The sequence below is a fragment of the Oncorhynchus kisutch genome, unplaced genomic scaffold (genome assembly GCF_002021735.2).
Source record: "Oncorhynchus kisutch isolate 150728-3 unplaced genomic scaffold, Okis_V2 scaffold1207, whole genome shotgun sequence".
Classification (NCBI taxonomy): Eukaryota; Metazoa; Chordata; class Actinopteri; order Salmoniformes; family Salmonidae; genus Oncorhynchus; species Oncorhynchus kisutch.
In genome coordinates this window covers 1-62,500 of record NW_022263152.1, presented here as the reverse complement: position 1 = coordinate 62,500, position 62,500 = coordinate 1, and the positions used below count along the sequence as shown (strand labels likewise).

Sequence of the window (62,500 nt, the reverse complement as noted above, 5' to 3'; positions counted from 1 at the left end):
TCCGGGTGCTATCAGGGTTATATCTTAATCAGGGCTCTATCAGGGTACTATCAGGGTTGTATCAGGTTCTATCAGGGCTCTATCAGGGCTGTATCAGGGTTCTATCAGGGCTCTATTAGGGTTCTATCAGGGCTCTATCCGGGTGCTATCAGGGTTATATCTTAATCAGGTTTCTATCAGGGCTGTATCAGGGTTCTATCTGGGCTGTATCAGAGTTCTATCAGGGCCCTAAGCAGGACTCTATCAGGGCTCTATCAGGGCTTCCAGCCAGGAATAGAGTATAGGAATATACAGAATGTACCAACAGTTTTACTGTCTATTCCTATTGGTTAGTATGCTGTGTCTTAATGCCATTACGGTGGTTTGAGCTGATAGAAAGATAGGTCCGTGCTTCAGCATTATGATGGTTTGGGAAATAAAATGCTGACTGTTGAGTTCACTGTTATCTGCTTTGATAAACACCATAAATCTATGGGCTTGGCTACAGAAGTGGAGCAGTAGAGCAGTGGAGTCTAGCTGAAGCATGTTCTAGCTGGTCAAAGCCTCTTGTGAAAACATTCATATATATTAACCCCTTGACGGATGACTGGGGCCGGAGAGAGAGGGAGGGAGAGAAGAGAGGGTGGGGGGACGAAGGAACAAGAGAACAAGAGAAGGAAGGAGAGAATGAGAGAGAGCAGGAGAGGCAGATTTCCCTGTTGGTGTGTGTTAATTAGTACAGGGCAGATAAAGGCTGAGCCTGCTGCAGCTTGTCAGTGTGTGACCTGTTGAGACGAGATGGGATGGGATTACATCTCCAGCTGCTCTCTCTCTAAACTCCACACACACACACTTCCTGTCCCACCACACCCCATCCCTCGTTACAGCCTTTATAAAGGCATGGCGTTAGACGTCATTAAAGGATAGGCTAATAAAACTTAAGGATAGGCTAGGATCCCAGCTCAGTGTGTCAGTCCTATTACTAATAATGACGTGGAACTAGGACTGTCTGTGGAAACGTATAGGAATAAAATGAGGAATACTTCCGGAACAGATCCTTCAGGAAACAACATGATCTATGAGCAATTCTTTTGCAATAAGGGAATGATCTGTAAGGGCTTGAGACAAGTGAAAGTTAAGAACACATCATAGAAATGGTAGAAAACAGTACCATGCCTCCAGTATGAGGGATGGGGTGAGAGAGGACAGAGTGGTAAACCAACACTCATCCTACGTGTTGTCTAATTAAACGTTTTGAGTTACACTTCAACTGTATGTGTGTAATACTTTGGCATACTGGCCCCTCTTGTGAAGCCCAGCACTTGCTATTGTCATGCAGGGAAACCGGGTCCGACCCTTTTAACACACACACACGCACACACACACACACCTCCAGCTGGGTTGACACCTGGTCAGTCGTAGACATTCCTAAAGACAGGAACCTTAATCCTCAGATTAGCCCAGTGTCCAGTCTGTCTGCCAGTCAGCCTGAGAATACTGGGGGAGGCTGTACCAATACCATATCCAGGCAACACTGGGACTACTACTCACTACTACTCACTATGGAGCAGTCACAGGCCTCTTTAGACTCACCTAGCAACACGCTCTATAACTACAGTACTATGGAACAGTCACAGGCCTCTTTAGACTCACCTAGCAACACGCTATATACCTACAGTACTATGGAACAGTCACAGGCCTCTTTAGACTCACCTAGCAACACGCTATATACCTACAGTACTATGGAACAGTCACAGGCCTCTTTAGACTCACCTAGCAACACGCTATATACCTACAGTACTATGGAACAGTCACAGGCCTCTTTAGACTCACCTAGCAACACGCTATATACCTAAAGTACATTTCTTCTAATTTCCTCATCCTTGCACGAAGGACCCAGAAGCCTAGAAGGGAACATAGAATCCTATAGCATATGAAGCTAACGCATCCTCTGTGATGGGCAGAAATGAGTAAGACATTTAAACGTGTTAACCCTCGCAAGGCTGCAGGCCCAGACGGCATCCCCAGCCGCGCCCTCAGAGCATGCGCAGACCAGCTGGCCGGTGTGTTTACGGACATATTCAACCAATCCCTATACCAGTCTGCTGTTCCCACATGCTTCAAGAGGGCCACCATTGTTCCTGTTCCCAAGAAAGCTAAGGTAACTGAGCTAAACGACTACCGCCCCGTAGCACTCACATCCGTCATCATGAAGTGCTTTGAGAGACTAGTCAAGGACCATATCACCTCCACCCTACCTGACACCCTTGACCCACTCCAATTTGCTTACCGCCCAAATAGGTCCACAGACGATGCAATCTCAACCACACTGCACACTGCCCTAACCCATCTGGACAAGAGGAATACCTATGTGAGAATGCTGTTCATCGACTACAGCTCGGCATTCAACACCATAGTACCCTCCAAGCTCGTCATCAAGCTCGAGACCCTGGGTCTCGACCCCGCCCTGTGCAACTGGGTACTGGACTTCCTGACGGGCCGCCCCCAGGTGGTGAGGGTAGGCAACAACATCTCCTCCCCGCTGATCCTCAACACTGGGGCCCCACAAGGGTGCGTTCTGAGCCCTCTCCTGTACTCCCTGTTCACCCACGACTGCGTGGCCACGCACGCCTCCAACTCAATCATCAAGTTTGCGGACGACACAACAGTGGTAGGCTTGATTGCCAACAACGACGAGACGGCCTACAGGGAGGAGGTGAGGGCCCTCGGAGTGTGGTGTCAGGAAAATAACCTCACACTCAACGTCAACAAAACTAAGGAGATGATTGTGGACTTCAGGAAACAGCAGAGGGAACACCCCCCCCATCCACATCGATGGAACAGTAGTGGAGAGGGTAGCAAGTTTTAAGTTCCTCGGCATACACATCACAGACAAACTGAATTGATCCACTCACACAGACAGCATCGTGAGGAAGGCGCAGCAGCGCCTCTTCAACCTCAGGAGGCTGAAGAAATTCGGCTTGTCACCAAAAGCACTCACAAACTTCTACAGATGCACAATCGAGAGCATCCTGGCGGGCTGTATCACCGCCTGGTATGGCAACTGCACCGCCCTCAACCGTAAGGCTCTCCAGAGGGTAGTGAGGTCTGCACAACGCATCACCGGGGGCAAACTACCTGCCCTCCAGGACACCTACACCACCCGATGCTACAGGAAGGCCATAAAGATCATCAAGGACATCAACCACCCGAGCCACTGCCTGTTCACCCCGCTGTCATCAAGAAGGCGAGGTCAGTACAGGTGCATCAAAGCTGGGACCGAGAGACTGAAAAACAGCTTCTATCTCAAGGCCATCAGACTGTTAAACAGCCACCACTAACATTGAGTGGCTACTACCAACACACTGTCAATGCCACTGACTCTACTCCAGCCACTTTAATCATGGGAATTGATGGGAAATGATGTAAATATATCACTAGCCACTTTAAACAATGCTACCTTATATAATGTTACTTACCCTACATTATTCATCTCATATGCATACGTAGATACTGTACTCTATATCATCGACTGCATCCTTATGTAATACATGTATCACTAGCCACTTTAACTATGCCACTTTGTTTACATACTCATCTCATTTGTATATACTGTACTCGATACCATCTACTGTATCTTGCCTATGCTCCTCTGTACCATCACTCATTCATATATCCTTATGTACATATTCTTTATCCCCTTACACTGTGTATAAGACAGTAGTTTTGGAATTGTTAGTTAGATTACTTGTTGGTTATTACTGCATTGTCGGAACTAGAAGCACAAGCATTTCGCTACACTCGCATTAACATCTGCTAACCATGTGTATGTGACAAATAAAATTTGATTTGATTTGATTTGAAATGTATGTACGAGACACTGGGGGAGTGGAATTGCAGAACAGGGGTATAAACAGTAGATCTACCGTTGTTAAAGGATACCAGTTAAATGTGGATTCTTTGGGAGAACATTCCCATGCTTTCAGGGTCCCCATATAAAATAATAGATAACAAATACCGTCCTCAGTTCTACAAATCCTCACAGCTTCAGACAGAGAGAGATAGATAATATTTACAGCTCTGGTATGGTTCTGCTGAGAGCTGGTGTTTTCCTGTTGGTCTGTAGTAGAGGCTGTGCCAGTGAAAGTCCTGGGATAAACAGCTTTTCTCTTAAACCCTTGATAACCCTACAATTCACAGGGCTGGCAGGTTATACAGAAAGGTTAGGCTAAGGTGTGGGACTGGAGCTGGGGCTGACGTATGGGGCTAGGCTGGGGCTGAGGCATGGGGCTAGGCTGGGGCTGAGGTATGGGGCTAGGCTGGGGCTGAGGCATGGGGCTAGGCTGGGGCTGAGGCATGGGGCTAGGCTGGGGCTGAGGCATGGGGCTAGGCTGGGCCTGAGGCATGGGGCTAGGCTGGGGCTGAGGTATGGGGCTAGGCTGGGGCTGAGGCATGGGGCTAGGCTGGGGCTGAGGCATGGGGCTAGGCTGGGGCTGAGGTATGGGGCTAGGCTGGGGCTGAGGTATGGGGCTAGGCTGGGGCTGAGGTATGGGGCTAGGCTGGGGCTGAGGCATGGGGCTGGGGCTGAGGTATGGGGCTAGGCTGGGGCTGACGTATGGGGCTAGGCTGGGGCTGAGGTATGGGGCTAGGCTGGGGCTGAGGTATGGGGCTAGGCTGGGGCTGAGGCATGGGGCTAGGCTGGGGCTGAGGTATGGGGCTAGGCTGGGGCTGAGGTATGGGGCTAGGCTGGGGCTGACGTATGGGGCTAGGCTGGGGCTGAGGTATGGGGCTAGGCTGGGGCTGAGGTATGGGGCTAGGCTGGGGCTGAGGTATGGGGCTAGGCTGGGGCTGAGGTATGGGGCTAGGCTGGGGCTGAGGCATGGGGCTAGGCTGGGGCTGAGGCATGGGGCTAGGCTGGGGCTGAGGTGTGGGACTGGAGCTGGGGCTGCGGTATGGGGCTAAGCTGGGGCTGAGGCATGGGGCTAGGCTGGGGCTAGGCTGGGGCTGAGGTATGGGGCTAGGCTGGGGCTGAGGCATGGGGCTAGGCTGGGGCTGAGGCATGGGGCTAGGCTGGGGCTGAGGTATGGGGCTAGTCTGGGGCTGAGGTATGGGGCTAGGCTGGGGCTGAGGTATGGGGCTAGGCTGGGGCTGACGTATGGGGCTAGGCTGGGGCTGAGGTATGGGGCTAGGCTGGGGCTGAGGTATGGGGCTAGGCTGGGGCTGAGGTATGGGGCTAGGCTGGGGCTGAGGTATGGGGCTAGGCTGGGGCTGAGGTATGGGGCTAGGCTGGGGCTGAGGCATGGGGCTAGGCTGGGGCTGAGGTATGGGGCTAGGCTGGGGCTGAGGCATGGGGCTAGGCTGGGGCTGAGGCATGGGGCTAGGCTGGGGCTGAGGTATGGGGCTAGGCTGGGGCTGAGGTATGGGGCTAGGCTGGGGCTGAGGTATGGGGCTAGGCTGGGGCTGAGGTATGGGGCTAGGCTGGGGCTGAGGCATGGGGCTGGGGCTGAGGTATGGGGCTAGGCTGGGGCTGACGTATGGGGCTAGGCTGGGGCTGAGGTATGGGGCTAGGCTGGGGCTGAGGTATGGGGCTAGACTGGGGCTGAGGCATGGGGCTAGGCTGGGGCTGAGGTATGGGGCTAGGCTGGGGCTGAGGTATGGGGCTAGGCTGGGGCTGACATATGGGGCTAGGCTGGGGCTGAGGTATGGGGCTAGGCTGGGGCTGAGGTATGAGGCTAGGGCAGAGATATGTGGTTAGGCTGAGGTATGAGGCTGGGGTAGATATATGGGGCTAGGCTGGGGCTGAGGTATGGGGCTAGGCTGGGGCTGGGGCTGAGGTATGAGGCTGTGGTATATGGCTAGACTGGGGCTGAGGTGTGTGGCTAGACTGGGGCTGAGGTATGAGGCTGGGACTGAGGTATGGGGCTGGGGCTGAGGTATGAGGCTAGGGCTGAGGTATAAGGCTGGGGCTGGGGCTGAGGTATGAGGCTATGCTGGGGCTGAGGTACGAGGCTATGCTGGGGCTGAGGTTTGGGGCTAGGCTGGGGCTTAGGTTTGGCTGACGTATCCGACAGGGGATAAAGCTGGAGGTGGACTTAGAGAGGCCCAGGGACTAAGAGCTTTCTCCATTTCAGGGCTTGTGAATGCCACCCCACAACTGTCTGGGCATGCATATCTGTGGGTGTGGGGAGTGGTGGGGGGGGGGTCTGTGTCCGGTTGGTCAGTCTGAGAATGTAGAACCATTACCACCCGAATTGCCACTGACGCTCCTCCACACAACTGCTGTCCAGTCAGCACATCTCCACAACACCTGTCTGAATACCCCCCGTGTGCATGTGTGTGTCTCTCTCTCTTTCCCCATGGCCCCACACACACAGACACAGGAATAGATAACCCCCAAAGAGTGTGTGAGCAGAATGAACACATGCACACACACTCACACACATACGTACATCTTGCAGAAGCTCAGAAAATAGATTTACTCTGAGAAACAACCAACCAAATATCTCCCCAATAATAAAGCCATTGAACCTCAAGAGCAGTAAATTGAACACTTCTCAATGCATCTATAACCTCTATAACACTTCTCCATGCATCTATAACCTCTATAACACTTCCCCATGCATCTATAACCTCTAGAACACTTCTCAATGCATCTATAACCTCTATAACATTTCTCCATGCATATATAACCTCTATAACACTTCTCCACGCATCTAGAATCTCTAGAACACTTTTTCATGCATCTATAACCTCTAGAACACTTATCCATGCATCTGTAAACTCTAGAACACGTCTCCATGCGTGTAGAAGCTATAGAACACTTCTCCATGCATCTATAACCTCTATAACACTTCTTCATGCATCTAGAATCTCTAGAACCCTTCTCCATGCATCTATAACCTTTATAACATTTCTCTATGCATCTAGAATCTCTAAAACACTTCTCCATGCATCTAGAATCTCTAGAACCCTTCTCCATGCATCTATAACCTTTATAACACTTCTCCATGCATCTATAACCTTTATAACACTTCTCCATGCATCTATAACCTTTAGAACACGTCTCCATGCATCTATAACCTCTAGAACACTTCTCCATGCATCTATAACCTCTAGAACACTTATCCATGCATCTATAACCTCTAGAACACATCTCCATGCATCTATAACCTCTAGAACACTTATCCATGCATCTATAACCTCTAGAACACTTATCCATGCATCTATAACCTCTAAAACACTTCTCCATGCATCTAGAATCTCTAGAACCCATTCACCACATCATTAAGGCTATGTTTACGCACACACACACACACTGCCCTTCACTTCGTTAGTCCATCGATCCCGTTAAAGGTTCTTGTTAAGTCTATCATCATAACTCTTGTTATGATGGTTCTAAACCAAACAACCCACCACTCAGGTCAGAAGAGGCCTTGATCACACCTTTCTATCAAACTTAGGCAGCCCAATTCTGATATTTTGCCCAATTATTGGCAAAAGATCTGATCTGATTGGTCAAAATACCAATTAGTGGCAAAATATTAGAATTTGTCTACCTGTGTTGAGGGCCCTGCTCTGACCTGAGGGGTGGGTTGTTTGGTTAAGAACCGCCATTACAGGAGTTATGGTGATAGACTTAACAAGAACCTTTAACAAGATCGATGGCCTAACGAAGCAAAGGGCAGTGTGTGTGTGTCGGTGTTAATGTGTGTGTGTGTGTGGGAGGAAACACTCATTATCATTTGCTATAGTAATGAACCTCTCCTCCTTCATAATGATAATAATGAACCAACAGCCACACAGCCAGAAGGCCTTGCAGGTTAGAATAGAGACCTGGAAAGGAGTAAACAACATTATCTAACAGTGTCAAGGTCACAAAACAGGGGATATTATGAGATGTGTTTGGAGTTGTTTATCCTAGTCTAAGACAGAGGCCTCATTTGAAAACATTTCAACATTTAAAGCATCAACCTCCATGACCACTAAACAGTAGAAACGCCCCCTGTGAGGGCTAATGTTGGGCAGCAGACGACAACATTATGATAGGAGCTGGAGGAATCAATACATTATGAGCTCAGAATGTCATCTACTTTCTTTCCTCAATCAACAGCTGTGTGTGTGTGTGTGTGTGTGTGTGTGTGTGTGTGTGTGTGTGTGTGTGTGTGTGTGTGTGTGTGTGTGTGTGTGTGTGTGTGTGTGTGTGTGTGTGTGTGTGTGTGTGTGTGTGTGTGTGTGTGTGTGTACTGTCACGAGTCAGCCAGTCGCTGGTCTATGAATATGATTATGCATCCCATTCTGGGCAGAACAACTATAATAACCACAATCATCAGCTGTCACAGATTACATTCTACCTTTACAGGCCGTTCCACTGTTGTCACATTGTGACAGTCATCTGGTTCATCACATTACAGCAGACTGGGTCATTTCCTGGTAATTAATGGAATATCCATTATAAACCCAAATATAACTAAACAGGTTAGTTATGGAATATACTATATAAACCCAAATATAACTAAACAGGTTAGTTATGGAATATACTATATAAACCCAAATATAACTAAACAGGTTAGTTATGGAATATACTATATAAACCCAAATATAACTAAACAGGTTAGTTATGGAATATACTATATAAACCCAAATATAACTAAACAGGTTAGTTATGGAATATACTATTTAAACCCAGCCAATTTTGACTTTGCAGCTTGCCTATCTAAGGGGAAATGGCTCAGTTCTGCCTCCAGAACAAGACTCATGACAATAAAGGTCAACCTTTATGCCCCTTTCAAATCCGAGTGTGGAATGTCCTTCTTCAGTCGGCTACAACATATGCACTAAAACATTTGAACTTACTCTACTGATTTCCTGCTTATTCATCTGGATATACGAGACAACACACCCACTGTAAAGTGTTGTTAACGTAACTTGAAAACGCATGTCTCTGTGTGTGGCTGTCAACCAGTGTGCCCAGTGGGAAGGCACTCGCACAAGACAGAAGTACATGCGTGTGATGCAAACTAACGGAATTCAGCATTTCGTTGCACCTTTAATTAATACCTGCTGTAAACGAATCCCTTTGTTATATGTATTTAAAGTCAGGCAGGTGTTTGGTGCGTGTGCCCGGTGAGCTCAACGGCAGTACCACTGGTTTGAGAAGTGGGTTTTATTGTCATGTTTTTCTCACATTTCCACCTGAATAAGGACCAACTGCACAGACAACCGGTCAAGTAAGTTCAAATGTCATTTTATTCAACATTCTGGCTTGTAAGGAAACCTTCCTGGTTTCTGCAGTGCTTTAATTCAGACTCTGTTAGCAGAAAGCTGGTATCACAGTCTGATTCATTACGCAAGCAGGACTCTACCTGACAAAGTACTGCTTTTATTAACAAAATCATGGTTGTGATGATGATAGCAATACTTAGGCAGAATAGGTTGAAATGTCAAATGCTTAACCGAAATAAATAGGTTCTGATGTCAAACTCAAACCTTTCAAATCAATCCAAACTGGATCTGGCCCAGGATCAGGGTACAGGCACTGTAACATCACAGACAACCTACCCACACAGACACTCACAATGCTGACAGAAAAAAAGCAAAGCCAAGTTGAAATACCTTTAAAGCCTGTTGAAATACCTTTAAAGCCTGTTGAAATACCTTTAAAGCCTGTTGAAATACCTTTAAAGCCTGTTGAAATACTTTTAAAGCCTGTTGAAATACCTTTAAAGCCTGTTGAAATGCCTTTAAAGCCTGTTGAAATACCTTTAAAGCCTGTTGAAATACTTTTAAAGCCTGTTGAAATACCTTTAAAGCCTGTTGAAATGCCTTTAAAGCCTGTTGAAATGCCTTTAAAGCCTGTTGAAATGCCTTTAAAGCCTGTTGAAATACTTTTAAAGCCTGTTGAAATGCCTTTAAAGCCTGTTGAAATACTTTTAAAGCCTGTTGAAATACCTTTAAAGCCTGTTGAAATGCCTTTAAAGCCTGTTGAAATGCCTTTAAAGCCTGTTGAAATACTTTTAAAGCCTGTTGAAATACCTTTAAAGCCTGTTGAAATGCCTTTAAAGCCTGTTGAAATGCCTTTAAAGCCTGTTGAAATACTTTTAAAGCCTGTTGAAATACCTTTAAAGCCTGTTGAAATGCCTTTAAAGCCTGTTGAAATGCCTTTAAAGCCTGTTGAAATGCCTTTAAAGCCTGTTGAAATGCCTTTAAAGCCTGTTGAAATACTTTTAAAGCCTGTTGAAATGCCTTTAAAGCCTGTTGAAATACTTTTAAAGCCTGTTGAAATACCTTTAAAGCCTGTTGAAATGCCTTTAAAGCCTGTTGAAATGCCTTTAAAGCCTGTTGAAATACTTTTAAAGCCTGTTGAAATGCCTTTAAAGCCTGTTGAAATACTTTTAAAGCCTGTTGAAATACCTTTAAAGCCTGTTGAAATGCCTTTAAAGCCTGTTGAAATACCTTTAAAGCCTGTTGAAATACCTTTAAAGCCTGTTGAAATGTCCCTTTGCTCTCTAAACTCTAACCCACGTAGTGACATTATCACATCCTGCCTGTTTCCAACCACCACGACCAGCAGGGAAAATCCACAACATACTGTAGGTAGCATTTCATTTAACCTCAGCTCACAGGGTGTGTAGTAGTTGTGTAGACAAATAAGGTGAAGGAAATTATGACTTTGGTACAAAATGACTGGTTGAGCATGAGGGTGGAGGGATAGGGGGTCTCAGGAGCACTAAACACTAGGGTGTGTCCCAAATGTGCATGGGCCCTGGTCAAAATCCCCGAGCTGACAAGGTACAAAATCTGTCGTTCTGCCCCTGAACAGGCAGTTAACCCACTGTTCCTAGGCCGTCATTGAAAATAAGAATTTCTTCTTAACTGACTTGCCTAGTTAAATAAAGGAAGAATTTTTTTTTTTTAAAGAGCATGGGCCCTGGTCAAATGCAGTGCACTATAAAGGGTGCCATTTGGGACACACACTGAGTGACAAATGGTGACCAGGCAGGCAGAGTGCCAGATATGGCCTCTAAATCAGCCAGAGATCAGGAGAGTGACATCCAGCCTCCCATAGAGAACCATCTGATAGACCACTCATGGTGATATAAAATACACAATAAGGTAAAAAATACTATTTATTTGGGGGGTAAAGATGTGGTTCTGTAGCTCAGTTAGTTGGTGCTGTTATCGTTTTGGATAAAAGCATCTGCTTGGTAAATGTCCATATTTCCCATGTCATATCTCAACTGCCAAACCTATACCTTCCATCTGCTATTCTGTCAACTTAGTTCCTCTCACATTTTTGGGATATCATTTGAGTGTTCTGGAACATTTAATGTGCTTCTACCTGTGTTGTCGGGTAAGATACAGCTGGTTCAGACAGTGACTCAGGAGTCAGACAGAGACCACAGCTCAGACAGGTACACAGCCTCTACCTGTGTTGCCGGGTAAGATACAGCTGGTTCAGACAGTGACTCAGGTGTCAGACAGAGACCACAGCTCAGACAGGTCCACAGCCTCACCCTGCTGGCTGGGAATTAACCTTGCTGTAACCTTGTCTTTAACGTAACCTGGTCAACACGTAATCTTTTGAATGGATTAATTCAGCTAATATAATTTCTGTATCCCCAGACTTGTACAACCAGCTACTAACTCATTCTCAGCCTCTACCTCAGGCCTCAGTATCAAGGCCTAGCCCCAGCCATATACCCCAGCAGCCCTATACCCCAACCACAGCATCAAGACACAGCTCAGCCCCAGCCCTGCCTCCAGCCCCTACCTCAGAGCCCCATCTTCCTACCCCAGCTTCTACTTCCAGCCCCACAGGAATGAGCCCTAGGCCATCTGGAGGCATTTCTGTCTATACATCTTGTTGCAATGGTGGCCCTCTGGCCCCTGGCCCAACCCAGCCCTGTCAGGGGTGTGCAGGGGCTGGGCCTGGGACTTAGTGGGTGTGGCCCTCTGACCCCCTAAGGTCATCCCACACACCCCTGAGGACACAGGTCCCATACCCCCTAAGGCTCAGGCCCCTGCACCCCGATGGTCACCCCACCACCCTCTCCCTCCTCTCGGACACACAAGGGCTTGGAAGCACCACTTTCTCCTTCTGTCATCTGTCCATCCTCCCCCACCCTCAATCCATCCATTCCCACACAACCTACTCCTGTCCATCTAGCACCGTCAATACATCAATCTCTCCATTCCGCCAACATTGGATACATTGATCCATCCCTACATCCATCCTCACAATGAGAACAGATGCCTCTCCTTCCTCCATGCTGACACAGCCATCTGACCAGCATTCTGCGGAGCAGACAGTTTACTAGACAGGAGACTGACTGGTAGAGACAGACAGGAGACTGACTGGTTGAGGAGAGACAGGAGACTGACTGGTAGAGACAGACAGGAGACTGACTGGTAGAGACAGACAGGAGACTGACTGGTAGAGACAGACAGGAGACTGACTGGTAGAGACAGGCAGGAGACTGACTGGTGGAGACAGACAGGAAACTGACTGGTAGAGACAGACAGGAGACTGACTGGTGGAGACAGACAGGAGACTGACTGGTAGAGATACAGACAGGGGACTGGTATAGATACAGACAAGGTACTGGTAGAGATACAGACAGGGGACTGGTATAGATACAGACAGTGTACTGGTAGAGATACAGACAGGGGACTGGTAGAGATACAGACAGGGTACTGGTAGAGATACAGACAGGGTACTGGTAGAGACAGACAGGGGACTGGTATAGATACAGACAGGGTACTGGTAGAGATACAGACAGGGGACTGGTAGAGATACAGACAGGGTACTGGTAGAGATACAGACAGGGGACAGGTAGAGATACAGACAGGGTACTGGTAGAGATACAGACAGGGGACTGGTAGAGATACAGACAGGGTACTGGTAGAGATACAGACAGGGTACTGGTAGAGATACAGACAGGGTACTGGTAGAGATACAGACAGGGGACTGGTAGAGATACAGACAGGGGACTGGTAGATTCAGACAGGGTACTGGTAGAGATACAGACAGGGGACAGGTAGAGATACAGACAGGGTACTGGTAGAGATACAGACAGGGGACTGGTAGATACAGACAGGGGACTGGTAGAGATACAGACAGGGGACTGGTAGAGATACAGACAGGGGACTGGTAGAGATACAGACAGGGGACTGGTAGAGATACAGACAGGGGACTGGTAGAGATACAGACAGGGGACTGGTAGAGATACAGACAGGGGACAGGTAGAGATACAGACAGGGGACTGGTAGAGATACAGACAGTGTACTGGTAGAGATACAGACAGGGGACTGGTAGAGATACAGACAGGGGACTGGTAGAGATACAGACAGGGGATTGGTAGAGATACAGACAGTGTACTGGTAGAAATACAGACAGTGTACTGGTAGAGATACAGACAGTGTACTGGTAGAGATACAGACAGGGTACTGGTAGAGATACAGACAGTGTACTGGTAGAAATACAGACAGTGTACTGGTAGAGATACAGACAGTGTACTGGTAGAGATACAGACAGGGTACTGGTAGAGATACAGACAGTGTACTGGTAGAGATACAGACAGTGTACTGGTAGAGATACAGACAGTGTACTGGTAGAGATACAGACAGGGTACTGGTAGAGATACAGACAATGGTGGAAAAAGTACCCAATTGTCATACTTGAGTAAAAGTAAAGATACCTTAATAGAAAATGACTCAAGTAAAAGTGAAAGTCCCCCAGTAAAATACTACTTGAGTAAAAGTCTAAAAGCATTTGGTTTTAAATACACTTAAGTATCGAACGTAAATACAGTTGGTCAAATATACTTAGTATTAAAAGTAAAAGTATGAATAATTAAAATGGCCTTTTATTAAGCAAACCAGATGACACATTTTTCTAGTTTTTTAAAATTTACACATCGACAGGGGCACACTCCAACACTCTGACATCAATTACAAACACAGCATTTGTGTTTAATGAGTCCCCCAGATCAGAGGCTGTAGGGATGACCAGGGATGTTCTCTTGATAAGTGTGTGAATTTAACCTTTTTCTGTCCTGCTAAGCATACAGAATGTAACGAGTACTTTTGGGTGCCAGGGAAAATGTATGGAGTAAAAAGTATATACTTTTCTTTAGGAATGTAGTGAAGTAAAAGTAAAAGTTGTCAAATATATAAAGAGTAAAATACAGATACAAAAAAAAACTACTTAGTACTTTAAAGTATTTTTACTTAAGTACTTTACACCACTGGAGACAGACAGGGGAGAGTGAGTGAGTGAAACAGTGGAGAGAGTGAATCAGTATAGAGAGTGAATCAGTGGAGAGAGTGAATCAGTAGAGAGAGTGAATCAGTGGAGAGAGTGAATCAGTGGAGAGAGTTAAACAGTGGAGAGAGTGAATCAGTAGAGAGAGTGAATCAGTGGAGAGAGTGAATCAGTAGAGAGTGAATCAGTAGAGAGAGTGAATCAGTAGAGAGAGTGAATCAGTAGAGAGAGTGAAACAGTGGAGAGAGTGAATCAGTAGAGAGAGTGAATCAGTGGAGAGAGTGAATCAGTGGAGAGAGTTAAACAGTGGAGAGAGTGAATCAGTAGAGAGAGTGAATCAGTGGAGAGAGTGAATCAGTAGAGAGTGAATCAGTAGAGAGAGTGAATCAGTAGAGAGAGTGAATCAGTGGAGAGAGTGAATCAGTGGAGAGAGTTAAACAGTGGAGAGAGTGAATCAGTGGAGAGAGTGAATCAGTGGAGAGAGTGAATCAGTGGAGAGAGTGAATCAGTAGAGAGAGTGAATCAGTAGAGAGAGTGAATCAGTGGAGAGAGTGAAACAGTGGAGAGAGTGAATCAGTAGAGAGAGTGAATCAGTAGAGAGAGTGAAACAGTGGAGAGAGTGAATCAGTGGAGAGAGTGAATCACTGGAGAGAGTGAATCAGCGGACAGAGTGACAGAGAAGAGAGTGAATCAGTAGAGAGAGTGAAACAGTAGAGAGAGTGAATCAGTGGAGAGAGTGAAACAGTGGAGAGAGTGAATCAGTAGAGAGAGTGAATCAGTAGAGAGAGTGAATCAGTAGAGAGAGTGAATCAGTAGAGAGAGTGAATCAGCGGACACAGGTGAAACAGTGGAGAGAGTGAATCAGTAGAGAGAGTGAATCAGCGGACACAGGTGAAACAGTGGAGAGAGTGAATCAGTAGAGAAAGTTTTTTTTAATTTTATTTTTATTTTTTTTTCCTTTATTTAACCAGGCAAGTCAGTTAAGAACAAATTCTTATTTTCAATGACGGCCTAGGAACAGTGGGCTAACTGCCTGTTCAGGGGCAGAACGACAGATTTGTACCTTGTCAGCTCGGGGGTTTGAACTTGCAACCTTCCGGTTACTAGTCCAACGCGTGTATGTGTTGGGGGGGGGCAGAGTATGTGTGAGGGGGGTTTACTAGTCCAACGCTCTAACCACTAGGCTACCCTGCCGCCCCAAAGTGAATCAGTGAAGAGAGTGAATCAGTAGAGAGAATGAAACAGTAGAGAGAGTGAATCAGTGAAGAGAGTGAATCAGTAGAGAAAGTGAATCAGTGAAGAGAGTGAATCAGTGGCCAGAGAGCCAGAATGGGATCAGACACATCAACAGTGTAAACTGGCTCTTCCTGTCGAACCATTCACATGGAAATACCACCTTCACAATTACTAATGGGGGGGGGGGGGGGGCAGAGTGTGTGAGTGGTGGGGAGTTTGTTCGGCAGAGTGTGTGTGTGGAAAGGTAGGGGAGCAGAGTGTGTGTGAGGGGGGAGGTGGGGGGGCAGAGTGTGTGAGTGGTGGGGAGTTTGTTCGGCAGAGTGTGTGTGTCGAAAGGTAGGGGAGCAGAGTGTGTGTGAGGGGGAGGTGGGGGGCAGAGTGTGTGTGTGTGGGGGGAGGTGGAGGAGCAGAGTGTGTGTGTGAGGGGGGAGGTGGGGTGTCAGAGTGTGTGTGTGAGGGGGGAGGTGGGGGGGCAGAGTGTGTGTGTGTGAGGGGAGATGGAGGGGCAGAGTGTGTGTGTGAGGGGGGAGGTGGGGGGGCAGAGTGTGTGTGAGGGGGGAAGTGGGGGGGCAGAGTGTGTGTGAGGGGGAGGTGGGGGGCAGAGTGTGTGTGTGAGGGGGGAGGTGGGGGGGAATAATGTGTGTGGGGGGGAACAGAGTGTGTGTGGGGGGGGGGCAGAGTGCGTGTGAGGGGGAGGTGTGTGTGTGTGTTGGGGGGGGGGCAGAGTGTGTGTGAGGGGGGAAGTGGGGGGGACAGAGTGTGTGTACACACAGAGAGAGAGAGACCCACACACTTAAACAGACACACATTCTGATTCTCCAAATGTGCATCGAGAATCATCTGCTGCTTGAACACAGTCTTGCAGATTTGATGAGTGACTAAAGCATGTTATAGGAGTGACTGAAGCATGTTATAGGAGTGACTGAAGCATGTTATAGGAGTGACTGAAGCATGTTATAGGAGTGACTAAAGCATGTTTTAGGAGTGACTGAAGCATGTTATAGGAGTGACTTAAGCATGTTATAGGAGTGACTGAAGCATGTTATAGGAGTGACTTAAGCATGTTATAGGAGTGACTGAAGCATGTTATAGGAGTGACTTAAGCATGTTATCGGAGTGACTGAAGCATGTTATAGGAGTGACTGGAGCACGTTATAGGAGTGACTGAAGCATGTTATAGGAGAGACTGAAGCACGTTATAGGAGTGACTGAAGCATGTTATAGGAGTGACTGAAGCATGTTATAGGAGTGATTGAAGCATGTTATAGGTGTGACTGAAGCATGTTATAGTAGTGTGTGAGCCATGTCATAAACATTGAGTCAGTGAGTCCTGGGGTCTGAGTAATGTAAGGGCTTGTGGGGGATTTCCTTTCCTGATAGATTGTAACTGTATTTGTGTCTACTTCCAGTGCATCTCTCTGTCTGTATCTCTCCCCTCCTCTCCCCATCCACAACCCTCCTCTCCACTCCTCGCCCCTCGTCTCCGCCTAGCTAGCCCTTCGTTATCCCTCTGATGTGATTCTCACTGACAAACTGGGTTAATGGAACAAATTGTAAGAATTTATTACCATAGGCCTTACCAATTGTTCAGTTCAGTGCATCGCTGGGCTCTGCATTTGTGTGTGTGTGTGTGTGTGCATTGTTGTTAGATCAGGGCATTACTTACTGGTGTGTTAAAGACAAATGTTTAAATCCATCAGCATCGTTGCGTGATGCACACATTTACTGTGGGATCCATTTGTGGAATGGCAGAAAGGGTACACATGGGTAAAGTACATGAATAACGATGTCTACGTTTCATACATAACCATGCATTTGGTCTATTGCATTCAACAACTGCAAGTTGGTGTAGAATGGTCATAGCATTAGGCTAGCTGTAGTCCAGTATAGCAGACTGGAGTTAAATGGTTTAAAGATAGTTCCTTTCTCAGCAAGTCCCCCTTTCCCCTCCAAAAACAATTCTGCTGAAAATATTTACCAAGGGCTTCACTTACTGGCTGTGGGGGATGGGAGAAAGGAGAGGGGGGCAAGGCAGGGTCATGTGGGAAGGTGGGGGCCTCTCTCTTCTCTTTCTTTTCTCTCTCGTAGGAAAGAAAGCTGTCGGGGAGGGAGAGTCTCCAAAACCCACAGCCCTGGAGAGAGAGACGCGGAGAGGGAGAGAGATGTGGGAGGGACTGAAGCGAGAGCTCGGCCTATTGGAAGACAGGCAGAGCGCTGTGTGATGGATTGACTCAGTATGGATCGAGTTACACCATTTGCCGTGCATTAGATTGTTTTTCTGGCTGCCCACTGCAAGCTAACAGCGACCAGTTGGACTATTCGTGATTTTGTGATTGTATAGAAACTAAAAAGGATTTTTTTTAAATATACCCGATGAGGTGAGTTTATTCTTTAAATCAGCAACGAGCAGCGAAAGTGCCCTTGCAAACTGAAGGGGAAAGGTTGTATTTGTTGCAAACTGAGTCGGCTTGTAGGGCTGCCCTGCACAAGTGGTGAATACTACAGAAATAGTTGTCGACTGGGCTATTTATACATGGGCTTTCTTCGTATGGGTTGCAGCCTATATAATCATAGTTTATAAAACATTATCGTTCTGCTTGTATCTCTTTTGCCTGATTTGTTCTATGTGCGCGCTCAGGGCTGAACGGAAAGCGCACGTCTCTTATTTACGTTTTCCCTCTGGTTTAAAAGTTAATAGTAAAGGGGGTGGGGAATGAACGTACGAGGGGACTGTAGCGCTATTTGATCACGGTTGAGCTTTGAAGATCAGTAAGCATTGAGCCGGGCCCAAGGACGCAGATAGAGAAGGAGAAGTCCGCGACTCTGAATTAATGTCCGCGGTCCGCGACTGGAAAAGAGAAGTGTGGAGACCATATGGCACTGGGAATAAGGAATTATATACGTTTATAACTCCACCAAATGGAATTATTATAATGGATGAACGTTATAGGGAATATAGCCTTCATTGGGACTGGAAGGAGATCTGCAATACGCTTTCATGAATCATTTTGGAACCACAAGGTAGGTTATTAGTGTTCATAATAAACCGTTTGAAAAGTGGGTAAAATAGGTTTGTTAAAATATATTTTCTTCTTCTAATTGGGCATTGGACTTTCTGTTAATTATCTAGACTACATTTGTTTGACTGTAGTTTTCGTCCTATAGAGATTGGTACAGAATTCACAATAGATTTCAGAAAACAGCACTTTATTGTTGGAGTGAATAAAGTAATCGCGTAATTAGTTTGTTGTCCTCTCATGGATAGATGAGCAAATACACATCATTATATTTAGAGAGAATAAAATAGTTCACTATTGTTCTAATACTGTGGCGCAGATAAGATGGATGAGCCCTGATTGTTGATTTAAAGCGCAGGTGAGAGAAGCGTTTCTCACATTGTGTTGGGGTCGTGACGGTGTATAGGCATGTAAGCAATGGCAATAAGATGTGAACTTTCACATTCTCACACCGTGGACTTCTGGTACTCATCAACAGAACATGACCAGCGAAATTGCACCTTCATTGTGATTGTGAAACGAGATATTTTATTCGTTATTGGCGTTAGGTTGGATAGGTAGGCGACTACGTGTTATCCAATGGTTCATTTCATTTTGTCGTTAGATTGTATTTTAGTAAGATACAGGTCTAAACATGTTGGTAAATAGGGATTGTTGATTAGTCTAAATAAATCAGTGTTTCCTGTGAAGTAATCAGCCTTCGTTCCGTCCGCCGTGGTAGGGACCTTTTAGTGAATGCGCCCGCCTCGGAGCCCATCCCTGCATCCATGCATTAGTGGAACAATCAATTCTCTCCTCTCCCCATTACTGGTGTGTCACTCCTCTGCTCTCCCTCACGTCTTTGTTGTCTTTCGCATTTCATGTGGAGTATAAAGGTTAGCACAGATCAATGTTGAATGCGTTCCCTCCCAGCCGGGACAATAGGTGTTGTGGAGCCGGGATGTGGCTTGGGTCCACCGGCACTAGAAAGCTCCCCCCACACACTCTCCCTGGCCTGCCCTGTCCGCTAGGGTAAATAGCCAGATTGTTCCGCAGCTCTGGATCCCTGAACATCTGTGTTGTAATCCAGTGAGAGGATGAATGGGTTAAGGTTAGGGGGAGTTGGGGTGCGGTAGTGTAGGGGTTAACGTCGGAGAATGAATCGGCGCTATAGAGTCAGCTAATTGAATGACAGCCGTGGAAGGACTGTCGGGAAGATAAGTTATTCAAGTCAATATTCACACGCTGTATGTTGTGTTTAGGAGGGCCACGCCTCGTTTAGTTAGACACATTATTTAGGTCAAATTAGCAAATAGTTGATGCCATTCTGATTTTTATGTGACATACACAATATCACAAGAACTAGATTGTTTTTGTGACTGAAATGATATGGAAAGTTGAATATAATTGTAAACCCTTGTTTTAAGGGCAAATGTAATCCAGTAAAATGATTCCCCATTCACCCTGGTCAATAGTAGCAGGTCTACAGGGTGTCCAGGCTCAAACCCATCAATATAGCAATATATTCAGGAATATGTTGGTGCTGAATTTGCATATAGCAGCAACTTGAACAGTTGACTTACATTAAGTGATTTACAGTAAACACATATATTCAGTATATGGCCCATGCTGGAATCTAACCCACTCTGGTGTTGCCAGTACCAAGCCCACTCTGGTGATGCCAGTACCAAACCCACTCTGGTGATGCCAGTACCAAACCCACTCTGGTGTTGCCAGTACCAAACCCACTCTGGTGTTGCCAGTACCAAACCCACTCTGGTGATGCCAGTACCAAACCCACTCTGGTGTTGCCAGTACCAAACCCACTCTGGTGTTGCCAGTACCAAACCCACTCTGGTGATGCCAGTACCAAACCCACTCTGGTGTTGCCAGTACCAAACCCACTCTGGTGTTGCCAGTACCAAACCCACTCTGGTGTTGCCAGTACCAAACCCACTCTGGTGTTGCCAGTACCAAACCCACTCTGGTGTTGCCAGTACCAAACCCACTCTGGTGTTGCGCCAGTACCAAACCCACTCTGGTGTTGCCAGTACCAAACCCACTCTGGTGTTGCCAGTACCAAACCCACTCTGGTGTTGCGCCAGTACCAAACCCACTCTGGTGTTGCGCCAGTACCAAACCCACTCTGGTGTTGCGCCAGTACCAAACCCACTCTGGTGTTGCCAGTACCAAACCCACTCTGGTGTTGCCAGTACCAAACCCACTCTGGTGTTGCCAGTACCAAACCCACTCTGGTGTTGCCAGTACCAAACCCACTCTGGTGATGCCAGTACCAAACCCACTCTGGTGATGCCAGTACCAAACCCACTCTGGTGTTGCCAGTACCAAACCCACCCTGGTGATGCCAGTACCAAACCCACTCTGGTGTTACCAGTACCAAACCCACTCTGGTGTTGCCGGGTACCAAACCCACTCTGGTGTTGCCAGTACCAAGCACACTCTGGTGTTGCCAGTACCAAACCCACCCTGGTGATGCCAGTACCAAACCCACTTTGGTGTTGCCAGTACCAAACCCACTCTGGTGTTGCCAGTACCAAACCCACTCTGGTGTTGCCAGTACCAAACCCACTCTGGTGTTGCCAGTACCAAACCCACTCTGGTGTTGCGCCAGTACCAAACCCACTCTGGTGTTGCCAGTACCAAACCCACTCTGGTGTTGCCAGTACCAAACCCACTATGGTGTTGCCAGTACCAAACCCACTCTGGTGTTGCCAGTACCAAACCCACTCTGGTGTTGCCAGTACCAAACCCACCCTGGTGTTGCCAGTACCAAACCCACTCTGGTGTTTCCCTACATAGTAATATTGTGCTGAATATGAAATTAACCAACGTTAACTCCTTTAATCAACTCCACGACTACTAACCCCCAGAGAGTTGGACAGTGAAGGGCCACTACTACTAACCCCCAGAGAGTTGGACAGTGAAGGGCCACTACTACTAACCCTAACCCCCAGAGAGTTGGACAGTGAAGGGCCACTACTACTAACCCTAACCCCCAGAGAGTTGGACAGTGAAAGGCCGCTACTACTAACCCCCAGAGAGTTGGACAGTGAAGGGCCACTACTACTAACCCACAGAGAGTTGGACAGTGAAGGGCCACTACTACTAACCCTAACCCCCAGAGAGTTGGACAGTGAAGGGCCACTACTACTAACCCTAACCCCCAGAGAGTTGGACAGTGAAGGGCCACTACTACTAACCCCCAGAGAGTTGGACAGTGAAGGGCCACTACTACTAACCCCCAGAGAGTTGGACAGTGAAGGGCCACTACTACTAAGCCTAACCCCCAGAGAGTTGGACAGTGAAAGGCCGCTACTACTAACCCTAACCCCCAGAGAGTTGGACAGTGAAGGGCCACTACTACTAACCCCCAGAGAGTTGGACAGTGAAGGGCCACTGCTACTAACCCCCAGAGAGTTGGACAGTGAAGGGCCACTACTACTAACCCCCAGAGAGTTGGACAGTGAAGGGCCACTACTACTAACCCCAGAGGGTTGGACAGTGAAGGGCCACTACTACTAAGCCTAACCCCCAGAGAGTTGGACAGTGAAGGGCCACTACTACTAACCCTAACCCCCAGAGAGTTGGACAGTGAAGGGCCACTACTACTAACCCTAACCCCCAGAGAGTTGGACAGTGAAAGGCCGCTACTACTAACCCCCAGAGAGTTGGACAGTGAAGGGCCACTACTACTAACCCACAGAGAGTTGGACAGTGAAGGGCCACTACTACTAACCCTAACCCCCAGAGAGTTGGACAGTGAAGGGCCACTACTACTAACCCTAACCCCAGAGAGTTGGACAGTGAAGGGCCACTACTACTAACCCCCAGAGAGTTGGACAGTGAAGGGCCACTACTACTAACCCCCAGAGAGTTGGACAGTGAAGGGCCACTACTACTAAGCCTAACCCCCAGAGAGTTGGACAGTGAAGGGCCACTACTACTAACCCTAACCCCCAGAGAGTTGGACAGTGAAGGGCCACTACTACTAACCCTAACCCCCAGAGAGTTGGACAGTGAAAGGCCGCTACTACTAACCCTAACCCCCAGAGAGTTGGACAGTGAAGGGCCACTACTACTAACCCCCAGAGAGTTGGACAGTGAAGGGCCACTGCTACTAACACCCAGAGAGTTGGACAGTGAAGGGCCACTACTACTAACCCCCAGAGAGTTGGACAGTGAAGGGCCACTACTACTAACCCCCAGAGAGTTGGACAGTGAAGGGCCACTACTACTAAGCCTAACCCCCAGAGAGTTGGACAGTGAAGGGCCACTACTACTAACCCTAACCCCCAGAGAGTTGGACAGTGAAGGGCCACTACTACTAACCCTAACCCCCAGAGAGTTGGACAGTGAAAGGCCGCTACTACTAACCCCCAGAGAGTTGGACAGTGAAGGGCCACTACTACTAACCCACAGAGAGTTGGACAGTGAAGGGCCACTACTACTAACCCTAACCCCCAGAGAGTTGGACAGTGAAGGGCCACTACTACTAACCCTAACCCCCAGAGAGTTGGACAGTGAAGGGCCACTACTACTAACCCCCAGAGAGTTGGACAGTGAAGGGCCACTACTACTAACCCCCAGAGAGTTGGACAGTGAAGGGCCACTACTACTAAGCCTAACCCCCAGAGAGTTGGACAGTGAAGGGCCACTACTACTAACCCTAACCCCCAGAGAGTTGGACAGTGAAGGGCCACTACTACTAACCCTAACCCCCAGAGAGTTGGACAGTGAAAGGCCGCTACTACTAACCCTAACCCCCAGAGAGTTGGACAGTGAAGGGCCACTACTACTAACCCCCAGAGAGTTGGACAGTGAAGGGCCACTACTACTAACCCTAACCCCCAGAGAGTTGGACAGTGAAGGGCCACTACTACTAACCCTAACCCCCCAGAGAGTTGGACAGTGAAAGGCCACTATTACTAACCCCCAGAGAGTTGGACAGTGTTAGGGGCGGTAGCTCCATTGTACAGCCCAGCCCAAAGCCTCTATTGTTCCTGTCACACCTGCAGCTCTGGCCTTTGTGCTTCACTACAGCTGAACTACCATGGAGCCTTTCTCTTCTTACAATCCCCCTCTCACCAAGGTATATGGAAAGAGCGAGTAAAGGAGACAAGGAGAGAGACAACTGTCTTTCTCCTCTTATACCCATCTACACACGAAAGGAAAGAAAGAGGGAGGAAAGGAGACAAGGAGAGAGACAACTGTCTTTCTCCTCTTATACCCCTCTACACACGAAAGGAAAGAAAGAGGGAGGAAAGGAGACAAGGAGAGAGACAACTGTCTTTCTCCTCTTATACCCCTCTACACACGAAAGGAAAGAAAGAGGGAGGAAAGGAGACAAGGAGAGAGACAACTGTCTTTCTCCTCTTATACCCATCTACACACGAAAGGAAAGAAAGAGGGAGGAAAGGAGACAAGGAGAGAGACAACTGTCTTTCTCCTCTTATACCCCTTATACCTCTACACACAAAAGGAAAGAAAGAGGGAGGAAAGGAGGGAAGTAGAGAGGAGGGAGGGATGGTGTGAGGTGGCACAGCCTTCTTTCTTTGCCAACTCTCTCTGTAGCAACAAGTCAGGCTCTTCAGATGTAATCCTCAGTAAATACTGTGATGACTGGCTCATGTTGTTATTGAAGAGAAGGAGAGGGAGCAGTAAGGGTTTCTCTAGTCTGCTCTGATGGAGGTCTGCTAATCGCCTGGCTGCTCGGTCACAAACTGATTACTTTCCCAAAGCCCTGATGAGGACAACAAAGTTATTTAGTACATCCAATTTGGCATGGCTGCACACACACATGCACGCACGTAGGCAAGCACACACACACACGCGTGTAGTCAGGCAGACACTTGCACACACACAGGGAATGCTACTAGTAAAATGTAATTGTATTCAGTGAAGTCCAGTAGAAGTAATACTACAGTTTGTACTGAGGTTATCTGATTTCCTCTACGTTGTGTGTATGGCTGTGTGTTTTTGGTTTTACTATACTTGTGGAGACCAGAAGCCCTCACAAGGATACTAAAACAATTCAAATTTGGACAAGTGGGGACAATTCGATGGTCTCCACAAGGAAAAAATATATTTTAGGCTTAGGGGTTAGGTTTAGGGGTACAATTAGGTTTAGGATTAGAAATGGGGTTTGGGATTAGGGTTAAGGGTTTAAAGGTTAGGTTAAAGGTTAGGGAAAATATGATTTTTAATGTAAATAAATTCTTTGATCCCCACAAGTATAGTAAAACGTGTGTGTGTGTGTGTAACATAGGGCTGGGCTCGGTTGCCCTGGAGCAGCATCTATTGTTCAGTGGTGTTCTATTCACCCTGGTCATACTGATGGAGGGGTATTTACAACAACACACAGGGTGGGGTCATGGGGGTTACATTACTGCAGTCTTATTGTGTACCACACTTGATTGGGCCAATTCCTCCACAGCCCCAGTTGTACTGACCTGCAGGAGAAGAGACTGCTCTGGTGTTGTTTCTACAGGCAGAATGGGAACAGCGGGAGGGGAGGGAGTGAGAGAATAGAATGAGAGAAGGAGGGTAGGGAGAGAGAGCGAGAATAGAAAGATGGATGGACATGGACAGAGAAAATGAGAGAGAGAGAAATAACTATACATACAGTATGTCCAACAATCACAGAAGCTGGACTAAATATACAGTACCAGTCAACAGTACCAGTCAACAGAACCAGTCAACAGTACCAGTCAACAGTACCAGTCAACAGAACCAGTCAACAGAACCAGTCAACAGTACCAGTCAACAGTTTGGACACACCTACTCTTTCAACGGTTTTTCTTTATTTTTACTATTTTCTACATTGTAGAATAATAGTGAAGACATCAAAACTATGAAATAACACATATGGAATCATGTAGTAACCAAAAAAATGTTAAACCAATTAAAATATATATTTAACAAAGTAGCCACCCTTTGCCTTGAGGAAAGCTTTGCACACTCTTGATATTCCCTCAACCAGCTTCACCTGGAATGCTTTTCCAACAGTCTTGAAGGAGTTCACATATATGATGAGCACTTGTTTCCTTCACTCTGCTGTCCAACTCATCCCAAACTATCTCAATTGGGTTGAGGTTGGGTGATTGTGGAGGGCAGGTCATCTGATGCAGCACTCCATCACTCTCCTTCTTGGTCAAATAGCCCAAATAGCCTGGAAGTGTGTTGGGTCATTGTCCTGTTGAAAAACAAATGATAGTCCCACTAAGAGAAAACCAGATGGGATGGCATATCACTGCATAATTCTGTGGTAGCCATGCTGGTTGTGTGTCTTGAATTCTAAATAAATCACAGACAGTGTCACCACCAAAGCACCCCCACATCATCACACCTCCTCCTCCATGCTTCACGGTGGGAACCACACATGCGGAGATCATCCACGGTGGTTGGAACCACAATCTCAAATTTGGACTCATCAGACCAAAGGACAGATTTCCACTGGTCTAATGTCCATTGCTCGTGTTTCTTGGCCCAAGCAAGTCTCTTCTTCTTATTGGTGTCCTTTTGTAGCGGTTTCTGTGCAGCAATTTGACCCTGAAGGCCTGATTCACACAGTCTCCTCTGAACAGTTGATGTTGAGATGTGTCTGTTACTTGAACTCTGTGAAGCATTTATTTGGGCTGCAATTTCTAAGGTTGGTAACTCTAATGAACTTATCATCTGCAGCAGAGTAACTCTGGCTCTTCCTTTCCTGTGGCGGTCCTCATGAGAGCCAGTTTCATAGCGCTTGATGGTTTTTGCAACTGCACCTGAAGAAACGTTCAAAGTTCTTTACATTTTCCGGATTGACTGACCTTCATGTCTTAAAGTTATGTCATTTCTCTTTGCTTATTTAAGTTGTTCTTGCCATAATATGGACTTGGTCTTTACCAAATAGGGCTATCTTCTGTATACCAACCCTACCTTGTCCCAACACAACTGATCGGCTCAAACACATTAACAAGAAAATAAATTCCACAAATACTTTGAACAAGGCACACCTGTTAATTGAAATGCATGCCATACCTCTTGAATCTGGTTGGCAGAATGCCAAGAGTGTGCAAAGTTGTCATCAAGGCAAAGAGTGGCTACTTTGAAGAATCTCAAATATAAAATATATTTATTTTTGTTTAACACTTATTTGGTTACTACATGATGCCACATGTGATATTTCATAGTTCTGATGTCTTCACTATTATTATACAATGTAGAAAATAGTAAAAGTAAAGAAAAACTCTTGAATGAGTGGGTGTTGTTTAAACCTTTGACAGGTATTGATATATATATGCAGAGAGAGGAAGTCCTGTCCACACTGATTGCTGCTCCCAGTCTGTAAGTTCTCTGTTAATAACCTTGTGCTACTTACAACTTTACCACAATGTAGGTGTTGGTCAGGTTCTGTGATTGAAACACTGCAACTAGAACAAGCTTCATAGGGCAACTTGGTGCAGATCCTGCCAATAACAAACAACCAGCCAACAACCCCCGCCACACACACACACACACACATACACACACTATACTTACGCACACACCCTCCTCTTGGTGTTTAAACAGCGCGAGTCTGAGCCAACAACATCAGCAGTGGGAGAGTGATTGTAGGATACTGAAAAGCCCGTAATAACAGACAGAGAGAGGAGAGAGAGAGAAGGAGGGGGAAGGCTGAACAGGACAGAGTTGCGTGACTAGCTCTATTCCTGCGTCTCAGGGACTGTCGAGCCCCCCCCCCCCCCCCCACACACACACACACACACACAAACACTCGGCAGGGTAGGAATAGGATAGTGAATAGGGAACATGCTAGGTTGGCCTCAGATTGAGGGTAATTTTAGCAGGCTGACCCCTCCATGTCTCCCCTTCCTCTCCCTCTCTGTTCTGTTTTACATTAGAGCTGCTCAGGAACAACTGCTGCTCCACCGCTAGGCATCATGGGAAGTTACAGCCCAAGTGTTCCACAATAACAGAGAGAGAGAGTCTTGAAAGAAAAGAAAAAGAGAGAGGATAGGGAATGAAGGAAGGGAGAAAAAGAGAGGATAGGGAAGGAAGGGAGAAAAAGAGAGAGGATAGGGAATGAAGGAAGGGAGAAAAAGAGAGAGGATAGGGAATGAAGGAAGGGAGAAAAAGAGAGAGGATAGGGAATGAAGGAATGGAGAAAAAGAGAGAGGATAGGGAATGAAGGAGGGGAGAAAAAGAGAGAGGATAGGGAATGAAGGAAGGGAGAAAAAGAGAGAGGATAGGGAATGAAGCAGGGGAGAAAAAGAGAGAGGATAGGGAATGAAGGAAGGGAGAAAAAGAGAGAGGATAGGGAATGAAGGAAGGGAGAAAAAGAGAGAGGATAGGGAATGAAGGAAGGGAGAAAAAGAGAGGATAGGGAATGAAGGAAGGGAGAAAAAGAGAGGATAGGGAATGAAGGAAGGGAGAAAAGAGAGGATAGGGAATGAAGGAAGGGAGAAAAAGAGAGAGGATAGGGAATGAAGGAAGGGAGAAAAAGAGAGGATAGGGAATGAAGGAAGGGAGAAAAGAGAAAGGATAGGGAATGAAGGAAGGGAGAAAAAGGGAAGGGATAGGGAAGGAAGGGAGGAAGGGAAAAAAAGAGAGAGAGGATAGGGAATGAAGGAAGGGAGAAAAAGAGAGAGAGGATAGGGAATGAAGGAAGGGAGAAAAAGAGAGAGAGGATAGGGAATGAAGGAAGGGAGAAAAAGAGAGAGAGGATAGGGAATGAAGGAAGGGAGAAAAAGAGAAGGGATAGGGAATGAAGGAAGGGAGAAAAAGGGAGAAAAAGAGAGAGGATAGGGAATGAAGGAAGGGAGAAAAAGAGAGAGGATAGGGAATGAAGGAAGGGAGAAAAAGGGAAGGGATAGGGAAGGAAGGAAGGAAGAAAAAGAGAAGGGATAGGGAAGGAAGGAAGGGAGAAAAAGAGAAGGGATAGGGAATGAAGGAAGGGAGAAAAAGAGAGAGGATAGGGAATGAAGGAAGGGCGAAAAAGAGAAGGGATAGGGAATGAAGGAAGGGAGAAAAAGAGAGAGAGGATAGGGAATGAAGGAAGGGAGAAAAAGAGAAGGGATAGGGAATGAAGGAAGGGAGAAAAAGAGAAGGGATAGGGAAGGAAGGGAGAAAAAGAGAAGGGATAGGGAATGAAGGAAGGGAGAAAAAGAGAAGGGATAGGGAAGGAAGGGAGAAAAAGAGAGAGGATAGGGAATGAAGGAAGGGAGAAAAAGAGAGCGCTAGAAAGAAGAAAGAAAGGAAAAATAAATAAAAATAATCCTTAACATGGGAGATGAATGATTTACCTGTGAATAAATGATTAACCGGTGAAAGGAGCCTTGTTGTATCTTGAGGCAGCCCTGAGGCAGTATAGTAATGTTCATATCATTTTCCCAGGGTTGATACTTTATTGATTGTATCTGTATTCATTGTTTTCTTCTTAGAGATTTAATTGTCAGTTGTTGTCTCGAGAACCATCTTGGACAACTTTTTGGAATTGATTTGAAGGTCTGAATTGTAGGGAGAGTAACAACCGCAGCGGGGATATTGCCAGATTTTGGCAATTAAGCTAGCATGCTAGCTGTTCTGGTAAACTTCCAGGCATTGTGCTAATGCTAGTTAGCAACAACTGGTGAAACTACAGTGCATTCAGAAAGTATTCACAGCGCTAGACCTTTTCTACATTTTGTTGTGTTACAGCCTGAATTTAAAATGTGTTCATTTGAGATTTGGTGTCACTGATCTCCACACGGTAAATACCCCATAATGTCAAAGTGTTATGATTTTAGAAATGTTTACAAATGAATTCAAACTGAACAGCTGAAATGTCTTCAGTCAATAAGTATTCAACTCTTTTGTTAAGGCAAGGCTAAATAAGTTCAAGAGTAAAAATGTGCTCAACAAGTCACATAATAAGTTGCATGGACTCACTCTGTGTGCAATAACAGCGTTTAAATGACTACCCCATCTCTGTACCCCACACATACAATCAGGTGCGCACCTTCGGTTTTAGAAGTGGGGGAACATAACTTGTGTTTTTTAAATGTTTTTTTATCCAGTCGGATAAACACTCCAAACAACCTACCTGACCACATGGTCCTGGAGCACACACACGGTGCCTCGTTGTTGGACCACATGGTCCTGGAGCACACACACGGTGCCTCGTTGTTGGACCACATGGTCCTGGAGCACACACACGGTGCCTCGTTGTTGGACCACATGGTCCTGGAGCACACACACGGTGCCTCGTTGTTGGACCACATGGTCCTGGAGCACACACACGGTGCCTCGTTGTTGGACCACATGGTCCTGGAGCACACACACGGTGCCTCGTTGTTGGACCACCTGGTCCTGGAGCACACACACGGTGCCTCGTTGTTGGACCACATTCCAATGATAACACACGGTGCCTCGTTGTTGGACCACATTCCAATGATAAAACGGGGGTGAAAGATGCGCACCTGCATACAATTATATGTAAGGTCCCTCAGTCGAGCAGTGATTTTCAAGCACAGATTCAACCACAAAGACCAGGGAAGGAAACTGCGTAGGGATTTCACCATGAGGCCAATGGTGACTTTAAAACAGTTACAGTGTTTAAAATGTCTGTAGAATCAGATAACGGAGGATGGATCAACAACATTGTAGTTACTCCACAATACTAACATAAATGATAGAGTGAAAAGAAGGAAGCCTGTACAGAATAGGCAGTAAGGAAGGCACTTAAAATAATACTGCAAAGAAAATTGGCAAAGAAATAAACGTTTTGTCCTGAATACAAAGTGTTATGTTTGGAGCAAATCCAACACATCACTAAGTACCACTCTTCATATTTTTAAGCATGGTGGTGGCTGCATCATGTTATGGGTATGCTTGTCATCGGCAAGGACTAGGGAGTTTTTTTAGGATAAAAATAAATGGAATAGAGCTAAGCACTGGTAAAGCACTGGCAAAATCATATAGGAAAACTTTTCTAACAGACACTGGGAGACAAATTCAACTTTTAGCAGGACAATGACCTAAAACACAAGGCCAAATATACACTGGAGTTGCTTACCAAGATGACATTGAATGTTGCTAAGTGACCTAGTTACAGTTTTGACTTAAATCGGCATGAAAATCCATGGCAAAACTTGAAAATATCTGTCTAGCAATGATCAAGAACCGACTTGATCATTTTTTTAAAGAATAATGGGCAAATATTGTACAATCCAGGTAAGCAAAGCTCTTGGAGATTTACCCAGGAAGACTCACACCTGTAATCACTGCCACATGTGATTCTAACATGTATTGATTTAGGGGGTTGAATACTTACTTAGTGGTTTATTTTCCATATATATATATATATATGGAAAATAAACCACGAAGTATATATATATATATATATATATATATATATATACTTATATTTTCTTCCATTTTGTCATCACAGAGTATTTTGTGTAGATCATTGAATAATTTTTTTTAAATCCATTTTAATCCCACTTTGTAACACAACAACATTTGGAAAAAGTCAAGGGGCGTGGATAGTTTCTGAAGGAACGGTACCTTCGTCTTCCTTCAAACTGCATGCAGAGACATACAGATTGTACCCATGAGCTCATCTGACTCTGGGTAAGTAGAAAAAGGTCTTAATTGCCAATATCTCACATTACCCCTTTAAGTAGCTAAAGCAGCATGTCCCCATGTAGTTGTCTCTACTTGTCTCTCTTTCTCCACTATATCAATTCCTCTTCTTCACTGATTAGGGTGAGGGATGAAATTACTGACAGTTGCAGATCAGTGAATCATTCGTTATAGATCTATGAATCGTTCTATATAGACTATATGAATTGTTCGGTATGGATCAGTGAATCATTTGTTTATGGGATATCCTGTAGCCAGCCTCATCAATGTGTGTTCGATCATCAGAGATCTTTCTGCTCTGATTCTTTCTGCTCTGATTTTCAGAACTCTAATTTCTCCACTAAAACCAGTAATTGAAGAGAAGAGCAGATCTGCTCTGCCAGCTGGCACTGGGCTGGTTGTGCAGTAGTGCATGTGTACCTCCATAGTGGCTGGTGATGCATCACTGTCAGTCATACAGCATGGTTTGACTCTCTCTGTCTCTGTCATCACCACAGTGATATAACTCTCCTCAGGCCACTTTAACAGCCACATAGATACCATAGATCCAAGGCTGTGTGTATTCAGCCAGCTAACAGTATTAGACAGGGAGAGTAGATTTAGTCTGCAGTGTGTTGATTGTTCCATCCGACCCCCTGCAGACATCCTCATTCTCATTGGTCATCTGTGCTGCTCTAACGATGACATCTAATATTTCTTAGATCTAAAGATATAATATAATGCTCCATAGGTAAACTGCTGTGGTGTGTTAACCTATAGAGGCTGTTGTAGTTAGTATAATAGTTCATATAGGTGAACATGTATATAAGCCTAGTGAGGCATACATCCTGACTGGATCAATCAGATACTAATGGGCTGGCCAGACAGACACACCGGCTGCTGCCAGTTAGCTCTGCTCTGAAGCAGGTGGACCTTGGGCTAATTGAAAACGTGTCAATACTGGTTTGCGTGTGTGTGGCTGTGTGTGCGTGCATGTGCGCAAAGAGATGACGTGCTCATCAGTGGTACTCTGGGATACTCTGCTTGTGTGCACACTTTTGTGTGTGTGTGTCTCAGTGTGCTGCTGGCTAATCCATCCCCGTGTGTGTGTGCGTGTGTGTGTGTGTGTCTAGTGGTAAATTGTGTATATCCGTTCAGACTGTCCACATGAATAATTTGTTTGTCTTATAAATATTTGACTGGACGTTCATTAATATGCACACACGTCGTCTCTAAAGGGCTGCCCTCACACACACACACACACACACACACACACACACACACACACACACACACACACACACACACACACACACACACACACACACACACACACACACACACACACACACACTAGCTGATCAGGCCGTCCGAGGTACTGCTCATGTCATAAATGATCTCAACTTGAAACCACTAAACATTCAATCATGTGATCTACAATAGACCTGGGTACAATAGTCCCTGGTAAAAGGGGTTCAGAGAGAGCGAGAGAATGAGAGAGAAATGGTGTGTGTGTGTGTGTGTGTGTGTGTGTGTGTGTGTGTGTGTGTGTGTGTGTGTGTGTGTGTGTGTGTGTGTGTGTGTGTGTGTGTGTGTGTGTGTGTGTGTGTGTGTGTGTGTGTGTGTGTGTGTGTGTGTGTGTGTGAGAGAGAGAGATATAGAGAGCGATTACAGAAAATGACAGAGGAAAATATAATTTTCTTTGGTGATTTAGAATATACAGGTATTTGGTGTCAATACTGAAATCTGTTAGTTCTGGACTTTCCTGACCATGTGTGTATCTGTATTTCATGACTGATCGTCTCTGTTTCCAGGTAACATCTTGTTGGGTGAGAACCAGGCAGGAAGGAGTGGTCTCAGACCAAAAGCAGCAACAGTCATGGTTTGGAGAGCAGGCCTTCTGCTCAGCATACTGCTAGCTACAGCCACACACACCATGTCTGCCAGCTTCCCAGAGGACAGTATACCCCTGGACGCTGTCGATGCACACTGTGAGTACACACACGCTGCACGTACACACACACTCAGGTTAGTCTCACTCACAAGACAGCAGCATCATGTCTCAGTACAATTTAATTTCCAATCAGCTTTTCTGCTGCACCCTGTTGTCATGAATTATGTGTCCCATTGTCCTGCATGTATCAGTGAATAGTGTATTGATGGTGTACTGTAAGGTCTACATGGTAATGTAATGTGTATCAGTGAATAGTGTATTGATGGTGTACTGTAAGGTCTTCATGGTAATGTCATGTGTATCAGTGAATAGTGTATTGATGGTGTACTGTAAGGTATTCATGGTAATGTAATGTGCTGACTGATCAGACATAGTATGCCCTGTATAAAATCAATCCTGTCCATCGTCAGCTCAGGCATTAACTAGATTCCCTTCCTCTGTGATGTACACAGGGAATACAAAGACTGCTGATCTGGCATACCATAACTCTCTCTCTCACTCTCACTCAGTCTTGTATAACTAACCTTGGGGGGACGCACAATTCAGTCCCATTCAAAAACCTATTTTCCAAAAACTAAACCTTAACCCTAACTGTAACCTGAACCTAAACTAAACCCTAGCTACTAACCCTAAACCTTAACCCTAACCCTAACTGTAACCTGAACCTAAACCCTAACTACTAACCCTAAACCTTAACCCTAACTGTAACCTGAACCTAAACTAAACCCTGGCTACTAACCCTAAACCTTAACCCTAACTGTAACCTGAACCTAAACCCTAACTACTAACCCTAAACCTTAACCCTAACTGTAACCTGAACCTAAACTAAACCCTGGCTACTAACTCTAACTGTAACCTGAACCTAAACTAAACCTAAACGACTAACCCTAAATCTTAACCCTAAATTCCCTAGAAATGGCATTTGACCTTGTGGGGACCAACAAAATTCTGTTTGTTTACTATTCCTGAGGCGACCACCGTGCTGTATCAGCAGCCTGAATTACACTACTGAGACATTTCTATAAAGCTGTAACACACAACATGTTTACGCTTAATCAATAACCTGATTGATAGTGTGTGTCCCTCAGAGCCAGTGTGTGTGTGTGTGTAGCACTCTGAAAGCTTACATGTGCGTGATCTCTAACTAACGTGTGTATGTGTGTTTCAGTCTCGCGGCAGTACCCAGTGTTCCGAGGTCGTCCGTCGGGGAACGAGTCACAGCACAGACTGGACTTCCAACTGATGACCAAGATACAGGATACACTGTTCATCGCTGGCAGAGACCAGGTGTATCTAGTGAGTCTCCGAGAATCCTACAGGAATGAGATCATTCCCTACAGGGTAAGTCTGCCTGTCTTTGAGTTTGTCTGTCTGTCTAACCACAAGTTACTCACTGAGTTACACACTGAGTTTTCTGTAGAAAAAACTACCTCATCAATCACATAATTAACAGGCTATAAATGAGAGTGGACATTGTTCTTTCTATAAATAATGGGGCCAATGTGTGACATTGGGATCAACATTTCAAAGTGGTTTGAAACTAAAATAAAATGTTTTTTCAAAGATGAAATAGATTGGATGCATACATGGTGTTGTTTCGGTAGCCTATGTGGTTGACGCAGGGATACATAATAAAGCCATGAATAATGGTAGCATTAATCTCACCATCCCTGGTTTAATAATGAGAAAGTGACCAAAAAACAGGTTCCTTTTTAATGGAAGACTTTGTATGGGAAGCCAACAGATGTCTTCATAATAACTGCACATGGTTTTACCAACAGAGTACTGCAACACCCTTCAATTGAATTCCATTGAAACGGTGGGAAACTGTGGCCACATTTCTCACAAAAACGGATCAAAAATGAAATCCCAGATAATTATAAGGGAGCAGGGGAACTTATCAATGGGCTACAAGAATTACAAATCATTTTCAAGCACCAGATTTTCAAGGTAGGCCTATTCCAGTTCTTGAATTTCTGAGCTCCAAATTTAATTTCATGTAGACTATTTCAAGCCTCTTGTATTGTTTAAAATTGCAGGTATAACATGGAGAAAACAATGTCTTTGTCACGTTATTTCATTACCAGATCATAATGTCAATAAGCCCACAAGGCTGTGTAATTTGTTGGCATTATATCCAGAATAATTCATAGGAATAGCATTGGTGCTGCGCACAGTAGACTCCATGTCCAATCAGAGGCACAAAAACACATGAAAACATGAACTCAGTACATAAAAGTTCTCTGTTAAATCTAACGAGGCCCTGCTGTAAATCAAGCAGGAAACAACAGATGATCCGCATCAATTCACAAGGGATATTAGATCCAACGTGGATCCAGGAACAACTGTCTTCACCGGTGTAACGAATGAGACACCAAAATATGATTTTTTCCCCAGCACTCGGGCTGTTGTTGCATTGCATGCGCTTTCACAACAGCTGTTCGTTCAGCACTTGACTGTCATTCAGAAAATTCCTTCCTGGATCAGATGATGATGTGTGAAAATATTACGGCGTACCTAATCAGCTGGACACCAAATGATCACCCAACAAGTATTAAGCATAATTATTGAAGAACCGGAGGGTCTGCTGTCCGGACCTCTGGCAGTCTCTATGGGGGTGCCACAGGGTTCAATTCTTGGACCGACTCTTTTCTCTGTATACATCAATGATGTCGCTCTTGCTGCTGGTGAGTCTCTGATCCACCTCTACGCAGACGACACCATTCTGTATACTTCTGGCCCTTCTTTGGACACTGTGTTAACAACCCTCCAGGCAAGCTTCAATGCCATACAACTCTCCTTCCGTGGCCTCCAATTGCTCTTAAATGCAAGTAAAACTAAATGCATGCTCTTCAACCGATCGCTGCCTGCACCTGCCCGCCTGTCCAACACCACTACTCTGGACGGCTCTGACTTAGAATACGTGGACAACTACAAATACCTAGGTGTCTGGTTAGACTGTAAACTCTCCTTCCAAACCCACATCAAACATCTCCAATCCAAAGTTAAATCTAGAATTGGCTTCCTATTTCGCAACAAAGCATCCTTCAGTCATGCTGCCAAACATACCCTTGTAAAACTGACCATCCTACCAATCCTCGACTTCGGCGATGTCATTTACAAAATAGCCTCCAATACCCTACTCAACAAATTGGATGCAGTCTATCACAGTGCAATCTGTTTTGTCACCAAAGCCCCATATACTACCCACCATTGCGACCTGTACACTCTCGTTGGCTGGCCCTCGCTTCATACTCATCGCCAAACCCACTGGCTCCATGTCATCTACAAGACCCTGCTAGGTAAAGTCCCCCCTTATCTCAGCTCGCTGGTCACCATAGCATCACCCACCTGTAGCATGCACTCCAGCAGGTATATCTCTCTGGTCAACCCCAAAACCAATTATTTCTTTGGCCGCCTCTCCTTCCAGTTCTCTGCTGCCAATGACAGGAACGAACTACAAAACCTCTGAAACTGGAAACACTTATCTCCCTCACTAGCTTTAACCTCTAGTGACTCCCAAACCTGCATGCGGGAGCGTAATCATCGCCTGAAACTAATTAGCATAACGCAGCGGACATAAATATCCCTAGAAAATGTTCCTATTCATGAAAATCACAAATGAAATATATTGAGACACAGCCTTTTGTTAATCACCCTGTCATCTCAGATTTTCAAAATATGCTTTACAGCCAACGCTAGACAAGCATTTGTGTAAGTTTATCATAGCCTAGGATAGCATTATGCCTTGCTAGCAGCAGGCAACCTTTTCACGGAAATCAGAAAAGCAATCAAATTAAATCGTTTACCTTTGATGAACTTCGGATGTTTTCACTCATGAGACTCCCAGGTAGATAGCCCAAAATATTATTTTTGTAGGTGAAACAGCTCCGTTTGTTGCTCCGTTTGGCTGAGAAATCACCCGGAAATTGCTGTCACCACAACGCCGAAAAATATTCCACATTAGCTCCATAATATCGACAGAAACATGGCAAACGTTGTTTAGAATCCATCCTCAAACGTTAGTGTTTTCTATTGAAAGCTGTCAATTATCTGCATATTCTAGCATCTTTTCCTGACAAAATATCCCGTTTAAAACTGGAACATTTCTTTCCAAAAATGAAAATACTCCCCCCTAGCACCAAGAGTTAAGCACCAACTGTCAGAGCAGCTCACAGATTACTGCACCTGTACATAGCCCACCTATAATTTAGCCCAAACAACTACCTCTTTCCCTACTGTATTTATTTTATTTATTTATTTATTTTGCTCCTTTGCACCCCATTATTTTTATTTCTACTTTGCACATTCTTCCACTGCAAATCTACCATTCCAGTGTTTTACTTGCTATATTGTATTTACTTTGCCACCATGGCCTTTTTTTTGCCTTTACCTCCCTTAACTCACCTCATTTGCTCACATCGTATATAGACTTGTTTATACTGTATTATTGACTGTATGTTTGTTTTACTCCATGTGTAACTCTGTGTCGTTGTATGTGTCGAACTGCTTTGCTTTATCTTGGCCAGGTCTCAATTGTAAATGAAAAGGTGAAATAAATAAATTATCAATTTAGGTTTTAAGTATCAAGGTACGTTGACTGTTTCGGTTAGAAGCATTAACTTTTGCAATCACATACATTATTTTGGATTTGTGTGCCCATAAAAACAGTTTTCACCCTGTAACATAAGGAGACAAGAAATGGTTACACTGCATTTCTGAGATCTCTATACAAAATAAAAACTGTCCAACATCTATATCCAGGATTCTTACAGGGTTAAAGTTCAATGTCTAATTGAACTGATTACTGCTTAATACAGTATATGATATAACGACAAATTACACTGCCATAAATGCAAGGGCAGAAAATATGTAACACGATTTTGGACAAATCCGTCAAGACGCCAATCATGATAAAAGGTTAAACATAGGTTTTTAAGTCAACTTTGATTGAATATATTGAACTATGATCCCCCATTACATCTTCATGTAATGACATGACACTGTTTTTGCGGATTGTCATCAATGACTTATCAACAGCTGTAAAAAGTTGTCCAGTGTGGGAAATCCCAAATGCTGAATTGTGTATGTTTGTGCTTGCCTGAATGTATGTGCCTCAATATGTGTGTGTGTGTGTGTGTGTGTTGATGTTTACAGAAGTTAACATGGAGGTCAGGCGAGGCAGACAGAAAGAACTGTGCCATGAAGGGGAAACATAGAGTAAGACTTTACTATACTTACTAATATACTATGTTACTACTCACTGCCTTTCTACTGACTACTATAGACTCTCTACTCTCGGCTTTACCTCTCACCTCATAATGTCTTATCATTATAGCTACTGGCTATAGCTGCCATTATAGCTACTGGCTATAGCTGCCATTATAGCTACTGGCTATAGCTGCCATTATAGCTACTGGCTATAGCTACCATTATAGCTACTGGCTATAGCTACCATTATAGCTACTGGCGATAGCTGCCATTATAGCTACTGGCGATAACTGCCATTATAGCTACTGGCTATAGCTGCCATTATAGCTACTGGCTATAGCTGCCATTATAGCTACTGGCGATAGCTGCCATTATAGCTACTGGCGATAGCTGCCATTATAGCTACTGGCGATAGCTGCCATTATAGCTACTGGCGATAGCTGCCATTATAGCTACTGGCGATAGCTGCCATTATAGCTACTGGCTATAGCTGCCATTATAGCTACTGGCTATAGCTGCCATTATAGCTACTGGCTATAGCTGCCATTATAGCTACTGGCTATAGCTGCCATTATAGCTACTGGCTATAGCTGCCATTATAGCTACTGGCTATAGCTGCCATTATAGCTACTGGCGATAGCTGCCATTATAGCTACTGGCGATAGCTGCCATTATAGCTACTGGCGATAGCTGCCATTATAGCTACTGGCTATTGCTGCCATTATAGCTACTGGCTATAGCTGCCATTATAGCTACTGGCTATAGCTGCCATTATAGCTACTGGCTAAACGGTTTATAATATGATCTCCCCTCTCTCTCTCTCTCTCTCTCTCTCTCTCTCTCTCTCTCTCTCTCTCTCTCTCTCTCTCTCTCTCTCTCTCTCTCTCTCTCTCTCTCTCTCTCTCTCTCTCTCTCTCTCTCTCTCTCCTCCAGGATGAGTGTCATAACTACATCAAGGTTCTGGTTCCTAGAAATGATGACCTGGTGTTCATCTGTGGAACAAACGGCTTCAACCCCATGTGCCGGTACTACAGGGTAAGACAACAGCAGGGTGTGTGAGAAACGTTCTCTCTCCCTCCCGCTCTGCCTCCATAAGCACGTATTGTTCACTATGCCATCCGCGTCTTTGTTAACGGAGTGCATGTGTGTCTGTGTGTAGCTGGATAACCTGGAGTTTGATGGGGAGGAAATCAGCGGACTGGCACGATGCCCGTTTGACGCCAAGCAGACCAACGTCGCTCTGTTCGCTGGTATAACCACACACACACACACACACTGTGGCCATAGCAACTAGGGTTCATAAGTCAGTCTGTAAACAAACAGTTTGAACCAGGGTGTTAGATCCACATGTCCAGTCTGACAGAATGGAATGTGTTTGTCTGACCTGTGTGTGTGTGTGTGTGTGTGTGTGTGTGTGTGTGTGTGCGTGTGTGTGTGTGTGTGCGTGTGTGTGTGTTGTTTCAGACGGGAAGCTGTACTCGGCAACGGTTGCTGACTTCCTGGCGAGCGACGCAGTGATCTACCGTAGTATGGGTGACGGCTCGGCCCTCAGGACTATCAAATACGACTCCAAATGGCTGAAAGGTAAACATAGCAGTGTGTGTTGACCGCAGACTCTGTCCATGTCCCTGTCCTGCGAAGACGTCCTGTAGCTCTGCTCTGTCACACTATCTAGGTCAACTTTTACACGCAGCTGTAACAGGAACACTGAAATATTCAGGATGGATGCAGAGAGAGAGAGAGAGAGAGAGAGAGAAGTGGGGAAGGAGGGAGAGGGGAGGAGAACAGAGAGAGACAGAGTTGAAGGGAGGACAGAGGTAGTTATGTATAGACAGAGGTAGTTATGTATAGACAGAGGAAGTAGAGGGAGAGAAAAAAGAGACGTGACAACACAAAACCTCTGTCCCCTCTCTCTTCCAGAGCCCCATTTCCTGCATGCAGTGGATTATGGGAACTATGTCTACTTCTTCTACAGAGAGATTGCAGCAGAACACAACAACTTGGGCAAGGTAACACACACACACACACACACACACAGTTTACTAGACAACATTGTGTATTATCAATATTGATGTATTATAAATAGTAAACACTATATTACCAGACAACAGATAGTGTTGTAGAAAAGTGCCGAGTACAGCAGAATGTGTAAGGAGTAGTTTGGTAGTGACTGAACTGTAGGTCAAACTACTTTACATGTAAACCCTTTACCCATGGAGAGGATTCACACACACACACACACACACACACACACACACACACACACACACACACACACACACACACACACACACACACACCCTTGGTGGTAATTGATGTTTTCTGCAGTTGTTAGTTGCTTTAGCCACCACAGGCCTCATATTTACCCATTCAAAGAATGGGCGGCCAGGCTGAAACCGTGGGATGATAAATATTTTAGCGCTACTAATGCTGGAATGTGTGTTTGTGTGTGTTCCTGTGTGTGTGTGTGTCGATGCTGATGGGTCTGGGATAACACCTGGGCAGATGGAGCTTTGCACTGGTCAATTATTTAAGCTGTTTCTGCTGACTGCTTCACACGCTTCATTTAAACCACAATAGCTCTAGCCCTAGTCCCCCACACTCCAACACCTAGAGCTCTAGCCCTAGTCCCCCACACTCCAACACCTAGAGCTCTAGCCCTAGTCCCCCACACTCCAACACCTAGAGCTCTAGCCCTAGTCCCCCACACTCCAACACCTAGAGCTCTAGCCCTAGTCCCCCACACTCCAACACCCAGAGCTCTAGCCCTAGTCCCCCACACTCCAACACCTAGAGCTCTAGCCCTAGTCCCCACACTCCAACACCCAGAGCTCTAGCCCTAGTCCCCCACACTCCAACACCCAGAGCTCTAGCCCTAGTCCCCCACACTCCAACACCCAGAGCTCTAGCCCTAGTCCCCCACACTCCAACACCCAGAGCTCTAGCCCTAGTCCCCCACACTCCAACACCCAGAGCTCTAGCCCTAGTCCCCCACACTCCAACACCCAGAGCTCTAGCCCTAGTCCCCCACACTCCAACACCCAGAGCTCTAGCCCTAGTCCCCCACACTCCAACACCCAGAGCTCTAGCCCTAGTCCCCCACACTCCAACACCCAGAGCTCTAGCTCTAGTCCCACACAGTCCAACACCCAGAGCTCTAGCCCCAGTCCCCCCACAGCCCAACACTCCGACACCCAGAGCCCTAGCCCTAGTCCCCTACAGCCCAACACTCCGACACCCAGAGCCCTAGCCCTAGTCCCCCCACAGCCCAACACTCCGACACCCAGAGCCCTAGTCCCCTACAGCCCAACACTCCAACACCCAGAGCCCTAGCCCAGAGATCTAGCCCAGTCCCTATCATATAGCCCCGTCCTATAGCCCAGTCCCATCATATAGCCCAGTCCCTATCATATAGCCCCATCCTATAGCCCAGTCCCATCATATAGCCCAGTCCCTATCATATAGCCCCATCCTATAGCCCAGTCCCCGTCCTATAGCCCAGTCCCTGTCATATAGCCCAGCCCCTATCATATAGCCCAGTCCTATAGCCCAGTCCCTATCATATAGCCCAGTCCCTATCATATAGCCCAGTCCCTATCATATAGCACCGTCCTATAGCCCAGTACCTATCAAATAGCACCATCCTACAGCCCAGCCCCTATCATATAGCCTAGCCCCTATCATATAGCCCAGTCCTATAGCCCAGCTCTGTCCTAGTTCAAGGTTAATCAGACTGAGTAAAGAGGTGTGTGTGAATCAGGTTTAGGGCTAAGAGGTGTGAGTGTGAGGTGTTTGTTCAATCGGAGCTTCAAACAAATGTCCTCTCTGACACAGGGTCCTGGATAAGCATGTGTGTGCGCCCGCACGTGTTCTTGTGTATGCGTCACACTGTGAGGCCACAGGATGAGGCAGATGTCTTATTCAGAGGGCGGAAGTATTTTAGTGATGCTGATTGCAGAGTCTCTCTCTCTCTCTCCCCCCTGCTCCCCCTTTCCTTTCCAGGCCGTCTACTCCAGAGTGGCTCGTATCTGTAAGAACGACGTAGGCGGGTCTCAGCGTGTGTTGGAGAAACACTGGACGTCCTTCGTCAAGGCCAGACTCAACTGTTCTGTTCCTGGAGAATCGTTCTTCTACTTCGATGTTCTACAGTCCATCACTGACATCATCAACATCAACGGAGTTCCTTCTGTGGTGGGAGTCTTCACTACACAGATGAACAGGTAAGGATGGACACACGGAGGCTGCATCCCAAATGGCACCCTATTCCCTGTATAGTGTACTACTTTTGACTAGGGACCATAGGGATCTGGTCAAAGTGGTTCACTATACGGGAATAGGGTGCCATTTGTGGTACACTCTTTGTAATATTGGTGTAACAGATGTGTAACAGATGTGTTGTTATTGTGAATCTCTTGTTGTGTGTGTTTTCTCCATATCTAGTTAATAGTAGTTGTGTAACAGTGTGTGGTTGTGTTCCTCTCTCTTCAGTATCCTAGGGCCTACAGTGTGTATATTAGTAGCTATAGTTAATAGTAGTTGTGTAACAGTGTGTGGTTGTGTTCCTCTCTCTTCAGTATCCTAGGGTCTGCAGTGTGTATATTAGTAGCTATAGTTAATAGTAGTTGTGTAACAGTGTGTGGTTGTGTTCCTCTCTCTTCAGTATCCCAGGGTCTGCAGTGTGTGCGTTCTCCATGGATGACATAGAGAAGGTGTTCAGAGGACGATTTAAAGAACAGAAAACACCTGACTCTGTCTGGACCGCCTTCCCAGAGGAGAGACTGCCCAAACCCAGGTATGTACCTGTACCTTTACCCAAACCCAGGTATGTACCTGTACCTTTACCCAAACCCAGGTATGTACCTGTACCTTTACCCAAACAAGAACCCAGGTATGTACCTGTACCTTTACCCAAACCCAGGTATGTACCTGTACCTTTACCCTAACCCAGGTATGTACCTGTACCTTTACCCTAACCCAGGTATGTACCTGTACCTTTACCCAGGTATGTACCTGTACCTGTACCTTTACCCAGGTATGTACCTGTACCTTTACCCTAACCCAGGTATGTACCTGTACCTTTACCCAGGTATGTACCTGTACCTTTACCCTAACCCAGGTATGTACCTGTACCTTTACCCTAACCCAGGTATGTACCTGTACCTTTACCCAGGTATGTACCTGTACCTGTACCTTTACCCAGGTATGTACCTGTACCTTTACCCTAACCCAGGTATGTACCTGTACCTTTACCCAGGTATGTACATGTACCTGTACCTTTACCCTAAACCAGGTATGTACCTGTACCTTTACCCAGGTATGTACCTGTACCTTTACCCAGGTATGTACCTGTACCTTTACCCTAACCCAGGCATGTACCTGTACCTTTACCCAAACCCAGGTATGTACCTGTACCTTTACCCAGGTATGTACCTGTACCTTTCCCTAACCCAGGTATGTACCTGTACCTTTACCCAAACCCAGGCATGTACCTTTACCCAAACCCAGGTATGTACCCGTACCTTTCCCTAACCCAGGTATGTACCTGTACCTTTACCCAAACCCAGGTATGTACCTGTACCTTTACCCAAACCCAGGTATGTACCTGTACCTTTACCCAAACCCAGGTATGTACCTGTACCTTTACCCAGGTATGTACCTGTACCTTTACCCAGGTATGTACCTGTACCTTTACCCAGGTATGTACCTGTACCTTTACCCAAGCCCAGGTACTATACCTACAGTATGTCAGTCTCTAACCCTGACCCAATCCCAGGAACTGTACCTACAGTATGTCAGTCTCTAACCCCGACCCAAACCCAGGTACTATACCTACAGTATGTCAGTCTCTAACCCTGAACCAAGCCCAGGTACTATACCTACAGTATGTCAGTCTCTAACCCCGACCCAAACCCAGGTACTATACCTACAGTGTGTCAGTCTCTAACCCTGAACCAAGCCCAGGTACTATACCTACAGTATGTCAGTCTCTAACCCTGACCCAAGCCCAGCATGTCACAGTAAGTGTATGTCAGTCTCTAACCCTGACCCAAGCCCAGTATGTCTCAGTAAGTGTATTTCAGTCTCTAACCCTGACCCAAGCCCAGTATGTCTCAGTAAGTGTATGTCAGTCTCTAACCCTGACCCAAGCCCAGGTACTATACCTACAGTATGTCAGTCTCTAACCCTGACCCAAGCCCAGTATGTCTCAGTAAGTATATGTCAGTCTCTAACCCTGACCCAAGCCCAGTATGTCACAGTAAATGTATGTCAGTCTCTAACCCTGACCCAAGCCCAGTATGTCTCAGTAAGTGTATGTCAGTCTCTAACCCTGACCCAAGCCCAGTATGTCTCAGTAAGTGTATGTCAGTCTCTAACCCTGACCCAAGCCCAGTATGTCTCAGTAAGTGTGTGTCAGTCTCTAACCCTGACCCAAGCCCAGGTACTATACCTACAGTATGTCAGTCTCTAACCCTGACCCAAGCACAGTATGTCTCAGTAAGTGTATGTCAGTCTCTAACCCTGACCCAAGCCCAGTATGTCTCAGTAAGTGTATGTCAGTCTCTAACCCTGACCCAAGCCCAGTATGTCTCAGTAAGTGTATGTCAGTCTCTAACCCTGACCCAAGCCCAGGTACTATACCTACAGTATGTCAGTCTCTAACCCTGACCCAAGCCCAGTATGTCTCAGTAAGTGTATGTCAGTCTCTAACCCTGACCCAAGCCCAGTATGTCACAGTAAGTGTATGTCAGTCTCTAACCCTGACCCAAGCCCAGTATGTCACAGTAAGTGTATGTCAGTCTCTAACCCTGACCCAAGCCCAGTATGTCTCAGTAAGTGTATGTCAGTCTCTAACCCTGACCCAAGCCCAGTATGTCACAGTAAGTGTATGTCAGTCTCTAACCCTGACCCAAGCCCAGTATGTCTCAGTAAGTGTATGTCAGTCTCTAACCCTGACCCAAGCCCAGTATGTCTCAGTAAGTGTATGTCAGTCTCTAACCCTGACCCAAGTCCAGTATGTCTCAGTAAGTGTAAGTCAGTCTCTAACCCTGACCCAAGCCCAGTATGTCTCAGTAAGTGTATGTCAGTCTCTAACCCTGACCCAAGCCCAGTATGTCACAGTAAGTGTATGTCTGTCTCTAACCCTGACCCAAGCCCAGTATGTCACAGTAAGTGTATGTCAGTCTGCACAACAACAGGTACATGACCCACCCTTGAGTTTATGATGCAGGGCAGGACTGTATTGCCACTATAAACTTGAGTTTTGGTCTCATTGAGATAAACCATCTTTAACAAGAGAGACATGGTCTATGACCACACACACACACGTACACACACACGTACACACACACACACGTACACACACACAGCTGATGGTTATTAGCAGTAAATAATTAATCTGGATATTTAGACGCGTTGCATATTTAACCTGTATTCACATACACACGTAGCTCAGCTCTCTGGCCCCAGAGCTCCACAGAGCTGCTCATTATGGTGGTAAAAAATGAACATTCTAATCCTCTGTTATGACTTCATGTTTACGGTGATACAGCAGCACGTCTCTTTGTTGTCCTGACAGGCATCTGCTCCTCTCTCATACCCTAACCACTCTCCTCAGTTCAATTCAATAGTCAACATTATTAGTCCCTACAGGGTGATGGTAGCTGGGCTCATGTGTGACCTGTGTTGACCTTTGACCCCTCTCTGACCCCTATGACTCCAGGCCAGGCTGCTGTGCGGGTCACGGCCAGGCTGAGTCCTATAAGACCTCTATAGAATTCCCTGATGAGACCCTCCTCTTCATCAAGTCTCACCCCCTCATGGACTCCTCCGTGCCTAACATAGGAGATGAGCCCTGGTTCACCAAGACACGCGTCAGGTAAGCACACACAGACAAGCACACACACGCACACATCGCAAGAGTTGTTTGTGGGATCTAAATTCCCGGGTAACAATCAACAAAAAACTAAATCAAAATGCTAATTTGTGGATCGCACGGATGGCCTTTAAATACTGGCTTGATAATTCCTACTGAAGTCTGACTGTCCTCCTGTCTTGTCCTTGTCTCTCTAGGTACAGGCTGACAGCCCTGGCGGTGGACAACGCGGCTGGTCCACATGGTAACTACACAGTGCTGTTCATTGGTTCAGAGGCGGGCGTGGTGCTGAAGGTTCTAGCCAAGACTTCCCCTCTGTCCCTAAACGACAGCATCCTATTGGAGGAGATTGACCTGTTCAACAGAGCCAAGTACGGAACACTCACTACACGTCTCTCACTGTCTCTCTCTCTTACTCTCTTTGCATCTCTCTCTTAGTCTCTGTCTCACTGTCTTTCTCTTTTTTTGGTCTCATCTCTCACTCTGTGTTCTTCTCTTTCACGCTGTGTGTCTCTCACCGTCTGTCTCTCCTCTCTCTTCCTCTCAGTCTCTCTCGCTCTCCTCTTTCTTCCTTTCAGTATCTCTCTCCTGTCTTTCCCTGTCTCTCTCTTTCCTCTTTCACTTTCTCTTTCTCTTTCCTCTGTCTTCCTCTGTCTCTCTCTCTTTCCTCGGTCTTCCTCTGCCTCTCCGTCTCTCTCTCTCTCTCTCTCTCTCTCTCTTTCTTTCTTTCTTTCTTTCTTTCTTTCTTTCTTTCTTTCTTTCTTTCTTTCTTTCTTTCTTTCTTTCTTTTCTTTCCTCTGTCTTCCTCTGCCTCTCTCTCTCCTCTCTCTCTCTCTCTCTCCTCTCTCTCTCTCCTCTGTCTTCCTCTCAGTCTCTCGTTCTCTCTTGTCAGTAAGGGTATCAGGGCTAAACAGTGCCACTGTGATTACATCTGGAGAGTGAAACCGTAGACAGGCCTTTCTGATAAACAACCGATCAAGTAACCTGTAATCTGATTTCTGATTCTCCTCTGTCTCTCCCTCCACCACCCACCCTCCCTTTCTCTCCCCTACTCCCTCTTCCTCTCCCAACTCATCTCTTCCCTCTCTTTTCTTCTCTCTGTCTCCCAGGTGTCTGTCTAACAGTGAGGATGACAGGCATATTTTGTCGCTCCATGTTGACAGAGACACACACAGTGTGTATGTAGCTTTCTCTAGCTGTGTGGTTCGCATGCCTCTCAGCCGCTGTGAGCGACACACTAACTGCCACAAGTGAGTCAGACACAGACACATACAGACACACACACACACACATTCAGAAACATGCACACACTCCACTCCAAGGTTACTTTCTGCTGTACCTGGTCACAGGTTTGTGTGTTTATTGATGTTTTTTCTCTATCTACATGTCATAAACACGGAGTACCTGTAGCACACTGGTTAATATACAGCCAGACAGAGGTTAACTGGTGCTGCCTATTTAACCCTGTATGGTGAACTGTATATTTGCAGATATATGTTAACCCTGTGTTGTGTTTCTCCCCTAGGTCTTGTATAGCGTCCAGGGACCCCTACTGTGGCTGGATGCCTCATGGAGCCTGTGAGAGGATCCTGCCTGGAGTTCTGTGAGTACCAAGTATTACAATACTAAATAGTATGAATACTCAGGGCCCTAAAGTGTGATCAATTTGATCTCATATGCAACAAAATATTTTGCTGTGCGGCCTGGAGTTTTTAATTTGGGAGCACCAGTGCAACCCCCCAAAAATCCCCCCCCAAAATGTTCTTTATTTTTAATAATAATGTTTGTAATGATAAGGCTTCGTTGTAACGTTGTTTCCCGAGCGCAGATTCGTTAGCACCATGATTGCACCATTAATCCAGTGGAGACTGCTTGTTTTTAGCCCAAACATTTCAAAAGATCTGACTCATATTACTGGAGCAACATTTATCTCTTCCGGTCACGGATTGGTGGGACACATTTTACATTCATAACATGTCACAGGCCTTTCTAAAACTATTGGTGGGACACATTTTACATTCATAACATGTCACAGGCCTTTCTAAAACTATTGGTGGAACACATTTTACATTCATAACATGTCACAGGCCTTTCTAAAACTATTGGCGGGACACATTACATTCATAACATGTCACAGGCCTTTCTAAAACTATTGGCGGGACACATTTTACATTCATAACATGTCACAGGCCTTTCTAAAACTATTGGTGGAACACATTTTACATTCATAACATGTCACAGGCCTTTCTAAAACTATTGGTGGAACACATTTGTTTTACACCTTGTTCAGTCATGTTTGTTAGCTCATTAGCTAGCTAGTAAACAACCTGGTAACTTTACCAGTATATCCAAACATTTGGAGGCACAGAAAGAAAGGAAAGGGAATAGCTTCTTCAGGAGATCAAGGATCAATTAATGAATGGCACAAGCATTTCGCTACACCCGCAATAACATCTGCTAAATATGCGTACGTGACCAATAAAATTGTATTTGATTTGAATGAGTGATGTCCTGCATGACATCATCATAAATGCTCTTAAAGAGACAGCGAACAATTTTCGATGTAATGCATCTCAATAGGAAAATAGTGCTTTTACATAATGTAGAAACCATATATTCCCCAAAATTACTTTTTCATTTCAATGACAGGTATCTGTATCAACATTTTAGGTTTTTATAATAAACACATGTATTTACAGGGTTCCATATGAGTTTTTAGGGCACAACATGGGCTGTAGAGCAGCTAGACTTCATATAGGCTACATCTCAATCCATTTCAAAAATCTGATTTTCTGGTTCTCCTAACCTTTTTAAAGGTGGGAGGACCAGTGCTACCAATGAAAAATGTAAATTTAGAGCCCTGTGTGTATTAAATGTTACAATACTACCACAGTACTAAGCTGGGGTACATATTACAGAGTTCAGGAAAAACTGAAATAAAGGAAGGAAATGTTGGTTAGAGAGGTTTGGTTCTCTGCTCTAATCTCCTCCCCTCTGCCTCTCTTTCAGGTCTGGTTATGAGCAGGATGTAGAGTTTGGGAACACGGTTCAGCTGGGAGACTGCCATGGTGAGCCCCTCCCATTCATACCAACCCATCTCTTTCTCACTCTCTCTTGCTATCACACACCATCAGTCTGCACAACCAACCAGTAACACACTACCAGTAACACCAGTAACCACACCATACCAACACACCAATCAGTAACCCTCCCTACATGGTTCTATGTTCAGTATTAACATACACATCTACTGTAGATCCACATACGGTACACAGCCAGGCCACCTGTCTACTTGGAGGGAAGAAACATAGACGTGCTCTACCAGTAGCAGTACTAAGACAGTGTTGCTATAGGAGACACACCAGGCCGAACCATAGAACTAGAACAGGGGATAGAGGCCATGCATAGCTGTCTCTCCTCAGGTCTAGAGACAGACAAGACTTGGAGCAATAGGCCTACTCAGACAACCTGTCCTTTAGCTTTTTATCATTTGATTCAAAAGAACTACACTCTTAGTTATCGGGGCCTTTTTTTGTTTTGGGACTTTACTTTTGGGTTCCTTTATACTGATTTCTTGTTCCTTTAATTGTTTTAGTGTTTTTGGCCACTACATCAGCGACAGATTACAAATCATTTGGTGACCCGACCTCTGGTTAGTTGGATCTTTTATTCCGCTGGTTTCTTTCTTTCCTTGAACTCCGAACCCCTCTCTCCTTCCATCCTTCCTTCAACGCTGCTCACTCTTCATCTTATTTAACAAACCTCCTCTTCTTCAACACCTTTTTATCTTCTTCATCATCTCAACAAACATCATCGCCGGGTCTCGTCAGAAATCTCCATCTCCACATGGACTCATTTCCTCACTTCATCTTCCTCACGCACTTCCTCTTTACTTCCTGCATGCTCACTCGGCGCCCCTCCCTCCTCTGACATCATCACTGCTATGAAATCATCGCTGCTGTGTACCAAAGACCTTCCTCAGACAACTCTCACCCTTTTCCCCTTTCAAACTGTATCCTGTCTCAACAAAATGAATCTTACAACTGTATTTCTATGACTGGTAATGATAAATAAAATAGCTCTTGAATCAGAAAATGTATTATTTTTTCAAACAGCATTATCAAAAACATGAAACCTATTATGTTACGTAAACTAACCCACATGTCCGTACACATACCAATCCATGCCTACTAACCAGGATGTAAGCTAACAGCCTGCTGGCCTCATGTCTACACACCGTGTTAACAGTTTGTTTGTCACCACAGACATGGAGTTGTCATCTACGTCATTCACAGACCAGCCCAGTGGGCCCATACACCCCCCAGTACCCCCAGTACTCACCCCCACCCTGAGCCCCCATCCTGGGCTTGGTCCTGGGGAAGGGCCTGGGGCTGGTTTTCCAGACCTGTATGGCTCAGGGTTTGTGCAGCAGGATGACCCGGCCACCTCCCATTCACTAGAGTCACTCCCAGGGGGCCTAGAGGGTAAGGCCTAGCAGGGAGAGAGAGAACTGCTGCCACCACACTGTATGGAGCCCTGACGGTCCCATAGCTGCTACAGCAGACACACACACACACACACAGTACCAGTCAAAAGTCCAGACACACCTACTCATTCAAGGGTTTTTCTTTATTTTGACTATTTTCTACATTGTAGAATAATAGTGAAGACAACACAACTATGAAATACCACATGGCATCATGTAGTAACCAAAACAGTGTTAAACAAATCAAAATACATGTTATATTTGAGCTTCTTCGAAGTAGCCTTTGCCTTGATGGCAGCTTTGCACACTCTTGGCATTCTCTAGACCAGCTTCATGAGGAACTTGTTGGTTGCTTTTCCATCACTCTGCAGTCCAACTCATCCCAAACCATCTCAATTGGGTTGAGGTCAGGTGATTATGGAGGCCAGGTCATCTGATGCAGCACTCCATCACTCCCCTTTGTCAAATAGACTTACACAACTTGGAGGTGTGTTTTTGGGTCATTGATCTGTTGAAAAACAAATGATAGTCCCAATAAGCGCAAACCAGATGGGATGGCATATGCTGTGGTGGCCTTAAATAAGTAAATCACAGACCGTGTCACCAGCAAAGCCCCATCACACACACCCACGGTGGGAACCACACACGCGGAGATCATCCGTTCACCTACTCTGTGCCTCACAAAGACACGGCGGTTGGAACCAAAAATCTAAAATTTATACTCATCAGACCAAAGGACAGATTTCCACCGGTCTAATGTCCATTGCTCGTGTTTCTTAGTCCAAGCAAGTCTCTTATTATTATTGGTGTCCATTAGTAGTGGTTTCTTTGCAGCAATTTGACCCTGAAGGCCTGATTCACACAGTCTCCTCTTGATGTTGTTGTGTCTGTTATTTGAACTCTGTGAAGCATTTATTTGAGCTGCAATTTCTGAGGCTGATAACTCCAATGAACTTATCATCTGCAGCAGAGTAACTCTGGGTCTTCCTGTTCTGTGGCGGTCCTCATGAGAGCCAGTTTCATCATAACGCTTGATGGTTTTTGCAACTGCATTTGAAGAAACTTGTTGAAATGTTCTGTATTGACTGACCTTCATGTCTTAAAGTAATGATGGACTGTCATTTCTCTTTGCTTATTTGAGCTGTTCTTGCCATAATATGGACTTGGTCTTTTACCAAATAGGGCTATCTTCTGTATACCAACCCTACCTTGTCACAACACAATTGATTGGCTCAAATGCATTGAGGAAAGAAATTCCACAAATGAACGTTTAACAAGGCACACCTGTTAATTGAAATTCATTGCAGGTGACTACCTCATAAAGCTGGTTGAGAGAATGCCAAGGGTGTGCAAAGCTGTCATTAAGGCAAAGGGTGGCTACTTTGAAGAATCTCAAATATAACATATATTTTGATTTGTTAAATACTGTTTTGGTTCCTACATGATTCCATGTGTTTCATATCTTCACTATTATTCTACAAGAAAAACCTTGAATGAGTAGGTGTGTCCATTTTTGACTGGTACTGTACACACACACACACACACACACACACACACACACACACACACCACATGCACGCACACACACACCACACGCACACACACACACACACTCTCAGGGGCAGGTATTTGGGATTACCATCAACTGATGTATCAGATTATATTTTTCAGATTTTGTTATGATTTATATTTCATCCAACTTCATGTATTTTGATTCATTCATTGATTTGTAATGATTCTAATGATTTTCTACATGGTGAAAATGTATTTTCTCCCTTTTTTAAACAATTCTTTCAAATCTTATCTTCAAACCTTCTGCACTTCTATATTCTTTCTTCAGACTCTTTATTTTGCCCTCGTTTCTCTCTCTGCCAGTAGACCCTATAACCCTGGCTGTTACAGTTGAAGGGTTAATCCTGTTCCCGGGTGTAAAGGGTTAACCCTGGGAGTTAGGTTTTTTAACCCTAGGAGTGTTAGAGCACGTCCCAGGCCTGTCCATTAACCCCTCTGGCTCCAGGACCTCTCTCTGTTAACCCTGGGAGTGTTAGAGCACGTCCCAGGCCTGTCCATTAACCTCTCCGGCTCCAGGACCTCTCTCTGTTAACCCTGGGAGTGTTAGAGCACGTCCCAGGCCTGTCCATTAACCTCTCCGGCTCCAGGACCTCTCTCGGTTAACCCTGGGAGTGTTAGAGCACGTCCCAGGCCTGTCCATTAACCTCTCCGGCTCCAGGACCTCTCTCTGTCTCTGTCCTGCTCTGTGAATGTTTAACTCGTCCATGTCTGTGGTTACTAACCAAGCTGCAGTCTAGAAACAGAACAGCCTCACCATGTAGAGGACAAACTACAATCCTCTTCCCTTTGACAACGCTGGGGAGTCAATGGTTCATTGTCTTTCTGATTTTGTGAGAACAAGTCTTTCTCTGTCCTGGTTAGGAATGCACTAACCCTATTTCTATCTGGACAAATGTTTGACACTTGGTAGGGAAAAAGCAACACTTCAATTCTTCCTCTTCAAACTAACATAATACTACTTCTTCTAGATTGGCTTACATCACCGGAGTGGTTGTGGGATCCTAACCATTTTCACCATGTATTTACAATTAAGAATGACGAGAGTGGAAGCCAATCTGAATGGTTTTGGCAATGATAAAATCCCTGTTGGATAGCGGACAGAATACCTTTAAGGGGAAAAGCAGAGAAACCCTGCATGACTGAGTGTCCACAAACTCACCTGATATAGAGGTGTAAAACTGGGATTGGCTGTGATTGTGTGTGTCGGGGTGTTCGTTAACCAATGGGGTGTGTGACTTCAGGTGTGTGGGAGATCCAGGCGGGAGAAGCCAATCAGATGGTCCACATGAATATCCTGATCAGCTGTGTGTTGGCTGCCTTCCTCCTGGGGGCGCTAGTGGCCGGCCTGGTGGTGTTCTGCTACAGAGACTCTTTCCTCCGCCACAAGCCCCGGCACGCCCACAAAGATGCAGAGTCAGCCCCCTCCTGCAGCGACTCCACCGGATCCTTCGCTAAGCTCAACGGGCTCTTCGACAGTCCTGTCAAGGTAACCTGGAGCCCTGAATACAGAGTGCAATTTATGAGTCAACACATTATTCAGTCACCGAATGTTACAGACTGACATTGTCGTTGTATCTTATGTAGATAGATAGAACCAGAGTGCGAATTATACCGTGACATTCAGGGTGCGGCGTCCACAGTTTATTTTGAGGGGGGGGGGCTAATAATAATAATAAAGAAGTAATTTAACGGTAAAAATGTATTACCTTTAAATGTGGCATGAACACAACCAGTCATGATGCTGTCGTCAAACAAATCACTTCCAAATGTAGGCTACCTGTGCATGTTCGTCCAGTCCAAAATAATCCAAACAGTGCAATGCATGTACTCTGATGACTGGAAATAGACATCTGCATGTACTCTGATCACTGGACGTAGATCTGTTTACAAGACACCAAAAAGTGTGCCTACTGACATTCGGCGAATACCATTGATTAGGCCAAATTAATTGATGCTTCTTGCTGACAAATTTAAATGTTTTGTTCCTTGAAAAGTCGGGACAACTGGGGAAATGGGTCTGAAACTGTCCTGGGGAAAATGGGTGGTTACCCTAACACACATGGTCAATTTACTAGACTAGGCTACAATGTGTAGGCCTATAGAGTACCACAGTATGAGTCATAATACCCTCCAATCGTTTTTCCACCATACATTTTTCCCATAGAGGATTTTAGAAACACTTGAAATAAGGGCTGTGTTTCGTGTAGGTTTACTTTGGCGTGACGTTTTAATAACCGTGTAAATCTCTAGGAAAAGGTGATTTTATCAATATAGTCGCCTGTGTTTATCCCCTAAAAATTAAACGCTAATGTGGCTATCATAAAGAACTACAAATACCATGATGATCTGGACAAGCCTGCCGAATAGAGGCAAAGGTAAGAATCTCTGGATTAACTATCTGTTAGCTAAATGTAGCAATTCTGTAAACTGTCTTGTGCAAGTTTTAACTTGACACAATACCTGTTAGCAAAGGTGTCAGCTAGAGACGACGTGCAGAAGCTTGCAGGGATTTGTAGTCTTGCATGATGTCTACGTTGATGCTAATTAGCATTTTCAAACTGAAAAGTAAATAGAGCTGACTATATTGATAAAAGTCACCTTGTCCGAGAGAGATTTACATGGTTATTAAAACGTCACACCTGGGTAAGCCTCCACGAAACACAGCCCTTATTTTAAGTGTTTCTAAAATTTCCTATGAGAAAAATGAATGGAGGAAAAATGAATGGAACCATTTCCATGTTTGACCGCTAGGTTTTATGGATATTGACACCTCCACTGTGGGGTAGCCAGTGATGTAGTAGTAAATAAATGGTGGGTAAACTCTGATTGCCGGTTGCGGTGAAAAAAGTTACGCTCCCTATACTTTCAATGCATTTTTCAGAAAAGGAGGGTCAACTGCATTTTGTTGCCTATACCCTCCACTAGGCCTACACTGCCAGTAGCCTACACTCTCAACTGAAGCAATTTTACACACATGAACATAAACAGAACAGGTAGCCTACATTCAATATAATACACAAGTTGAATTCTTAGATTCTTCACAGATCGTGTGACATAAACCACAACCTTTCTTTCCCTACATTTATGACATTAATGATAGTGTAATATGTAATTATTAAGAATTTAATTGATTGAATTTTAACATTGAACTTAAACCCTGTACTATTCCTGGATCTTGGAGATCTCGGAAAAAGCACTAAGTGTAACCATGCCTATGTAAAATGGCATTATCCAAAATAATGTAGGCCTATGCCATTGCCAAATCGAAGTCTTCTGGAGAGTCTACTATAGGCGTACTGTCATTAATGTTGGATGGAATGGTTGCGCATTGCTATTTAGCTGTAGGCTGGTTGTCTAGTGATATTGGAGATAATCATCAGCTGATCCAGGCAAGAAAACTGATATTGATTGAAAATAATAAAGCTAAATAAATGGTCTACTTCTGGTCTTGGACGGCCCAGAGAACAGCGATACCCGCGCCCGCCTGAGAAACAAAGTAAATGGTCTACTTGTGGTCTTGGACGGCCCAGAGAACAGCGATACCCGCGCCCGCCTGAGAAACAAAGTAAATGGTCTACTTGTGGTCTTGGACGGCCCAGAGAACAGCGATACCCGCGCCCGCCTGAGAAACAAAGTAAATGGTCTACTTGTGGTCTTGGACGGCCCAGAGAACAGCGATACCCGCGCCCGCCTGAGAAACAAAGTAAATGGTCTACTTGTGGTCTTGGACGGCCCAGAGAACAGCGATACCCGCGCCCGCCTGAGAAACAAAGTAAATGGTCTACTTGTGGTCTTGGACGGCCCAGAGAACAGCGATACCCGCGCCCGCCTGAGAAACAAAGTAAATGGTCTACTTGTGGTCTTGGACGGCCCAGAGAACAGCGATACCCGCGCCCGCCTGAGAAACAAAGTAAATGGTCTACTTCTGGTCTTGGACGGCCCAGAGAACAGCGATACCCGCGCCCGCCTGAGAAACAAAGTAAATGGTCTACTTGTGGTCTTGGACGGCCCAGAGAACAGCGATACCCGCGCCCGCCTGAGAAACAAATCAATGAGCGCTCTAAACAGCTGACTGACAAAAGCAAACCATTATGAATGAACGGATAAATCTAATGCATTGGAATTAAAGGCTATTTTTATCAAGGGGACTTGGCAAACAAATGGCGAAAGTGAGCAAGTGCAAAGAAAAATCCGTGTTTAAAGGAGCTCAGCTGAGGCTGAAATTCAGCACTAGTGAGTGGACAGTGCAGTGGACAGGGAGACGGTAGAAATAGCCACATAGAAATAAATGGTTTAAACCATGACAGAAAGGTGGGGGTGTTCGATTAATTTGTCAACTTTTATTTTCATATTTACCACTGCTTTTAAACAAAGTTGGTCATGTTAAACAAATCAAAGTTAAACAAAGTTGGCTCCCCTGTAATTCACATTTACAGTGCCTTCGGAAACTCCAAGTGGGCTGTCATGTGCCTTTTACTGAGCAGTGGCTTCCATCTGGCAACTCTACCATAAAGGCCTGATTGGTGGAGTGCTACAGAGATGGTTGTCCTTCTGGAAGGTTCACCCATCTCCACAGAGGAACTCTAGAGCTCTGTCAGAGTGACCATTGGGTTCTTGGTTACCTCCTTGACCAAGGCCCTTCTCCCCCGATTGCTCAGTTTGGCCAGTAGGCCAGCTTTAGGAAGAGTCTCGGTGGTTCCAAACTTCTTCCATTTAAGAATGATGGAGGCCTCTGTGTTCTTGGGAACTGTCAATGCTGCAGACATTTTTGGGGGTATTGTGTGTAGATTGCTGAGGATTTATTTTTATTTAATCCATTTTATAATAAGGCTGTAATGTAACAAAATGTTGAAAAAGTCAAGGGGGCCGAATACTTTCGCAAGGCACTGTATGTGTGTGTGTGTGTGTGTGTACAGTATGTGTTGGCTGGAGGAACCAAATGAACAAAGCCCTCTCTTCTGTCCTGTCTTGTCTCCAGGAGTACCAGCCAAGTCTGGACTGTCCCAAGCTGTACACCAACTTACTGAGCAGTGGTAAGGACCTGACGCCTAACGGAGACACCAAGACCATGATCCTCCGGGACGGCTGTCAGCCCCCCGAGCTGGCCGCCCTGCCCACCCCCGAGTCTACCCCTGTGCTGCAGCAGAAAGGCCTGCAGCCAATCAGGAACCAATGGGAGCGAGCCAATCACCACGGGAAGATCAACGGATCCAGGAAGAACTCCAACTCTACCTCCTCCTCCATTGCCAAGAGTCCCCAGTTCCACCCCAGTTCCCCCCCTCCTCACCCCCAGCCCCACCCCCACCCTGCGCTGGGACACTCCCACATCCCCAGCGCCGTCGTTCTTCCCAACGCTACGCACGAATACCGCAGTGGTTACCATGGAAACCCGACCGACGACGTCACACCGCCGCGCACCCTGGACAGGAAGCCAGAGAACATGGAACACCTGCAGGCCACGCCCCCTCATTCTAAAGGAAGCAGGAAGGAGCAGAAGAGGTCACTGGATGCCAGGAACACACTGAACGACCTGCTGAAGCACCTGAACGATGCTAACACGGCTAACGCTAGCTCCAATGCTATCCTCCAAGAGGGGGCCGGCTCAGCGCCCCGACCCAGCAGACAACACCTGATGCTGGAGCCTCTAGGGGACATCACTGAGGTTCCCCCCAAGGTCCCCAGCCGAGAGGCCTCTCTTTACTCCCCCTCCTCCTCCTCCTCCCTGCCCAGGCACAGCCCCACCAAGAGGGTTGATGTCCCACTGCCCTCCACACCTAGCTCCCCCACAGGCAGCCTGGGCATGGGAGGAAGCATGAGTGGCACCCTGGAGAGGAGGTACGGCTCTCATCACAGGATCTCTTCTCACAGACACTCCCTCACCGCCACCTCTCCCAACGGGGTCAGTATGGGGGTGTCGTTGTCCCACCAACACAGTATGAACAGAGGGGGGTACATGCCCCCCACCCCTCCCTCCAGACTGGACTCCCAGAGGGGGCTTCACTCCCCCCATCAACACCCCCACCCCCCCTCCCTGTCCCGCCAGAGCAGCTACAGTGGGCACGGCTCGCTCCCCCGCCAGGGGCTTAAACGAACCCCGTCCCTAAAGCCTGACGTCCCCCCTAAACCCAACGCCTTCACCCCACAGACTCCTCAGATGAGGGTGGTCAACAAGTACAGCTACTAGGACACCATAGACACTATGGAGTGTACTACCAAGTGTACTAACTGGGACGGGGCAGGGGCACTACTGAGTGTGCTCTAGAGCCAGACTGGTTGTGAGAAGGCTTAGGGAGAGAGTAGGACCATGTGTGTTTCGGGGTGTGTTCCCCATGGAATGATTCATTCCTTCACTCTAAAAAGAGAAAATCACACCAGATGTGACGTGGAGGTCTGTGTCTTGTCTTGTGGCTCCATGTTTCTCTCCATCTCACAACACACTGGTCAGTCTCCTCTAACCCTGACCCCTAGCCCTGACTCAGTAACCCCAGCCCAGGCCCAGGACATAAGGCAGGGTGGGGGTAGATGGGGGTAGGGGTCCTGTAGGGGACTAGCGTGGCCCCCAGTGTGTAGCCTGGCCCTATGATCCCGACTGTGGACGGTACGAGGTCTAACTCCGAGAACTACTTGAAGAATGGGTCTGATGTCTCACTGTCACTAAGCACTGTCTGTTTGTGTCACAAATGGCACCCTATTCCCCTTTGTTGTCAACTACTTCTGACCACGGCACATAGGCCTGGTTGTACCTAGTGCACTATATAGGGAATAAGGGTGCCATTTGGGGGACACCCTCTGTCTTCCCATGAATGTGAACTGGACTGAACTGAACAAGGAGGAGGAATACAATAGAACTGTTTGTATCTTGTCTGTCTGACTGATGGGGGGAGAGCAGCGAGGAGACACACTAAACATAGTGTCCCTTTGGTGTCCCTTTAGAGGTGTTTAACTCAACTATAAAGACTGAGGAGGAAGGAAGGCAACAGAGAGAACACCACTGTGTGTCAGCTGGAGGGTAAAACCCAATGTACAGCAAACACACACACACTTTGCTTGGGGAGGTGAAAGGCCTGGCTGCCTACGTACCCTAACAGGGACCCTCTGTAACTCACTGGGATATCTACTAAACACGTTTGCTGCTATTGGTTTATGATGAGTAATGTATGTTGAGTGTATTTAGTCCTCTTATGTGTCTGTACCCTACAGCTGCCGTTGTCTCCTGAAGTGTGTGTGTGTGTGTGTGTGTGTGTGTGTGTGTGTGTGTGTGTGTGTGTGTGTGTGTGTGTGTGTGTGTGTGTGTGTGTGTGTGTGTGTGTGTGTGTGTGTGTGTGGTGTGTGTGTGTGCGTGCAGACCATGCAATTCACTGCACTGTTAGAACAGGCTCCAGTGACATCAGAGTCCTCTATCAACACATACCACTCTTCTCCTGTCTCACACAGACACACAGATACAAACGGGCGATGCAGAGACTTTTCCTCCAGTCTTTCAATGTAGCAGAGTGGTATTTAGAAACATTTCATCCAACCCACTTCAACAGGCTGGTGTTGTTTTATTCAGAAATGAAAGACGTAAACATTTATGCAACACCAATGGGTTTAGTTCTGTCAGGTTGAAATGGCGTCCTGTAACATGTCTGTCTGTCTCACTTGCCAACTGCATGTCCATCACTAGTGTTCGTCTCTGTGCTCCGTTGGGAGTTCACACACTGCTCTCTGTGTGGTAGTTGCCCCAAGGTACAGAGGCAGGATCAGCGTACCATCTCTCAAACCTAATCTTAACCATTTCCAGGGTAACTGATCTTAGATCTTCGGTTCTCTGGTTGCCATTTTGGTTCCAGAGGCAGTGTTGTGTTTGCAGTTTCCCAGTGAGTGACAAGTGTACAATCACACCAACATCTACCAATGTGTCCTACCGAGTCATGCTGGTAATGACAAGATACTGTACATATTATAAATATATGAGTATACATATTTTTAGGCCAGTTAACCCCAATCTGTGCATCGTGTGCCTTAATTCAACGAATGATCGATATACAGAAATATTGAGGGAAAAAAAGTGATTTGGTCCTGAATGTCATTATTGTTACACTATAACCTAAGCAACTCTGATTATTTGAATTCAGAGTGAAATTTGTGTTCTGCATTTCAATTTGTATTTATCTACCAAACTGCAGTTATTTTGATTCTAGAACTAAGAGTCGGTTTAGTCACCAACATTCCATTACAGAATGCAGGCTGAAGCAAAGCATGCTGGGATTACAGTATCCGTATATGACCTCATGAAGAAGAAGGCTGCTGATAGACCAAGCTGAGGTTCCATGCAGTGAATGTACTATTATGGCATGGGGATGTAGACTGACTCTTGTCTTTTCTCTAAACGCTTTGCTTCAAAACACTCAGCTCAACATGGCACTATACAGCCAATATACAGTAACCAGTCAATACAGTACTCAATAAACCATCCAACCCAGTATTAAGGTAAACACTCTGGGTAATTATTATAGATCAAAGATGTGTATCTAATGGCTTAATAAACTGTTCCATTAGAGTGAGCAGTGGTCATGTGACCGGGACATGTATAACAACAGGATGTGGGTCAGATCTCACATTGACAATGAGGTTCATGATTTGGGTACATTTACTTTATTTGGGGAATTAATTTGTCTGCCTGTTTGGAACCCGAAGCCACAATTTTGTTTCAAAAAGATGATGGTATTAATTAAAGTCTGTTGTCTATCAGTCGTCCTCTGCTAACCAGCGTTTGGGCTCAGACACACACACACCACACACACACCACACACACACCACACACACCCACACACCACCACACACACACACACACACACACACACACCCCCTGTTCCATTCATCCAGACAGGCTGTGCTCAGCTGTCTTGTGCATTGCCATATTGACCTGGGTCTTTGTGTTGCAGTGTCAGTCTAAAGCCTTCCTACCCTCCTGTCTATCTATGCTCTGTGTGTGCAGATGAACCAGCCTCGTTGACATTACCTTTCTAATAGTGTTCTGATTGGACAGTAAGCCCTCCTGATGTTTGTTCAGAGTGTTTTGTAGATATGTTGTAAAGTTGGAACTGTGAATGTGTACAAAATGATCGTCTTTTGTTTCAGGACTTCTTGTTGAATTTTTTTTAACACGGCATGTATAGTTGAAATAAATATTACTGCACAGAATTCTGATTCTGAGAGAGACCCTTGTTTTTTCCTGATTCTCAGAAGGACAGCGGATTAGACCAGTGACTCTCTAATCCAGTTAGTGAGTACAAGATGCAGCGATCACTGAACTCACTAGAGGAGTCAGACATCAACATACTGTTCATGTTCAAACTGTATTGATTTAGCAAAGCTTTTGTTTAATTAAGAGTTTCATGAGTGAAATCTTAACTGGGACACTAATGCCTATATTTCTACTAGTGTTCCTTCTTCAACATATCGCACAGCAGAAGAACAGGCTATTTGCCTCCATGCACCCCTGCTAACATCACAAACCACTAACATCAAGCACTATTTACACCTCTGCCAACAATGTCCTGTCTTCCTCTGGCCACTGAGTGAGCTACATATCTACAGTTATACATGTAAGACAGCATTGTTTCAGAAATAGAAATTCAAAATGTGGATGAAGATTGTTAAGATTTGGTGTTGCAGGCCAGGCTGTTTCTGCTTAGGGTTGCCAATAAGTCATTGTTGCCTTGCCAGTAGTGTTGTTGTCTTGCCAACAACAATGTTGATTTCCAAAGCAAAGTAGTGCTGTTGCATGCCTAGGCTTTAGCTTAGTGGCTTACATGGTCTTGAGGTTTGCAGATGTCCTTGGTTCAATTCCCTTTATCATAGCAGTGCAGGATTGGTGATTAACATCTGAGAGGAGATCTGTTGCAGAGCAGAGGGTATTTGTGTGTGTGTGGTCATGTGGGAAAGTTTCCAGAGTGGTTTGTTGCCGTGGAGATGAACATCAGGTCCCTTCCTGCACTGGGCTTAAGATCTGAGCTTCAGCACTGTGCCAGGCCCCTTGAACACACACTAACACACCGTACACATGCACACTAACCCAGTACGGTCACAGTGATTAGATGAGATATAGAAGAGCGGACCAGGCCTGGGTGGGGGTATGAGGAGGCTACTCTTAACCTGCTTGATCTGTTGAATGAGCAATAATAATGCTGAAGAATGACATCCTCTGTTTTACAGATACACACTAACACACAGTGGGGTTCTGCTTATGATTCCATGATTCATGGTGTTGTCATTACAGTGGCAGATGTAGTGCTATTTAATGGCTCCTCTATTTGCCTGCAACCCCCCATGCTGTAATACT

General features: G+C 45.7%; 1 protein-coding gene across 6 annotated transcripts; it reads left to right on the top strand.

Moving 5' to 3' along the window:
* The first annotated feature begins 17,739 nt into the window (after nt 1-17,739).
* Nucleotides 17,740-61,307, top strand: LOC109883634 (semaphorin-6D). Of its 6 annotated transcripts, none has more exons than XM_031817936.1 (19): nt 17,740-17,856; nt 32,892-33,068; nt 34,200-34,372; nt 38,189-38,251; nt 39,176-39,277; nt 39,402-39,492; nt 39,707-39,826; nt 40,163-40,251; nt 42,245-42,462; nt 42,903-43,034; nt 45,963-46,118; nt 46,313-46,486; nt 47,225-47,365; nt 47,641-47,718; nt 49,125-49,183; nt 49,711-49,767; nt 50,381-50,599; nt 53,415-53,659; nt 57,152-61,307. In XM_031817936.1, exons 2-19 carry the CDS (start codon nt 32,957-32,959, stop codon nt 58,355-58,357), a joined length of 3,435 nt encoding a protein of 1,144 aa, XP_031673796.1. In that variant the 5' UTR covers nt 17,740-17,856; nt 32,892-32,956; the 3' UTR covers nt 58,358-61,307. The 6 variants fall into 6 exon arrangements, with proteins under 6 accessions (XP_031673796.1, XP_031673798.1, XP_031673797.1 ...); XM_031817935.1 differs by lacking the exon at nt 17,740-17,856 and adding an exon at nt 17,906-18,499; XM_031817938.1 differs by lacking the exon at nt 49,711-49,767.
* Nucleotides 61,308-62,500: the final 1,193 nt, after the last annotated feature.

Coding starts and splice junctions, on each gene's coding strand:
- LOC109883634 (XM_031817936.1), top strand. CDS start 32,957: ATGGTTTGGAGAGCAGGCCTTCTGCTCAGCATACTGCTAGCTACAGCC. Junction 39,827..40,162: donor CGACTCCAAATGGCTGAAAG/GTAAACATAGCA, acceptor TCTCTCTTCCAG/AGCCCCATTTCCTGCATGCA. Junction 40,252..42,244: donor AACACAACAACTTGGGCAAG/GTAACACACACA, acceptor TTTCCTTTCCAG/GCCGTCTACTCCAGAGTGGC.